Source organism: Rhipicephalus microplus, chromosome 7, assembly GCF_043290135.1.
Source record: "Rhipicephalus microplus isolate Deutch F79 chromosome 7, USDA_Rmic, whole genome shotgun sequence".
Lineage (NCBI taxonomy): Eukaryota > Metazoa > Arthropoda > Arachnida > Ixodida > Ixodidae > Rhipicephalus > Rhipicephalus microplus.
Genome location: NC_134706.1, coordinates 15,282,313 through 15,344,462, shown reverse-complemented (window position 1 = coordinate 15,344,462; position 62,150 = coordinate 15,282,313). Strand labels below are relative to the sequence as shown.

Genomic DNA, 62,150 nt, shown 5'->3' with positions numbered 1-62,150 from the left:
GTCAAAAATTTGTATTAGGTATTAATTTCATTCGCATCCTCCTCGAATTTTCTGCCATGGACAGCACGATATTTCGCTCACAACCAACGACGCCCATGACAGAATCTCTGCGGAACGAGGTCCGTGATGCTTTCTCGTTAAAACATTAGTGACGCATCTGGGAAGTGCGCCCCTAAAATATAAGCGACGTGATGCTAGCAATTCTGTCAAATATCTTCCGTTCCACTTAGAGGGCCGCCCTGTATCAGCAGTATTTTTTTTTTTTACAATGGATGAAGAGTACCCTGGCTTGGCGCTCAGTGTTATGGCTGATCCCATCTCGGAGAACATGGCCCCTGCTTCTCTCCTTTTCCCCCACGCACCAAGGATGCCGCACCGCGAGTGACGTCAGGATGACATCACAGATCAGACACAGCGTCATAACACCACTGACTCGGCAGGTCTCTTTAAATATCAGCCGGTATCACTTATAATCTTGCCGGTGCTGAACATGACAAGTCAATTTACTTTAATATTCATTATTGGAAACGACTGTGGATATTGTATAATCATTGATCGAAGAGCATCATGACGCCACTTCGTCAGCAGGTCTCACTGGCTATCGTCGGGATCGTCTAATATGGCAAATTATCTACACAAGTCATTTACTTCGATGAGTATATTTTCCATCCGGTCTCATTAAATATCGTCAAGTATCGCCTAATCTTGCAAAGTATTAACATGACAAATCATTTTCCTTTAATAAGCATCCTCGAATGTGCGTATATTATTATCACTGATCACAAACAGCATCGTGACGCCGCTTATGCAGAAGGTCTCGCTGAGTATCATCGGAATCGTCTAATCCCACAAAGTATCTAGACAAGTCAATTTACTTCAATGAGCATATTGCCCATCAGGTCTCGCTAAACATCGTCAGGTATCGCCTAATCTTGCAAAGTATCGACATGACGAGTCATTTTACTTTGATATGCGTCATTGGCAACTTCAGGCCACTATTATACACTATAATATACTTAAAAGGCATCGGACTGTGGGTATAATATAACCAATCCTGATCACGAACAGCATCATGACGCCGCTTCCCCTGCAGGGGAGCTATTCTCGTGCTGTTCCCTTGGACGTGTCCACTTCAGCCTCCAATGATTGGCTAGAGGTCGACGAGCAGCGCGCCACCTATTTCCGGTCTTTTTTCCGCAACGTCATTTTGACGCCAAACAGCTTTCACATCTCTCGACACAAATGAGAAAGACTGAATTCGTTTCGCCGCAACGAATGCTGTCGCTCAGAGATCTGTTTCTCGCTTCTTATCTCGGAGGCCATGCATGAACTCTGATCATGTTAGCCCTTGAATCACGTTAGCCCTTGACGCACCTGGAGGGTCGGTACGCATTTCCTCTCAACACCTCAACACGTTCAGAGATCTGTTTCTCGACGCTCATCTCGGAGGCCATGCATGAACTCTCATCATGTTAGCCCTTGAATCACGTTAGCCCTTGACGCACCTGGAAGGTCGGTACGCTGAACACGCTCATACGCAAGGTCAGACTAGTCAAGTATGTTACTGTACATTTCGTCCACTTTCTATCTCGTTACGCTAGGAGTTTGCTGGCGGGTTTAATGCGTCGACGTGGTCAAGAACAACATGACGTCACGATTCTTCGTTTTTTTTTTGCGTAAGTGAACACACTCCAGTGAAGTGGACATGTCTACGAATGATCACCGCGAAAATCGCGCGCTAGTTATCATTGGATATTGTCAGCTGTCGTCTAATCTATCAAAGTTTCTACAGAAGTTAATTTACTACAATAAGCACATTTATAGTCCTCAGAACCCTACAATAACACTGCTTCGCTGCGATAAAGTAGTGGTGCAGGCTCTTCTCACAATCTGTACCGCAAGTGCATCGTAGTATAGCAAGGTAAACACAAGATTGCGATTACAGTAGAATGACGATGTCACTTAGTGCAAGCATGCACCTTATGAGTCATGCACCACACTATGTCGTCTTTCAACTGAACCACCAGAGAACTGATAGATGCGTTTCACATTAGGACAAGTAGGAAGAAATGCGTAAGTGCACTCTCTATCACGTTAACAAAAAAGGAATTCTCATACCTCATCAGCACTCTGAGGGTCTGATTTGAGGCACGGGTTTTATAGCCCTTTTTGGTTTATGCTGTTTCACCAGCCAGGCCATGTGAAAGAAGTGATAAATATATGTACCTACCTTTCTTTCGAATAAACTTTAGCTGCAAGTAGGCGCTCTTGGTCAGTGCGATTTCCTTATGGTATTTCGACATTGACCCATGCGTCACTGTATTCCTGTTCTAGTGTCCGCGTGCCTGTGTGCGCGCACTTATTCAGTTAAAAGATGAACCAATACCAACTAGCCCAATTATCTGTGATACAGCAATACGCTATATCATGCTGTACAATTCCACAAAAAAATGGGATCCGATTCTCGGACCTGTACTTACAATACTACAATAAGCACTATAGTATACTATATTAAGCGATAGTACAAACACGAACCGTCTGCGTCGTACACTCTAACGACTGGGCCCACGGTAACAAGGTCCATAGCCTCGTGTTCACGAGACACGCGCCGTTGCGGGGTTTAAATTACCACACATTTTGAAGACGTCACCATGGCATCCCAGTTGTCTGCGTTCGTGACGTAGTCGACGCAGTGAAAAACACGAAAGAAGGTTTCGACGAAGTAGGTGCCGTTGCTTGGAGCATGCGTCTCTAAACAAGTTCTTGCACATATAAGCGGCGCTGTCGTGACGTAAGAATCACCCAGGTGTGTCTGTGACGTCGGTGACACAGCGAGAAAGGTGACGGAAGGAGGGAGAGGAGGTGGAGTTCGTCGGAGGAACGTATGCAAGTGTCCGACAGCGTGCGCGAACACCACGGCTCGGATTACTATCTCCGACGGTGCAGTGGCGTTGTGGCGTTAAACACTGTTCAAGACGTCGTAGACGGCCTCGAACATGGCGTACGCCTTCCACTCGTACGTGACGCCCTTAACCGTGAAGCTGGCGGCCAGGGCGTCTTCGCCCAGGTCGTCGAACACGACGCACCTGTCGTTGGGGTACGCCTTCAGCATCTGCTCGACCTACGAGAATGCGGTTCGTGAGCGCGAGCGTAGCCAGGCGGGGCGGGTTTGTTTGGAGCGTCAAGGGCCGTTCCACGCACTTCCCGCACAGCCGCAATGCACGGGCCGGCACTTCCCGCACTACCGCAACGCTCATGCCGGCACCCCTACCGCATGCAAGCGGGGGACAAATAAGCCAATTGGCGGCGCTCTTTCACCCTCCACAGCGTCACCAATCGGCTTATTTGTCCCCCGCTTGCGTGCGGTAGGGGTACCGGAATGAGCGTTGCGGCTGTGCGGGAAGCGCGTGAATGGCCCTAAGACGCTACCACCGTCCGCCTCGGTGGATCGGTGGCTGTGTCGCTCAGCTGCTGACCCTAATGTCGCGGGTTCGACTCTTACCGCGGTGGTCGCATTTCGATGAAGGCGAAGTGGTAGAGGCTCGTGTGTTGTGCAATGTCAGTGCACGTTAAAGAACACCAGACAGTAGAAATTTCCGGAACATTCCACTATAGACTGCATACATCATAATCATGTCGTGGTTTTGGGACGTTAAACGCCACACATTGAATACGGTTAAAACCCTACCCCCACATTTTAACATTTGGTATGTACCTGCACACACGGTAGCAAATACAAACATGACAATATTTGCTTCAAGACGTAACAGAACAGTACTAACAATTGTTGAGAATTAATGCCCCCAAAGTACGATATCAATATGAAAGGCGCCGTAGTGGAACGCTCCGAAAATTTCGATTACCTGCGAGTCCTCTAAAGTGCAACTAAATCAAAGTGCACGGCCTACAGCATTTTTGGTCCCCATCAAAAATTCGGCCGGGATTCGATCACGCGACCTTCGGGTTAAGCAGTCGAGGGCGCGAGAGAACACACACAACAAAAAGCCACACGGGGCAGAGCGCCCGTGACAATGGGCAAAACATTGAGACGGGACAAAGCATCAGTGCAAGTCATATGCTCCGCCCCAGTCTTCTCTCGTGAGTGTGCTCTCTCGCGCCTTCAAATAGACACGAACGTACGCAAAATCGCTCAACGAAAAGTTTTCCTAAAGCACGCAATGGCGGCCCGAAGAATATCCTTGCCACGCTTCCGTATGGGAACACCACGCTCTTTGTGAGCAGCGTCAGAAACACATGACTTACCCTCATATTCTAGAACCTCCTTTCACTCAACAATTCTTCACTTGAAAAAGCCGATGGAAGCGCCATCTCTAGGTTCGGCAATTCACTGCGTATCAGCAATAGTCTGCTACGGTTCCTGAGGAGCGCAGCGTCATTTTCAGCCGAGTGGTGGCGCAGTGCTCAACTCTGTCAAGTGAAGGGCGAAATTCGAGTCGAGGAGCGTTTGTGAAGACGGGGGTTAGAGGACAGGGAAGTGAATTTAGCAAGGTGTGATGGCATCCAAGAGAAAAATCAGTAAAGCTAGGTGTTCACGTCATCAAAAAGCAAAAATACAGAGACTAATTAATGGCTACTCCTATAGTACCTATCAGTAATTGCAGCTGGGGAATCCAGGCGTTCATGTCTTCCTGAACACTATTTTTCCCCATGCCATGGTGCAGCAGATATGACGGATTCAATAATGTCATTGCCAGTGAAACGTGAAAAAAAAAAACACGCCATTCGACCGTTTACAACACGTTATCTTGGAGGCTTGTTTTCTAAGAAAGCTTTTGCATCTGTATGTTTTCACCACCTGGTCAGCAATACACTAGCGCCTTTAGCACTTACGCTTCCACAGCAAATGCGGCATCTATGATATCCGGTTACTTGCGGGTCAGCAGTGGAAGAAGGCGCACGCGAACACAATCACATGAAAGGTTTTACAGTGGTTATTTCACGCCGTATACGTGACTTGGAAGTGTGGCAGCTTGGGCTAGTCGGTATGGCATGACGGTAGTTATAGCGCCAGAACAAAACGACGACACAGAGACAAGAAGGACACGAAGACACGAGCACTCGTGTCTTTCGTGTCCTTCTTGTCTCTGTGTCGTCATTTTTGTTCTCGCGCTATAACTATCGTCACGTATACGTGACGTTTCAGTTCGGGTCCCGTCACTTTCCCGCACGTGGCGGTACGACCGTACGTTGTGCCGGCAATCTATTATCACCAAGGTATATACTTGAGACATTCGTACCTTGTACTTGATCGTTTCAGCATTGTCGTATGCGAAGAAGCTCATCAGTTGCTGCCCTGGCGGCGGGTAGCGCCAGTAGTGCGTGTGGGTCACGTTGTCGTAGTAGTATACATGGTCTCTTCTCTCCAAAACGGGCAACGGGGCGGTGCTGTTGAAGTCGACAAACTGCGCACGCGTAGGAGGTCACAGATTGTACGTACCGAATTTCGACGCACACCTTTCTATGGGGGACAAAAATAGGCGTGCAAACCGAAACTGCCCCACAGCTTTCCATCGTCATCCCGTTTGTTACCAGAACAACAGCACCAGAATGACAGCAATACATTCATGATTGATTTGTATGTGGGGTTTAACGTTCCAAAACCACCATATGATTATGAGAGACGCCGCATAGTGGAGAGCTCCGAAAGTTTCGACCACCTGGGGTTCTTTAACGTGCACCCAAATCTGCGCAAACGTGCCTACAACATTTCTGTCTCCATCGGAAATGCAGCCGCCGCAGTTGGGATACGATCCTGCGACCTGCGAATCAGCTGCCGAGTACCTTAACCACTAGACCACAGCGGCGGGGCGATGAGATCAATACAGCATGACAGCAAGGTGACGATTTGCTATCGATCCCGGCTTGTCATTTTGGGTCGTAAAACTAGTAATGCCGTGGACGGAACTGAAGAAGGAAAGTTGTAGTGCGATAGCGATAAGGAGCTGTGCGACAGTGATAGGGAATGCAGTGCGATAAATAAACGGCCTCTTCCCAGCTGATGATATAAAAGAAGTTTACACATTGCGTTCGATTGTGGAAATATCATGCACGTTAGAAGCGGGCGTATACAGTTCATTACTTATCTTTTTTTCTTTAAGCCGACAGCGAGTGCGTGTTAGAATCAGTGCTTAGTCTTTTCTTTGTTATTGTTTTTGTTTGGTGACGAAAATCAAGGGCGCATCGGAACTGGGTGAAATGCGGTATGTGTGAAGAGAATCGCGATGAAACACATGGGCGTCAGCACAGAAGGTGGGAAAGGCGGAGCCAATGCAGCAGAAGCACGCGGACACATTCTTCGTTACGTTTCTCGCGGTTATTAATGGGTACGTAGAACTACTGTATATGCTACCTTTAGGTAGCATATGCTACCTAAAGGTAGCATATACAGTAACTTTAGGGGTATGTAAGCGAGTCTGATGTTGGGCCTGTTGGTGCACAGCTTGGAGTTGAGGAAAGGAAGCCTTCAAAGAAACACGTACACATGTGTTTGTCACATGCCCTCCATTCTCTCCTCTAAGGTGTCATGTATGGCGCATGCGCGTCTTGGGTTTTCTTTTTGAGTAGATGTCTTTTTCATTAAACTGTTGTTAGTTCCCACCGTGTGTGGTCGTCATGCATATCTTGTATACGTGTTTTTTTGAAGGCTGAGTTCTTCGACTACAGAGTAATCATGACCTCCCCGCGCATCCTCTGGGTAGACGGGGACCTTTTGACAGACAGGACTAAATAGATAGATAGATAGAGAGAGAGCGCTCGGCTGCATGAAGCAGGGCACCCTTTCTCCCCATTGGAGAGGGCACGCCCTTACCTTAGTTTGTTCACTGTACCGGCCCTATCGGGACTAAATTTCGTTGATTGATATGTGGGATTTAACGTCCCAAAACCACCATATGATTATGAGAGACGCCGTAGTGGAGGGTTCCGGAAATTTCGACCACCTGGGGTTCTTTAAGACTAAATTTCGTGAATGTGATGCACGAGCTGAGGCGAGTTTGAAAAGCTCGCCCTAGCGGCAAGGTCGCGAAACGCCGCCGGAATCTCGGAGGCTCTTGTTCTGGCCATGCCGATGGTCCGCGCCCCTACCGGAATTCCATCAAAGCGGTGGCGGAGGGCGAGCACAGTAATGAAAAAATATCAAAAGGCCGAATGTCTTCGTAAAATCCCCGACTCACCCGTCGGCGACTGTAACGCTGCACGTCCTGTGGGTGGCGCAGCAGATCGACGAAGTTGATGCCGTCGATGCTGCTCCAGGCGTAGTTGATGGACGTGGAGACGGAGAAGCACAGCCTGTTCCTGTTCAGCACCGTCTTCCAGTGCGGGAAGTCCCCGAGGTTGTCGAGCTGCGCGTGACGCGCGCGTCAGAAGTCACGTGACCTGGCCTTCCATTAGACGTGCTTTTTTGCACAAATTTGTTCGGGGATGAATGGTTTACTAAAGACGTATAGTCTTTCTTGGGCTACTTCAACGCAGATATTTCGGGTTGCTTGTCTCTTTGTGTGTCTGTCGTACGATTCAGCTACCCGGCGAAAGCTTAAGCGCTTGCTCGACGCCCAGCCATATTGATCTGGTGGCTGCGTTCATACTTTGGGAACACTGTCGATCAGAAAGCAAGTATTGCGCATATCTGAGGCGCAACATTAATAAGTATTACGTGGTGCGCTAATTTACTTGAAAATACATAGATACGTAATTCTAAAGGCCCTAGTGATTCTTAGGGTGACCTGAAAATGCGACGCTACGCACGCAAAAAGTAAGGTGACAGAAGAAGACTATCGTCTTCCGACGACATTTGCGGCCGATACGCGGCCAATTTTTTTCATTGTCGGACGCCTTGAACAGGCGCCGAGTAAGGTGAAAGGCAGGACTGGGCAGGGATATTTTTAAAAGTAGTCTGGAATACAGATATTGAAATGCAAGCGCTGCAAGTCTGAAATACAAATAATAAAATACATTTGTCTTTGACAAAGCAGAATGTTTCGGAGACGCCTTTGCGAAAAGAAGAAAAAATGTATTCAAGAATACTGAAACACATTTTTTTTGTCGGGGAGGCTGATGCTCAAGACATTTATGAACTGCAGCGTAATATTTCGAATGATGTCGCGGCGCAATGAAACTTGCAAGTAAATAACCATATCACCCGAGTTCCTAACGAACATCAAATTGAGAGAAAGCATACTATAATTTTACACACATCTACTTTACTGAGACGGTTGTTCTGTTAATAGCTCCGTGGCAACAGCAGCGTGTGTGTCTTTTAGGCAGCGTTGGTTCTGAGGGCTGAGTTTGTATTTATTACGTTGTCACCCACTGTAGTGACCTGACTGTCTGGATGATAGCCATTGGAGTCACTATAGTCTGGCACGACTTAAGAAGTTTGGAGAGGCAGCCCAGAGCGAATCAGCCGATCACCTTACAACTAAAAAAAATAGTGACGCTCACGCACCCGGAATGTCATCCGAAAACATGATCACCAGTCGTTCGTCTGATGACGTCGGTCTGACGTGCGTGCCCATTGGTGCAGGCTTATGTGCATCCGCTTCTGAGAAAGTGCCGCGGACTGTAATTGAACATATTTTAACACAGCGCACGACTACGAGGACACAAGAAGAGACAAAGCCTGCCTCTTGTGTCCCTTCTTCTTTTGTGTCTGCGTATAGTCGTGCGCTGTGTTAAAATATGTTAAATTACTATAACCAACTGGCCCAGCTTTCAGTCCTGCGGACTATAAAGTTGTATGCTCCGACATGCGTGAGTATTGAGCAATGCTCCTGAGAACGGGTTGATGGGAGCGCCATCTCTTGGCGAAACAAGGCACTGCAAATCGACAATATTCTGCAGCGATTCTTGAGAAGCGCAGCGTCAATTTCCGTCGAGCGGCGGCGCAGTGCTCAACTCAAGTCAAGTCAAGGACGGAATCCGAGTCGAGGAGCGTTTCTGAATACGGGAGTGAATCTCGGCAGAATTTCGTCTGAGGACGAAGTGCGAAGAACACCGATGTGCGTAGGTGCACGTCTAAAGCCTCACCGCGCCTCGGGTCATCGGGCCGGGCGGCATGATCGGGTTCGGCGGCGAAGCGAACAAGTAGGCGGCGTTGTTCTGGATCCTGTCCTGCAGTATGTTGGGCTCGTCGGTGGTGTTGCTCGTGCTCAGACCAACCAGGTCGGCTTCCCTGCGCATTGAGAGGGCCAGCCCGTTTCAGCGTATTTATTCAGTATTTTTTATTTACTTATAAAATACTACGGACAAAAAGTCCAAGTAGGGTGAGCAAAAATAGATTCCAATAACAGAAAACAAGGCTGCAAAGTGACCTTTACAACTTGATTTTGGTTGTAAGACGAAAAAACAACAACAACTTGGTCATTATACAGCCATAACGAAGCAACAAAAGAACATCATCCACACAAATGGTCACAGGCGCTCGGCGAACGCTTTCGTTAGTTTATTCCAATCAGCCATCGTTTGTGGGAAAAAGGAGCAGCGAAAAGTGTCAGTCCTTGCGAAGATTGGCGTTAGGGAACGAGGATAGTGGTACCGAGCGGGTCTGCTTAACGAGAAGAAAACGTGCGTCCAAGGATAGCCTGTGGTTTACTAGGTCGGAAAGAAACTCAAGACGACCTTTTTCTTTCTCCGTGTTTGTAATAATTGAATACCACCAATAATAATACCATTATTAATACCAAAATCGTCGATTGTCCATACATTTATGTGACAAAAGGACGTAATCTAACATTTTGTTTGGCAGCTTAGCCAGCCGTGTGCCACCTACTACCGACAACAGAAACATTCACAGGTGTATGAGTTTCCTACATTACCATAGTGGCATTGCTTGTTCATTGTTTTCACGCAAAGTGCTCACCTGCAGCAGGGCCACCGCATGCACCTTCTGCTTAGATAGCAATATCAGCGCAATCGCGTCGTCTCTCGGGCGGTGTATTCCGCCAGGTAGATAGCAGTTTATTCGTATACGGTCGTGGCTGATAACGGCCGTACAGATGCGCTACTGCTTGAAAGGCGCGTCCCGTAACGAGACAAACACAGAAAGAGAATATTTTCGGCGCTCTCTGCTCAGTGAGAAAACGAATCAAATAATGAAGGGGTGTGTCGTCAGCGCTGTCCCACATATGTACCAGAAATGTCGCGAAGAGTCTGTTCCACTAACACAGTGACAACACAGTCTAATTTCGCAAATGTGTTGGAAGATGAAGCCAGTGCGAAAAAAATAATTTTCACCTAATTGGGGTGGTCAGAACTTCTAGTTTCCATAACTAGAAAAATTATTCACTTCCTTTACATTTTTTGTTGATTTCGCAACAATGCAATAATCTATTCTGGAATGTAGAATGACGTCCCGTTAAGGTAAATTGCTCTCTGAATAATTTATTTTGCAAATAGACTCACTGAGCTATTCGTTGTACTTCCGCACTGATAAGCTGTTGTTTACATGCTTGCATGGGTATTTGGGGGGTATATGCTTCGATTATAACACCGCTGCTAATATTGTTGATCGAGACTGCAGTACAGATTTCGATAACTGTTTGACATGCTTGGATAGAACATGCAGTGCATGTGTTATCAATCATATACATAATCGCAAAAACACAATACATCTTAGGAATTTTCACCTTGTTTCTGGCCTGACGCTTATATAATCGGTGTCTCATAAGTCTTAAGTTAGCGCATCATTACAAAACGCTAATTTTACAAAAGTGTGGTTATATGTATTCGCGTAAAAACAGTGCAAAAAGACCGAGGACCGGCGGGCGGTAAACTAGCAGCTGTTCCGTGTACGAATACAACCGATGAGTGAAGGTCTTTCTCGTAAATAGGACAAAAACGGCTATGTGCCTTATCTGGCTGCTGACTTTCATGAAGGCGATCGGGTGGGGAGCGGATGGGGAGCGGATGGGGAGCGGATGGGGAGCGGATGGGAGCGGATGGGGAGAGCGTCTGCTGCACTCGGTGGCGGCAACGACCGAGCGAGTGAGCGTGCAGCGAGCGTGGCGCAGCACGAGTCATCTTGAGCGCGCACCTGTTGTAGTGCTCGGCGCGCTTGCCCGGAATAAGGACGGCGGCGGCAGGGTGCACGCCTAAAAAGCATCGCTCTTAACAGACTTGTTTCTCTGGTGTGTTGCCTTTTTGCGCTGTTATCATGTGAAGTGTGTCGTACCAACTCCCTCAAGCACACACTTTGGTTAGATTGCACGTACCTCAGTATGTCGGCCACCATGGTTTCCGGTATACGGCCGTTGCCCAGTGGAAACACCGCCGCCGTGTGAAGGAGAAACCAGCCGGGCGGTAAGATAGGAGGGCCTTCCTTGCTGCCCCGGAAAATCTGCGGCCCACAAAATCAACATTTCCGGCTCGTCCTTTATTGAGGCGAAAAGCCTTAGATTACTCATCAGAAACGAAAAGTAACTGTGGGTGTCAACACTAGTCAAGCAATAAAAAACCATGAGATGATGACGTCACTATATAACGCCTTTACATGACATCACCGCTGGGTGAAAGGTGGGCCAATCATGGAGGCAGTGCAATAAAGATGATGACGCCATGATATGACGTCATCTCATGTCATATCATCACTTGGAAACGGTAAGACCGATCACGGAGGCAATGTGAAAAACGACAATGACGTCACTATGTGATGTCACCACATGAAATAATCGCTTGCAAAGCGGTGAGCCGATCACGGAGGCAACGCAAAACCAGGTGAGGTGCAGAAAGCTTGCAATGCCTCCGATACCAGAGGCTACGCAAAACAATGTTACGCGCAGAGAGTTTTTGGAGGGGGGGGGGACCCGGATATATACATCATGCAGCTAAAAGGAAAAAGACAATGGAATTCACCTTCGAGTCGTATAAGGCGAAAAAGTGAGAACTCTATAATGTCTCACATTTGCGTAAGGTCCGTCCATGCTTTGTAACGGTCCGAACACTGGACTTTCGCCCTCTACCTCTCTCGGCAAACGATGGCACAGCGGCGTAGAGCAACAGTTGCGCCACCACAGCTGTGGCCTCTTCTCTTTGCACTCTCTCATCAATCAAGTCATTGCTGAGGTAGTGCAAAAATATAAGAAAAAAGGAAACAGAAAAAAGAAAAAGAAAGACATCGAGTAGTCAGTCGAATGGCCCGAGGCTTTCGCCGAACACATGATGGAATTCACAAGTTGTCGGAGGTGGAGGAGGAATTAACTTTACTCTATGAAACCAGCGGGTTTAGGTGGCCAGGCCTAGGCCTCCCATGAGGGGACGTCAAGGGTTTGCCGTTGACGTCGCCTCACGGGCGTACTGGGTCGCCCAGGTTTGGTCGTCAAGAGAGGGGCTCCGCAGAGCCTCATAAAACTTCGACGAAAGGGTCGTGGTGTTAATTGTCTGTACTGTGCCGGACACTCTCACAGCATATGCGCAAGCGTAGTCGGGTGAGTGCCACAGCACCGGCAGTGGGAGGTTGTGTACACGTCCAGGAATATGAGACGCCGCCGGTCAAAGAAGACATTGCAGTGATGGTTCTCGCTTCTCGTACATGGAGCCTGGTAGTTTAACATGGAGCCGGAGATGGGACTTGCCTTGAAGAGCATGTTCCCCGAGGGTTCACTCGTTTTTCACCCGAAAACCGCTTAGCGCCATCTCCGCTTAGCGCCATAAACCGCTTAGCGCCATATATATGTGTGATTTTTCAAACAAATTCAGTTTATAGTTGCGTTTGTCCGTCTCTCGTGTTTGTTTCGCGCCAAAAAGCTACGTTAAGTGTTAAAGAGCTCCTATCGCAGAAATTCCGGTGTCGTGTGCCGGCGTCGTTGGTTGCTACTGAAAAATCATCCTTGTCCATGACCGAAAATTCTGCGCGGCAAGCGTGCGCTCTACATTTCTTGGGTGAAAAACACCATACGAATCTGAGTATAGTGTGGGCAGAGTTAAGGAATTGTAATATTGTGAGGCAGATGAGTAAAAATTTACAAGTCGTCGAAACTTGAAAATTCAGCTACAATAAAGCACCGAGTCATGTTGGATCATGATTAGCAACAGCATCAACAAAGTGGGTAGATGCGCTGGCGCACGGGTTGCCTTAGGGACACGTTGTGGGCCCTTGGCGAATCGGTAAAAGAAAGGCCACAGGCGTAGTGTGAAAATTCGCAATTCTGCTTGCAGTACACATTCTAGGAGAGTTTCAATGGGTCTATGTTGCATGTGCAGATGTTCATATCCTTGCGGCACAGCTGTAGTGCCCTCGGGAAAGTGAAGCATGGCTAGATAGTCTACTCTCACATGCGAAGACCAAGGGCCCCATTTTATTTTTAAAACAGACCTTCTTGGGATACTTTAACGCAAAGTTTGGTCGGTCGGTCTTTTTTGTCTGTCTGTCTGTCACACGTTCAGCCACCCCAGTGGTTTGTTGAGCCACCAGACAGACATCTTGAACTGGTGGTTTAGTTCATACTTTTCAACATTGTCTATCAAAAAGCGAATATTACGCATATAGGAGATGTAATATCAATACGTAAGTATTAGGTAGTGTGTTCCATTTCTAGCAAATACATATTGTACAGGAGCATGTAGTGGCGCCAGCTCTGTGCCAGCGTGAAAGAAGACGTTGACGACACTCTTCAGCGTATGCAGCCGCTTCGGAAACGGGCTTCGGAAACATCAGGTCTGTATTGGGAGAATGGTGTCCATGGAGCACGATTTGGTTCCCGCCCGTACGAAGGAAGAAAAGAGAGAAGTCGGTGGTTGTTTGTGGCGCAGAGTTGTACGTGACAAAAGGGGCCACATGGTTCCAATCAGTGTGGTCGTCAGACGCCTACATGGCAAGCATATCACCAAGGGTACGATGAAAGCGTTCCGTCATGCCATTGGTTTGAGGATGGCAGGCCGAGGTTTTCCGGTGGACAATGCGACATTCTTTGAGCAGCTCGTCGACGGCGTTCGAGAGAAACATGCGTCCGCGGTAACTCAGTGATTCACGAGGTGCACCGTGTCGAAAAATCGGGTAATGAAAAAGGAAGAAAGCAACGTGTTTTGCAGTGGTAGCAGGCAGCGCAGATGATTCAGTGTAGCGTGTCAGATGATTTACGGCGACGATAATCCACAGGTTGCCTCGAAGAGTGTTGGGTAAAGGACCATAAAGATAAATCCCTACACGGTCGAATGGTCTCGCTGGGCAGGTTAAGGGTTACAAATGGCCAGCAGTGCTGTGAGAAGGCGTCTTGCGGCGTTGACACGTGGCACATGTCCGAACGTACTGGCGAACGTGCCGATACATGCCGCGCCAGCAGTACCTTAGACGAAGGCGGGAGTTAAGTTTTGAATACTCCAGCATGGCCACACTAGGAGTCATACTTAGGTCGCCAGGTTGGCTCCTTTCTGCGCGGGGAGTAGTTGTACCGGAGCATAGTGGCACCAGCTCGGTGCAAGCGTGAAAGAAGACGTTGACGTTCGTGTATGGCTCGTGCTTGCCGGGTTCCTGCCTGAACCGGCTTGCTGCGGCTAACGCTTAATCAATAATAACAGGTGTTCATACGCGAACTCACTCGTTACGATATGTGCGTAGTTCTAAAGACACTAGTGCTTCTTACAGTGCGCTGAAAATGCGACGCTGAAAGCTGAAAACCACCCAAATACGTGGTAAAAATTTTTTAACCTAGACAACAAGGGTATATATTACACGTCGGAAAACCAGCTTACGATCATTTGAGGTAGAAATGCCTCATGCCTGAACTGCATACGTACGGTGCTGAAAGCCCCGGCTCGACCCAGTGGCCGAGTGTCGCATATGATGGTGTTGATGATGCCGAACCCGTCGAAAAAGGACATGTCGAACCTCTGGCTGAAGTTGCTTCGAATCGCGTCGTGCAGAGCCTTTTGCACTTTGCCCGCGTCGAACAGGGCGTTCCTGGAAAGAAAGATTGCCCTCTGCACTTGTATGTATGTATGTATGTATGTATGTATGTATGTATGTATGTATGTATGTATGTATGTATGTATGTATGTATGTATGTATGTATGTATGTATGTATGTATGTATGTATGTATGTATGTATGTATGTATGTATGTATGTATGTATGTATGTATGTATGTATGTATGTATGTATGTATGTATGTATGTATGTATGTATGTATGTATGTATGTATGTATGTATGTATGTATGTATGTATGTATGTATGTATGTATGTATGTATGTATGTATGTATGTATGTATGTATGTATGTATGTATGTATGTATGTATGTATGTATGTATGTATGTATGTATGTATGTATGTATGTATGTATGTACAGGGAAGTCAAAAGTTTCCAAGCCACCATACCATGTATTTCTAAATGAAAGCGTAGCATGAGAACTTTTGTTTGACCAGGACTGTACTTACGTACACGTACGTACGTTTACATGCATACGTTTGTAAGAACGTTAGGGAGCACTAGAATCATTGTGCGCAGTGACGCGCCGAGCGGGCTTGTCACGTGGCATTTTTTGTTCTTGGCGGGCATTTGCAATCAGCAGAAAAACACTAACACCTAATTGATATAGAGTTCAAAACTGTCTAATCGGACGCTTCACAATCCGATCTACAACTTTCTCATTGAAATTTTTTATCTATCTTCGTTTCTTGAAAAGTTAGTTGATTAAACATAGCTAATTAAACAATATTGGAGAACACAAAAATAGTCTAACTCCAGGCAAAGGTCAGCAACATGCATTTGCTCGCGTCGTAACTACGCGTTCTGCCATATTTTTAAACTCTGGCCAAAGTTACGTGGGACACCCTGTATATTGTACGTATACATATACGGCGAGTGACGCTGACACCGGCGGCAAAATCTAGCCGGGAATGTCCATATAATTGCTATCGCAATCAAAAAGATCGTGCTGCTCACATGAGCCTTATGTACGCGGCTCCCCAGATGCCCAACATCCAACGGCCTCCGCCCTGTCGAATCTTGGCGTTCCGCACACGAGTGTCCAGTGCTCGGTAGCTGTACTGCCTCCACTCCATCTCGCTGTTGTCGTAGTACAAGCGCTGTACGCCAACTGCAAATCGCGCCGCATTTATTGAGGAAAAAGCATCACGTGCCTTATAAAATGCGGAAAGTTGACCAACACAAGTGATGCTGAAAATCCCCATCATGTGATGACGTCACCATGTGACGTCGCCAAGACAATGATCACCGAAAAGTATGACGTCATCGTGACTTCATTAAAACGTTACACCACTAAGACGACGTGACATCACAGTGGCGCGACGTCATAGTGAAGCCAGGTTGACGCAAAAATTGCGACTTCGTTCTTGATGACGTCATATGTGACGTTATGTGACCTGACATGATGAGGTCATGCGAATGCATAATGAATCCTGCGATTTGCAACCCATTCGGCTCAAGTTATTCTATTGCGATGTCAGCAACCTGTTTTTCCAATTTCATGGTAGTGAAAAAAAGAATAAATCCGTGCTCAACTTTTCACCGAGAGTAATTAATGATCCAATTAGGTCGTGAATTAATATTACCATGTGGATCATTTTTATTTACTTATTTCTTTAAATTAGTTCGACAAAGCAGAACACTACCAAATAGCCTACATTAAACGTTTTGATAGACAACTATTATTAGTGCCCTACCTGTGCAGGGTGAAAAACAAAACAAAAAAAAATGCCGACTCAGTGAAGTACGGGAACAGGTTGAGCGCTTCTGTAACGTCTTCTTCCACGCGTGACTTCACCTTATTGCGAGAACTAAGTTGCCAGCATATGTAGAGTGCTAAGTAGAGTGCTAAGGGTTGTTATTCATCTAGAGTCTAGATGAATAACAACCCTTTCTTTTACCAAGCGGTTGTTGACTGTCCTACAGTACGAAACTGATGATTCCACTTGAAATTACAGCGTCTGAATTGTATAAACGGACACAAAAGGGAAGCATTTCTTCAATTCAGACATGTGAGTTGTACCCAGTGCCGTTTATTTCACCATCAGTGGTCTGTTCTTTAATAGAGGCAATAATTAAAGTAAGTTCATTTTCAATTTGGCGCCGAAATCTCCATGCTTGACGTCACAGATTTCAGGAAGTATTTTTTCGTATATTGGCCACACTTGCCCCACAAAATTTGCTTAAACAGGATACAATAAATTTGTAACATTATTTGTCGAGTTTGAGATTCCAAAACCACCGTATGGTTATAAGGGACGTCGTAGTGGAGGGCTCCAGGAATTTCGACCACGAGGGGTTCTTTAAAGAGTACCTAAATCTAATCACACGGGCCTGAAGCATTTTCGCCTCCGTCGGAAATGCGGCCACCACGGTCGGTGGTGGTATTTTTATTTCTCCCCAAAAAAATATTAAATAAAGAATGAAGGAGACCAGTACAGAGCCAGGCGGCATACGATTCCGCGACCTGCGGGTCAGCAGCCGAGTGCCTTAGCCACTAGACCACAGTGGCGGGTTACGTTAATTGGTTTCTCTCCCCCCCCCCCCCATTAACAGGACGACACGCATCATTATGACTAATTGGGAACTATGAGGGAGAGAGAGAGAGAGAGAAGGAACATAGGAAAGGTAGGGAGGTTAACTAGACTATGCGTCCAGTTTGCTACCCTACACATGGGGAGGGGGAGGGGGGAGTAAAAGAGAGAGAGAAGGATATACACATGTCACATCACACACACAATGCCGAGTTTCACAGGCGGTCCCTCAATGATGTTGCTGACAAGTATCTCAGCAGGGCTCATGTGGCTTTCTGTGCTGATGTGCTGCGCGACCAGGCTCCTAAGAAATTTGCTTCATTAAATGGCCGGTCATCGAGTCTATTCAAGGCAGACTGGAGAGTCCGGCGATCTTCATCAAATTGGGCACAGTGGCACAATAGATGTTCAATAGTCTCTATACAGTTGCAGCTTTCACACATGGATGAATCCGCCATGCCAATGCGGTGGCTGAATGACTTAGTAAACGCTATGTAGGACCAAATAAGTGCCGTCGAAATCTTTTACCTTGAGGCACTTGGTGGAGGAATTTCAATGTGCTGACGGTATACCAGGAGTGTTATTATTGGACGCTTTCGCGCTTATTATACGCTGTGACACGGTATTTATAAATAGCACATTATTCGTACGATAAAAAAAATATCCTTGATCTCTTTAGTGTCGCCTAGGCGAAAGCGTTGGACGCTTACCTCTCAAACGCGAAAAAACGCGAAAAAAAGGTTTTCGGCCTCAACAATACGTAATGTCAAAAGAAGCACCGACTGCTGGGTGGATTGGTAATCGCTAAGCGCTTGTAACCGCTTATGTATGTATGTTGAAATGAATTCTGTCTAGCTGTTGCGCGTTAGGTTTAGTCTTCGTCCTTCTGTCCTACCATTTTTTTTTCGCGCATGCATAGATCATCGTCATTTCATTAGGTAACAGTCACGTCACCGATGGCTGAAATCAGGGCCGTTGTAACGGCTACATAACACTTGCGCTTTTACATGTCAAGAACCATGCTGGTATCGATACCCAGCACCTCCACCAAAACTGTTACGATGGGGCGTGTTTATTGATAAAACGAATGGTGAAGGGTTGCCGCACCGACACCAAGCTGCCTCCAAACAGACCACTTCGTTCGCCTCTTCCTCCCTTCACACGTTGCCGCTTGAGCGTAACAATATGATCACGAGGCGCGCTGTAGGAAAGGCTCCACGATATTTCGATCATCCACGGTGTTCTCTAACGTGAACGAGAGGTGATTCTCAAGAGCGAAAGGAAGAGAAAAGTGAGCCCCGTAACTGTGTGCTTCAGTGAGCGACACCTCAACAGTAGCTCACAAGGGATGGGGGTGAGGAGAGATAAAAGGGGTAGGAGTAAAGGTGTAGAAGAGAGGAAGAGACGTGAGGTGGTAAGCCAGAGGAAGCGACAACTAACTGAGGGGATAGGAGAGATAGGAAAGATGGAAGCACGGTCACTGGAGTCCGAGGACGGGGCACCACTTGCGAGAGCTCTTGTCGGCGTCGGTAGATGGCGTGGAGCAAGTCGGGCAGATCGCAGTATACGGGCCTCTAGCATTTCACTTTCGTCGAAACAAACCACCGCGGCAAGGACGGCTGGCCATGGAATTCACGAGCCTCGTGCCAGCAGCCGGGCGCGTATACACTACCGAAGCGGTGCACTGACGTCACTACTGAAATCACGCGGCGTGATGCATAACGTGACGGCACGTGGTGACGTCATCGCCTGAAATCACGTTTGTTGCAAGGTACGGAGGCACTGTATAAACGTGAAGGAAAGAAAAAAGAAAGGATGGAGCACTAAACGTCACACGAGTGAAGCGGACCGCGTCGGGCGGTGGTCCGCTCTTGAACATCCTGCGTGAGCCCTTCCGGTCTGCGGCGAACAAGCGTGTCTCGGGTGCCCGGACTCTCTGAAATCCCCGCGAGTATCATTGCTTGCGTGATCTTGATGCAAAACGTGACGCGTTTGGCCGCCAATCCCGGCTTCAAAACGGCACGGCTTGCAAAGGCTGGCGGCATGACGTCATGCTTCCTCCTTTCTTTTTTTTTCCTCCATGCTGTAAAACCACATCACGTGCAGAGCGATTTCGTCGGGGTGGGGCTGAGGTGAGGGAGGGGAGTGGTTATTAACACAACGAATTGAGCATAAAGAAAGAAAGAAAAGAAGAGAACGGCTTGCACCTTCGAGTCGCCTTGGGTGATGGCACCTTAGGTGCCATCACTCAAGGCGACTCGAAGAAGCACCTTAGGTGATGGAACCTTAGCTGCCATCACCTAAGGTGCTTCTTTTATTAGAATATAGGTAGACCTTTTTTGTGATTTACCTAATAATTAAGAATCCACTTATACTCGTGAACAAGAAACAGCTATACTTGGGATCAAAGCTAGCTAACCAAACGGCAGAAGCTCGCGGCTAACGCGTACAATGAGCAGGTCGGTTGTTTCGAAGAGTGTGGCAGCTTGGGCTAGTTGGTATGGCATGACGATAGTTATAGCGCGAGAACAAAACGACGACACAGAAACAAGAAGGACACTCGTCTCTGTGTCGTCGTTTTGTTCTCGCGCTATAACTATCGTCATGTTTCGAAGAGCCACGGTACTCACAGTGTTGCTGCTTGCTCTCGAAGACCACCTGCGCGCTAGGCGAAGGGTCGTTGCTGTACGAGAAGAAGCGGATGTACACGTAGTCCGTGCACGAGTACGTCTTGTTCCACTGGTTCTGGCGCAGGGCCTCGAACACGCATATGAGCGTGTAGTTTCCTGCCGTCGGCGTGCGAGTGAAAGCACGTCCAAGTTAATGCAGCTGCTACCAAAGGATACACGCTGATTCGGAAAAAACGAAAAGCGCGCTAATCTGCCGATAACTGGAACCCCGAGTAGTATATGCGAAGAGACACCGCTCGACTTCTGTAAAAAAAGTGTTCTTTATTCATCACCGTAGACATTCGTGGTTGCACACGTACGCAGCCGCTTTGCTTGCCCTCCTCTCCACCACGCTCCCGCTCATGCCTTTATTAATACTAACTACTACTCTGCATTTGAGAGAGAGAGACAGGAGTTGCCTAAGCGTATCTATTACACAGAGCAGCGAAGCGCCGCTAGCTGTCTCCACTTATGCAAGAGCACGCACCGGATTGGAGCGAGCGCTCGATGGCACAGCCACCAAATGAGCGCTCCGAGTACTACCGGGGCTACGACGATAGACGAGGGACAAATCCCGACCATAAGCTGCTTCGTATCTAAAAAGATATGTTCAGAACACGCAATAAAAACTTCGCGGGTCGTCAACTTGTTGCTAATATAAAGAACAGCATCCTAGACAAGTTCTTAGTGATCCATTAATTAGGTGAATGCAATAACGTGGATAATCAAGGGTCAACTTGTTGCTAATATAAAGAACAGCATCCTAGACAAGTTCTTAGTGATCCATTAATTAAGTGAATGAAATAACATGGATAATCAAGGGTTTATTTTTTTTCTCATACGCAGCCTTCAAAGACACCTGAGAATATTTTGCGGCATATCTTTTACTGTATTTTGTGTCCAGTAATACCGAAATTAAACCACAGATGTAGTAGCGTGTCATATAATTAACAGACTATAGCAATCATTTCTAGCGTAACTTTGAAACCTCCACCCATACTTCGAAAAAAATAGCACCTACAATAGCGCTCCACCAGGAGGGAACATCTCAGACCACGTGCGCTCGCGCTTTTTTTTTTTTTGAAGTTGAAAGCACACTTTTCGGAACGGGAACTATAGAGAGGGGAAGATTGAAACGACGTGGGAGTTTCCGTACAAGTTAAACCAGTTAGGAGCATGTGCCCACAGGAAAAAATAAAACGCATTCCTGGCCCAAGCAGCCGTGGCCACTTTGAGAGCAGCCCGAGACCAGAGCGAAAAGGACGGGGGTTACAGTCGTGACATTGTGTGCGACCTCAAAAGTACTCGTTGAACCTCGCGCGGGGTCGCGGCTTACGTTTACACCAGTGGCGATGTCGCTAGGTACTGTTCATTCAGAGGAGCATTCACGCTTACATTAAAATGAATAATAATAGTAGACTATTTATTATTTCTCGATGTTTAACGTTCCAAAACCGCCATATGATTATGAAAGACGTCGTAGTGGAGGTCTCCGGAAATCTAGACAACCTAGAGTTCCCTGACGTGCACCTAAATCTAGACACACGAGCCTGAAGCATTTCATTTCAAAATTAAATTCAAATATTTTAAAGGGAACGTTCGCCGCTAATACTTGTTCAGAAGTGTCCACTTTAAAAGACAATCAAGCTAGACAAACGCCTTGAGCTTCAAATTTTGGTGTCGGGAATATTTCAACAATAACCAGCCAAGAATGACACCAAAGACAGTTTAGATGTCTTTTTGTAGCCTTTTTAGCGCTACTGTGATAGCTATGTGTTAGAAAAATTAGTTTTGAGAACTTCGTACTCAACTATGATGGAGCAGTGAACCATCCTGATTACGGATAACTGGGTATACAAACAAAATGCAAAAAAATCGAAACGTTCAAAAACTTGACTCGCTGCTGGCGCAAAAAAAAAAACAACAACAAACAAACCAGTGGTTGTCTTGGCAGTCATCGAAAGCCTTTTAGGTCCTACAGGTTCGTTCTCTGCTGCCGGAAAGTTGTCGTTTCGTCAACTATAGTTTCTTTGCATTTATATCCACAATTCGCCTATACCTTCATTGGCTTGAGCTTCAGTTAGTTGTCATTAACGTATAACTATTTAATTGATTACGAGTTCGCAAAAAAAAACAGATGCGCCTAAGTGAAAAAGACGCACAGCGTAAACTTTGCACATGATGTATTCCCGTCTCATAAGTCCATGTCTTTTGTTTTGTTTCTGTTGTGCAATCCAACTCAGTTAACGCGGTAATGAGTTTTTCATTAGAAGACAAATTTTGTGTCGGAACACGAGAACCCATGAATGGCAGCGTGAAGTCACGAACGACTAGAGGCACTATCTAATGTGGATCGCCCGTGCCACTAATCAGAAGTTTCCCGTGATACTGTAATAATTATGACGTCATGCCTCGGACTAATCGCGCAACTATTGAGCGAGTAGAGCACACTACAACGTACGGCAGGAACACGTGGCGCAAGAGAGGCCTCGAAAAGTACTTACGCACTTTGGGTGCAGAAGCTGAAAGGAAAAGGAAGATAAGGTACGAAGACGTTAGTATATTCAGCTAATCATTATTACGCGAATGTTATTAATGAAGCGAACCAGTGGCCGCATATAGCCGACTGTTATCTCTGCTAGCGTTTGAACCAGGCGCACCTACAATCTTGACTACTGTCACCACCTCAGACAAATCGCCACAGAAATCAGCCACAGACAAATCGCCGTCGCCGATTTGTCTGTGGCTGATCCAAGAGTTGCTGCATGAACCACGTTGAGTGAAGAAATATTCCGGCACATCCGATCTCGGAGGCCGCGCAAAACTACGTAGGAGATTCAGGCGAGAGGTGGGGAGGGGTTAATAGAGTCCACACAGAAGACGTTGGTTCTCCTCGTCGAGTCCTTTTAGTTAACTTCATAAGATACGTAGAAGCCATCGTGAGAGCACAACAAAACACAACACACAAGAAGAAACTTCTCACGATGGTTTCTATGCCAAAGTACCGATTCGCCCAACAGACAATTCTTTTGAAGTTCATAAGGTACCCATAGCTTTTTTTAGACACTGCTGATACGAATGTTAATTAAGAATTATCATTGCTGCTGCATTCACAAAGCTAGCTAAGCAGTACAGGTACTGACAGAATAGAGTACTTTAGAATAGACTGTTAGCGAGTTGGTAATCCATACCAACTCGTGAGAATAGTACCAACCCATCAAAGCTCCCCGTTTCAGTCGGCCTACCAACATGCTGCCAGTCAACGGAACGAAACCTAAATGAACGACTAGTCGACTAGCTGATTGACTCGGTAACAATCTGCACTCACTAGACGTTGTCGGTGTCGTCGTCGGCGTAGTCGCTACGGTCGTTGGGAACAAACTCGTCGAGGGTGACGAGGGCTGAGGTGGCCGTGTCGTTTTCGGCGACGATGGCGTAGTCGGTGCCGTTGGAGACTGAGTGGTCGCCGTTGTCGGAGTGCTCACAGAGGGCGTAGTGGGCGGAGTGGTTGCTTCGGTGACCGTGGCGTTCTTCGCCGCTTCGAAGAAGAAAGAAAGAAACCGACAATAAACAGTACTTAAGTTTACTGATAATTTTCTCGGTGGGCTTGCCGAAATAAGTGCTGATTTACTGAGCATGAGACATGAACAGTTGCGGAAAGTCGTAGTTAAAATTCAGTTAGTGTTAACTTTGCAACCCGTTTATATATATATATATATATATATATATATATATATATATATATATATATATATATATATATATATATATATATATATATATATATATATATATATATATATATATATATATATATATATATATATATTATTTATTTACATATACTGCCAATCCCAATAGGGATAATTGCAGGAAGGGCACATACATTGTGAAAGGGCAAGATTATACAGAGGGTACTCACTGAAATATTATAATAACGAGTGAGACAAAGCCGACAGAAATACATTTGATGACTACATCTGTACCACTAACATACATTCAGTAGCATAGGACATCAATTCCAACTAGTACTGAAAAAAGAAAAGTGAGCACTTCAAACAGTGGACAAGAAAAAAACAGGGTTCGTCTGTTCTGAAGACAATAAATAACATTCAAGCAGAGATGAAAAAGTTTCCAATGATTGACTGTTTGTTATACTGATTGGCAAGTTATTCCACTCGCGAATTGCTAGTGGAAAAAAACAATATTTCAGACAGTCCGTCCGGCACTGATATTCATTCAGTGTCTGAGAATGCTTTTGTCGTGTTGGCCTTGTTTATTTAAATGACATGTACTTTGAACTGTCAATGTTTAGCTGTTGGTGAACTAACTGATATAGGAATTTCTGACGTGCCAGTTTAGCGCGGTTTTTTTGTGTTAAGAGACCTGCTTTTTTTAAAAGTTCTGTGGGTGAGTCAGTTATTCTGTACTTGTTGTAGACAAATCTTGTCGCTTTTCGTTGTATTCGTTCTAGGGCATGGCATTTATGAGATTGTTTGTAAAGGGAAACCACGCGACGTTTGCATATTCTAAGACAGGTCTGACGAATGCTTTGTATATATATATATATATATATATATATATATATATATATATATATATATATATATATATATATATATATATATATATATATATATATATATATATATATATATATATATATATATATACATATATATGTCGCGCCCATGACTCAGTAGGTCAGTGTGCCGCCGCAAACACGCTGTGTATGTTTTCGGCAAAATGTACTCGTTTCCCATTCATACTTTCATGCATGTAAGCTGAACGCGTTAACGATGCGAGCAAGCAAAACCAAAACCAGCCACAAACTGCTGTACTACGGAAATCTCATACTGTTATAGGCCTATGAACAAGACATTGTCAATGATTACATTCTACTACTATGGATAAGTTGTCGCCGGGTGTACACTGCAGTATGCATGATTGTGCTGTGTTTTCACTTCGCCTCGGACAGCTGGGCCCAGTTTTATGTGGTCGCTGGATGCGGGCCTGCCTCATGCTTTAACGGCTCCGCTCTTATACAGTGGCTCTCTTGGAATAATTAACATAAACCACGAATTTGCCACAACCCGTCAAACAGCGTGAGCGTTTTCTGTTCACCTGTGGTAGGAGGGGGGCCGCCACTGGGAACCGGCCTATACGACGGGCTGTCAGTTTCGTCATCTGTAAAATATGAAAGGCAATAATAAGCATATATTATTTATTTATTTATTTATTTACACTGCTATCTTGGTCAAGATGCTGGCAGCGAGGTACATATATGGGTGCGTAAAAAAGAAAAATAACGAGGGACAATGATCAATCGGTTTGTTCGCACATGTGCTTTGAAGAACGAAACAAAGAGCCAAGTTACGTAATGCCTGCAATTTTCAAATCAAACATACAAACTCAGCAAGAATGGAAAGAAAGAAAGAAAAACACACGCAGTATCTCAGCCGGACAATAAAATGCTTCCTACTAAAGGTGTGATTCAAACTGTGATAGTGGATCTTGTGTCACAGTTTACCCGGGTAATTTGTTCCAATCCACTATCGCTTTTACAGAAAAAGAGAGTACTTGGTAGATAGATAGATAGATAGATAGATAGATAGATAGATAGATAGATAGATAGATAGATAGATAGATAGATAGATAGATAGATAGATAGATAGATAGATAGATAGATAGATAGATAGATAGATAGATAGATAGACAGACAGACAGACAGACAGACAGACAGACAGACAGACAGACAGACAGACAGACAGACAGACAGACAGACAGACAGACAGACAGACAGACAGACAGATAGATAGATAGATAGATAGATAGATAGATAGATAGATAGATAGATAGATAGATAGATAGATAGATAGATAGACAGATAGATAGATAGATAGATAGATAGATAGATAGATAGATAGATAGATAGATAGATAGATAGATAGATAGATAGATAGATAGATAGATAGATAGATAGTATTGTTTTAGACGCCCTAATCGTTCTCGTTATGCTTGATGAGCTGCGCCAACCGATTCATAGCAAATATATTCAGTCGACTTGCCTGTCCTGTCCTTAGAGTCTGAAAACTCGCTGCGCAATACTTACCTGAGCAGGTATGTTTGCATGTATGTATATTTATTGTCGAGGTTTCGGTTTGGAGGGATGCCATAGGGGAGGACTCTGGCAATTTTGACAATGTGGTGTTCTTTAACCCGCACCGACATTGAAGAAAACAGAAACCTCCAACTTTTCACCTCCATTAGGATGCGACCACCGGTATCGAAACCGCGAAGTTCTCAGAAGTGTGGCAGCTTGGGCTAGTCGGTATGACATGACGATAGTTATAGCTCGAGAACAGAACGACGACACAGAGACAAGGACACGAGTGTCCTTCGTGTCCTTCTTGTCCCTTTGTCGTCGTTCTGTTCTCGCGTTATAACTATCATCGCGAAGTTCTCGTCAGCAGCTTAGCACCACAACCACTTCACCACCGTGGCCAACGTTGCCCAAGGCGGACTCTCTCTCTCTCTCTCTCTCTCTCTCTGTGTGTGTGTGTTTGTGTGTGTGTGTGCTCACGCTTGTGTGTGTGTTTGTATGTGTGTGTGTGTATGTGTGTGTGTAGGGGGCCGGCGTAAGTATCCCTTCCACGAAACTTACCGCTTATGTCCATGGATGCTGCAGAACGAAAGAAAGGAAAGATTTGAACAGGTTCGTCAATTTATGAAAGTCATTGCACAAAATAACTGAACGAAAAACGTTTTAGAATGTGACACGCAACTACGCAAACTACAACGAAAACTACAAGAAAATTAAACGACGAAGTCCGTTAAAGAAGAAACGCGGAAAGAAAGGGATTTGTTCGCAACTAACCACATTGTTGCCAACCACCGCGATACACGCACGCTGCCACACATGCGTTAAAATACATCATGCCTCACCTCACAACAAGCGGCCACTGTAAATGCACGTGCTAGTTAAGAAACCTATAAAAGAGAATTGAATTAAGCGTAACGCAAGAGAACCGACGTAGCGCTAATACAGATTTTTTTTCCCTTTCTTTTTGATGAGGTATGCTTGGAGCATCCCTCACTGTATAACCTCCTTGCTTCTACCTAGAGTGGTGATATAGGCAAACCTTGCCTCAAACTTACACGAGCTTCAGTGCGTTGGGAATGTGCCAAAAGAATGCTCTTGATCCAAACTACCATTCTCCCTCGCTCGATCGATTACGTATTGGCCGGTCTGGCTGTTACGCAGGAGAGAGGAATTTCGTAGAACACTACATCTCACAGGTGACGTATGGCCTTGCATTCCTCTTACAACAAGTGAGGGGGGGGGGGCAGGCACGGGTCTTCTTGAAATCTGTGGGCACAGGCTCGACGATTTCCTTGGGGCAAAAAAACATTACAGGTACATTGTACCTGTTTGCCACCATCTTTAAAGTTGTGGGCAACATTATGGGCGTATGAGACTACTGCTATTCTCTGCGATTTTCGCTTTTAGTACGCTAAGAGAGGGATTCAGCCACTGCTGCAAGACCAAGCGAGAATACCCAGCTGAATCCAGTTCTGCATACAATGAGAGCAAATGGAGGCGGAAATGTTGTAGGCCCGTGTGCTCAGATTTGGGTGCACGTTAAAGAACCCCTGGTGGTCGAAATTTCTGAAGCCCTCCACTACGGCGTCTCTCATAATCATATCGTGGTTTTGGGACGTTAAACCCCAAAAATCAATCAATCAACAATGAGAGCAAGACTTAGCCAACGCACCTTCCAAGCACATTAAAGCCATATATATGCACCAACTAGCCTTACAAGAATTACTGAAGTACAATAAAAACGTAGGCGTACTGATTCCTACGTTCCGTTGGCTCATCACAAGAACGGCTTCAATCCCACATGACCTGACTGCCTGCCTCCAGTAATGAAAATTTAAATTACTTTATTACGTTCGTCATTGATGCATAGAACTATTTTCATACGCTACAGCAAAACAATTATGAAAAATGCGAGCATATATTCCTTTTGTGGTAATTTGGGGGGTTTTCCGGAGAAATTTATTAAAACACATTGCGTATGCAAGTGAAGTGTTGCATCGCTGACTTAATGCTTGCTAATGAGCCAGCGATAATTTTGGTTTGCACGTTTGCGGAGCGACAAAGATTTCGGTGAGTGAATTCAGTGACGATTCGGCTGAAAACAGCTCAATTAGGTGACGTGAACAGCACTTGTGACGAAGCCGTGGGGTGAGCACATATAAAGGTTTACATTATTAGATATATATACTCACACGTGTATCGAATGAAGAACAGCATGAGGAGGATGATCATGATGATGAAGAGCACTATGTTGCAGCAGACGACGAACGATGCACGCGAGTTGTCCTCGTCATCCCTGCACCAAAAGAAGAGTTTCATTCATTCATTCATTCATTCATTCATTCATTTAATCAATCAATCTGTCAATCACCAGCCGACGCGGCGAATGTGACACAGATTATATACACTTATGAGGCACTATACCGTGATTGAGGCCCGTATAGTTCGATTTAGATGCACGTTAAAAAACCCCGGTTGGTCAAACTTTTCCGAAACATTCCACTGCCGCGTACCTCGTAATGATATCGCAATTTTTGGACGTTAAAGCGAAACATTCATCATTGATACGCTACCGGGAGACTGTTCTTAGCATGAAATGCTTTTTAAGCATACGGGCAGTCCAATGTGACATCCGGCAAGTCAGGAGAGACCCATCGGACACTCATAGAAACTAGTCCGGGGAAGGTTATTTCCTTTTCAAGAACTTTAGGGCCACTCACGCGGTCCTGCTGAACGAATTCATCACATCCGTCATCACCATGCATCGAGATTTCAACAGAATGATCATCGCTGTGCGACATTCTAAAGCCTCCTGGCTGGCTCGAATCATAGAACTGCCGCGCAAAAGCATGTGGTCTTAGATTGGAACGCCAATCCAGGACCATTTCCGCATCCCTTTTAACACATGCACTGTACTGAAGAGCTGAATACCACATTCGTACACGTCTACTGAATATCTAGCGGTCGATAAAGGTCGGGCTGTGACGTCAGAAGAGTAACCACTCACCCACTATCAGACTGGCCAGTGGCCGTTGAGACCATGCTACTCGTTTCTGCGTTGAAGAAACGAAAAGTTAATGGCTGGCAATATAATGTTGCTCTTATCAGTTCTACAAGTGAGCTATTTCTATCCGTAAATAATAAGAAAAGTCTATGGACCATATTTAAGAAAAAAAAAATTAAATGCTCCTGCGAAAGCTTAAGTCACTATTTTGTACGGCGGCGCAGTTTATGGTGTGCAGATGTGTATAAGAATTCACCGCGTATTTACAGGAGGTTTTCGGGGCCCTAGATTGGGAAGAGTTAGACATAAGAGTTAATGGAGAGTACCTCAGTAACCTGTGATTCGCTGATAACATTACCTTGACGGGTAACCGAGGGAAAGAATTACAGTTCATGATTACTGAACTTGACACGGAAAGCAGAAGAGTAGGTCTGAAAATTATGCGCAAAGCTAAAGTAATGTGCCACAGTCTCCGCAGAAAGCAGCACTTTGCGATTGGTGGAGGGACGCTGGAAATTATAAAGTAATATGTCTACTTAGGATAGCTATCATAAAAGGTATTATTATTATATTATTATTACTCGCGTAGAGTAAAATAGCTAAGATAGTAAAGATGATTACAATCGGCAAGCATTCTCAAATCCTGACAGTCCACATAAAAACAACCGCATAGTTTATATTATATCCGCCAGATGCCCCAACCACCCCAGCTTCTCTCAATCATTCTATCAGCATATTCAAATGATTTTAATTAGTTCTCCTGGCAGGAAATCGGCTCTTATAGTAATATGCATGCTATACAGCTACTGACTTGAAAAAGGACCAGTAATTTCTATTTTAGAAGACTTTCTACCCGCATCTGGAAAACCGAAAGCAATGACTGACCGACAGTGCTTGGGCGAGAAAAAAAGGAGTGTGAAGCAGTGCTCCTGCATCAGTATATCTGGTTGTCTTAGGAAAGCTTGGTGGCTAAAATTTACAGCCGCATTTTGTAACCTGCCCCGCCGCGGTGGTCTAGTGGCTAAGGTACTCGGCTGCTGACTCGCACGTCGCGGGTTCGTATTCCGGCTGCTGCGGCTGCATTTCTGATGGAGGCGGAAAATGTTGCAGGCCCGTGTGCTCAGATTTGGGTGCACGTTAAAGAACCCCAGGTGGTCGAAATTTCCGGAGCCCTTCCACTACGGTGCCTCTCATAATCATATGGTGGTTTTGGGACGTTAAACCCCACAAATCGATCAAAACATTTTGTAACCGACGTCCCTCTACAATTACAATGCGAAGATTTTATCGCTTAGAAATCTGCAAAATAAGTTAACGCAACCGTAGAAAGTGACACAATTACCCGACATTGCCGGAAATCGTCCCGTCGAGGGCTTGGCAGAAAAGGCGCTTTACGACGCTGCACTGGTTCCACTTCCGGCTAAGTCGATGGCAGCACCGCTGATATCTGTAAAGATTTGTTTCCATGGGTGAGCCTTTAGCGTATACATCTCCGCACGTATCATCCGTTAAAAGTTGGTGTGCCAAACTCCCGAACAAACCTCTACCTGAACTCATTTGTCCCAATGACCAGTGTGCAGTAAAATCACCTTCCAGCCTCCATCGTCTCCATCAGTGACGCTGCGCACTTCAGATCCACTGTCAGCAATCACTTTTTGTAACCACCCCGCTGTTGTCTTTTCTCTTGATTGTTTAATATTGTACCCCTCCTCTCTGTAACGCCTTACGGCATTGAGAGTAAATAAATGAAATGAAATAAAATGAAATGAAATGAAAAAGATGTGTGCGAGCGCGCGTGCGTGTCAGATCGCAAAAGCGCTGCCACGGGCAGCCGTTGAAGAAAGAAAGTGGCCCAGTGTAAACAACAAGTTATTAGTATAATACAACGGGCGCAATCAAAAAGCAAGATGGGGCCGTTGGCGCAGCATGCGACCAGAATTTACAATCGACGCAACAAGTGCGTAGAGCTTGTACTTGGTGTAACCCAAACAGTGCAGGTGGGCGAGACAACGCATTTACAGTTGCAAGTTAGAAATAGTTAGTGAGCAGTTGCAGTTGCAAAGCAAGCGCGATTGCTGCGACAAGTAAACATGTCATACAGTTGGCGCAGAAAGTCAACCATAGCATTGCCACTGCTGGTCTTCATAACGTTTTTGCTAAATTAAGACCGATGCCGACTACTGAGTTTATCGATGGCTACTATAAAGGCTAACGTTGTCTCACTCGTAGACAGTGTCAGGTATAGCGTTAATAGGGAGTTTTGGAATAGCGCACCGCGAGCCCTTGCGGTGTCGTCGCTGCCACTGCGCATGCGTCGTAACGCGAGCCGGCATTCGCGTTTGCGGACCGCACGCAAAAAAATCCGAAATTGCGTGCGGTGATGGCGGCCCGCATGCATGTGGCCCACAAGCACTGGTTTCGAGGCTACGGTGTCGCTGCGATCATGCGTTGCGGATCGCAGCAGGGCAAACGTTATTCTAAAGCTTATATGGAACCCGCAACACCCACAGCACTTGCAAACGGTATTCTACCTACAACTCCCTATTGTTGTTCAATAATAGCGTACTGCTTACGGTCTACGAGTGACACGGTAGCTAGTGTTTTTTTTTTTATTCGGGCCATCGTATCAGGCAGAAATGGTCGATATGGCTGCACAAGAATGCCACGCGACATTGGCATCGTTTAATGTAGACTTTGTCGGCAACAATAAACGCTGCAGAATAAATCGCTAGATTAGTCAGAAACGCGACTGACAGAAAGTACAGTCAGGTACAAATGAAACGTGAACAACCATTTACAAAGCAGAACAGGCGCCGAGAATACCACTATAGAGAGCACCGTCTCATGCGGCTACCACGGATGGATCATGCCTCGAAGCAAGCGTGCCAGCTGGAGTCACACTGACGTTAACAACATCAAGGGTGATACAATAACGCACCGAAGGACTTATTCCTTTAAGAAAAAATTGCGTACATCGCTTATTGAGGCTATTTGCATCGAATGGTTAGCAAAGAAAGAGCGAGGTACTTTGAGCTTTGGTTGAATTGAACATCCTGCTTGACAAATTAGCCTTCATTTATTGTCATATTGCAGTCTGATTTTGCACATGATCACTTTGCTGGAGGCAGTACTTCGTTCGACGAGACGCGTTCCACGTGCCGCTTCCCGCTAGTCACGTCAAAAAAGGACAAAAAACCCCCTTCCAAAAGCCAGTAGAGTGAGTAGCGTCTATATTTTGTTATTTCTATTGTTGTGTGAAGCCACTGATCAAAAAATATGTTGAGTACTTCAAAAATATATTTTTCTGTTTGCTCAAAATGCACATAAGTAAACGAAACATTGCCTAGCATTTATTGTCTAAGATTGCATTCTGCTTATGCAAGAAGAGACCATGAATGACTTATCAATATATGCTTCATTAAAAATTTATTAGGATAAAATACTAGAACACCCAGAACTAAGCACATTATGAACAATTTTAGTTGCAACAGGATATGGAGTGCTTTGAAAAAAAAACGTATCAGTTTGACGCATCTTCATTTCTTGAGAGGTGACGTCTGATACGTTAATTGTCACCCTCGCTCTAACAGGTTCATATTTGAATTGTCAATAGACAATAGAATTGTCAATTGTCAATAGTGAATGCGTACATAGACGTACCAGAAAAGAAGTGGTTTCTTCAGGGGGTCCCTGACGTAGGCGGAGGCAAGGACTCTGGCTGGACCATGGAGTTGCTGAAGCAACCGAGGCTGGATCAAGAGACCAGGAACCTTGGCGGAAGTCCGAGTTGATTGCGTCGCCAAAATGACGCAAGCGGTTATCGTCTGACGCGTGGCGACCGGTGACGGATCGTCGAGACGAGAACACCAGCTGCGGTAATGTGACACGAGCTGAACGATGAGGAAGATGACGACGACAGTGATGGTGATTGTTATGTATGGTACGAACCCACATGGGCCTGTAAAGACAGAGCGGGCCCACGAATATAAAAGAGAAGCATTGCACGCGGGAACTAACAAACGGAAATTAATTTATTATAATTGTTCTGTACTTCATTACTCAAAGACTTCATGTGACTTTTATCCGTTTATTGTACAGACACCAAAAGCGCGTGTAAGCCATTCATAAAGGCAATTGTCATCATGATCACCACCTTTATGTTCATCACAATGTCATAAAAAATACACACTTGTGCTTTGCAAAGAATGCGAGCGTTGAAAATTGATTGATTGATTGATTGATTGATTGATTGATTGATTGATTGATATGTGGGGTTCAACGTCCCAAAACCACCATATGATTATGAGAGACTCCGTAGTGGAGAGCTCCGGAAATTTCGACCACCTGGGGTTCTTTAACGTGCACCCAAATCTGAGCACATGGGCCTCCAGCATTTTCACCTCCATCGAAAATGCAACCGCTGCAGCCGGGATTCGATCCTGTGACCTGCGGGTCAGCAGCCGAGTGCCTTAGCCACTACACCACCGCGATGGGGCGAGCGTTGAAAATCATCAAAGAAAATCAAGAGTAACGATGATGGTAATGATGATAATGGTGACGGAATTCTCCCTATATGTGTGAAAATTGAAGAGAAGAAACATTTGAGGGCAATTTAAGCGAGCAACGCAGTCACGTGATTCCATTTAAAATTAGCAGATAAGTGGATATTCTCATGACAATGCCTGAACGAGAATGTTCGCTAAGTCATAATTGATTGAATAGGAAGCTCCAACTACCTGATTCTTTCCGAATATGCTTCTTTAGTAAACGCGGATTTGCCAAGCCAAGGCTTAATTAGCTATTGAGTTCTTGGTACAAACTAAAGTTTATCTAGAAATTTTGAGTTTAATTACGATTTGCTCTGTAAGATTTGCCAAGCTCGACCTCAATAGCCTGATCGAGAATTTAAAACGCTTAATTAGAGTTTATTAGGCTTCCAATATTTAGGCTTAATTATGCCTAGTTATTTATGTCTCACCATGTTCAAATAAGTCTAAATAGACGTATCAAAGTAGAACTTATCGCGTTCAACTAGGCTTAGTGAGGCGGACTCACCTGGAACATGACAAATCTGCTACACCAGAAACGACAGCATTGAATGGAATCAATGTCCCATTGATTTGTCCTTACGACAAAATAACATAGAGAGAAGGATGTCAGAGCAGCTCTGGATAGGTGCAGAAGTGCAATTTAATATAAAAGATTAGAGTAAGTGCTTCAAGTTGTTGTAGACACCCACTACAGAGCAATCGCAAGTAAGAGGGCAGTTAAAAAGTTTAAATTAAATTGCAAGTTGTGTTTTCTCTTGATTCAGAAAGAAGAAACAGCAATTAAATAAAATATGGACAAAGTAAGTGAGGTAAGTAGACAAAAAAGAAAGCTTAATTATCAAACGAAGAGGCTGCAATAAATAAAGCTAAAGTGTAAAAAAAGAAAATTGGGATAAAAGAATAATTGTTTAGCTTAAATGCTTTTGAGCCTTCGGGAAACCGTTGTAAGCTTGCAGCCACACAGATTATGGTCTACTTTATTCTAATGTATAAAGGAAACAAAAATAAATTGCCTTGTTTGTCTATTTTCGTCTATTTCTAACCTCGATTTAAAATCCATCGTTTCTATCACGAATCTCGAATAGTCTGGCCACTTTCCCAGTAAACATTTTCAATTTGTCGACGTCTTAATTTCAAACTCAATTACCAGCTTGGTATAAGTCACAGACTACAACAACAACTTTACGCATCCTGCCACCCGGTTCTTGGCCCATCACCCTTTGTGGGCGAGTGCCATAAATAATTGGTCGCCATTATCATCCAACTTCACCTTCATGATCGTCACCTTCATCATCATTATCATCATCATCGTATTACAGAGCTCTCGTTGCCTCCTCGTGATGGGCAGACCTGTAGAAGAAGACAATGGCCACCACGTAGTGCGGCCGCTCTGCCCTACTGCTCTGCCGATTCTTCGTGGTGCGAGGTAGAGAATTTCGGTCACTAGTTTGTTCTGTCCTGATTATTAACGGTCGGCAAGATGTCATAATTATGGCGCGGCCAGCATAGACAGAGCAATACGTGTAATCATAAACACCGCATTCAACTCCCAGCCGTTGTTTGATTCATGCCTGATAAGTAAATTGGCTGTTTCGTTTATTTTTTGGCAGCGACGAGTACTCAGCGTCCGTCACATACGACACCAGGCAACGTGTGCGGCTTGGAACGTGTACGGCTTGGCCAGGCAACGTGCACGGGAAAGTGTACGGCACCAGGCAACGTGTACGGCTTGGCCAGGCAACGTGTACGGCTTGGAACGTGTACGGCTTGGCCAGGCAACGTGTACGGCTTGGAACTTGTACGGCTTGGCCAGGCAACGTGTACGAGAAAGTGTACGGCACCAGGCAACGTGTACGGCTTGGCCAAGCAACGTGTACGGGAAAGTGCACGGCACCAGACAACGTGTACGGCTTGGCCAGGCAACGTGTACGGGAAAGTGTACGGCACCAGGCAACGCGTACGGCTTGGCCTGGTGTCACATACGACACCAGGCAACGTGTACGGCTTGGCACAGGAGTCCACGCCACCACTCGGTTGTCTCAGCGGCATATCCTGCGATAAGCTGAGGTATGTGCACCTCAACTTGCATACTTCCCTTAAAAGTTTAACAAAGGAAAAAGTGATTGGAAATCCAACGCATTGTAGGAGTTGATGCCATACGAAGCACTGAGCGAGTAGCAGCCCATATCACTTTTCTTTCTTGAAGATGATTGTCGTTCTTGGAATACTTGAACACAAAAGCATTGGTCTGTCTGTCAGTGTCTGTCACACAGCCATTCAGCCGAAGTTTAGGCACATTCTGAACACTCAGCCATATTGAAATATTGGCTGCGTTCATACTTGCGAAGACTCTCGATAAAAAAGCTAATATTACGCATATTTGAGGCACCACATCATTACGTAATTATTAGATGGTGCATTTCTTTACTAGAAAACACATAGATACATAAATCTAAAGAACTCCAGTGTTTCCTAGGCTGCACTGATAATGCGACGCTATGTACTAAAACGCCCTCTGTAGAAGATGTGGCGCTGTCACCTGTCACTGCCTCTGAGTTCTGTACAGGCTCATGTTTACCGACGGCATTGCCAGATGGCATGCATACCTCACGTAGCGCCGCCTCTATTTTATAAATGCCAGCCAGATGCTGCCGAATAACAAAGAAGAGGCGTTGTCTGACGCAAGGCAAAACACGTGGCACGTACGTACGTACGTACGTATGTACGTGAGTACATACATACATACATACATACATACATACATACATACATACATACATACATACATACATACATACATACATACATACATACATACATACATACACACACACACACACATACATACATACATACATACATACATACATACATACATACATACATACATACATACATACATACATACATACATACATACATACATACATACGTACGTACGTACGTACGTACGTACGTACGTACGTACGTACGTACATACATACATACATACATACATACATACATACATACATACATACATACATACATACATACATACATACAGCTAGACAGACAGATAGACAGACAGAAGGAGGAAGGGATGGACGGACCGATGGACGCGGCCAGCGGATCGCTCACGGTTTGCCGCCAAAACCCTCCGAAGCTTCGCCCCACTCATCATCATTGACTCCGTGGATATGCTGTTCGAGGTTTTGTGGCTTCATTTGTGGTTAACTACGGCCAAGCAACGCTCGCGCCTAACTGGCGGGTATACCTGTGGAACATGCATTTCATTATGAAAATGGATGCCGAATACTGCAAGAAAGATTCACGTTGTTCCTACCCAACGTGCACCCGTGCAGCAGGTTTCCCCTATTCTTCCCGATGCACTGGCGTGGCTCTGTGGCAGAATTCTCACCTGCTCCGTAGACTGTCTCGTTTCGATTCCCGGTGAAACTGTGCTGTGTACTCGTTGCATCCGTCTGATTTTTCGCTCACCGACGACGTTGCCAACGAAGGCTTCATATTCTCTGGGACACCGGCTCCTTAACGCGATAGCGTTAAGGAGCTGGTCTGTCCGTCCGTCCATCCCTGCCTCCCTCTGTCTGTCTGTCTGTTTGGCTGTATGGTAAGCGTGTGTGTACCGTGTAAGCGTGTAAGCTGCGACGTGATTGAGGCACGTCGGTGAGGAGGGCTCCATAATTTTTTCCTGCCTAGCGTACTCTAACGTGCACCGAAACTGTGAAGTGCGGAAACCTCTAGCATTTAGCCGCTATAATAATTAGGGAACAAACGGGGGTTAAGGATATCATAGTTGACATCAATAAGAGGAAATGGACATGGGCCGGGCATGTAGCACGCAGACAGGATAACCGCTGGTCATTAAGGGTAACTAACTGGATTCCAAGAGAAGGCAATGGGGTTAGGGGAGACAGAAGGTTAGGTGGGAATATGAGAATAAGAAGTTTGCGGTTATAAATTGGCAGCAGCAAGCACAGGACCGAGTTGTCTTGCGGAACATGGGAGAGGCCTTTGTCCTGTAGTGGACGTAGTCAGGCTGCTGCTGCTGCTGCTGATCATGATGATCATGATGATGATGATGATGATGATTATGATGAATATGCGACAGCCGAGAACGGAATCGAACCCGCGAACTACGGGTCAGCAGCCAAGCGCCGTTACATCTGCGCAACCACGATAGGCAGATTAGTTCGGTGAAGTCATCGATGGCTAATCGAAGTCACACACGTAAAAAAAAAATTAGCCCCGTATTTGCATGTTACACTGCAAATGTCGTCGAAAGACGATAGTCATGCGTCTGGAAATGATGATGATGATGATTTGTGGGGTTTAACGTCTCAAAACCACCATATGATTATGAGAGACGCCGTAGTGAAGGGCACCGGAAGTGGGTCTGGAGAGAGTGAACAAAACGTTTATTTGATATTCTACGCAAGAAAATTGGTGAATGGTATTATTCTGGAGCCGCTGCGTTACCCTCTAGTTCACACTAAAGCATCCGCTTTCTGCAGCGACCGAAATTCTCCTGCCGCCGAAACACAGCGTCGTTCGCACTGGACGCGCCCCGCGCCGCCGAATATGCCATGTACTACGGGGCGAACGCGGGATGGATGCGCTGTCACCCGGTTGTTGTCGTGGCTCGCAAATGCCACTGCGCTATCCGGTGGTCTAGACTTCGTCGATTCTTGTACACCGGAAGCAAGAAGAAGCAGTGCTGCTTACTTCTGGCAAGCCGCTGTCCTGTAATGCATGAAGAGCTGAAAAAAGCGCCGACGCCAGCGGCGTTGCTGGGTTCGTCTTGCTCAGCAAGACCCTGACAAGCTCGGTCACACCAAACACAAGCTTGGTCACCGCTTTCACGAAATAGGGACGTGGAGCAGCACAGAGTGGGTTAAGCTAGCGTTGATTACAACGTTCAGTTACGGGCACCGCAACATGACAAGTAAGTAGGGCTTGGCCACCACTTTTCAAAATTTCTCGACTAGCGCTCCTATAGGTCCGCGGCGACCGATTCGGCGGCAGACGCCGCAAAAATTGGTCCGAGAGCAATCGGCACAGACCAGGCCCTTTCGGCGGATCTCGCCGGCGCCGAATCGGATTCGGCGCACTTTCGGCGGCCGCAATGCTCAGTGTGAATTAGAGTGCCTCGAGCGTGCAGCGGAGGCGAACGAGCGCATCGAGTCACGTCACACGTGAGACATGAGCGCTATCTGACAGTTATCTTGAAAAACGAACCGCGTGACGTGCGTGCCCGTCTCGGAGCCGATAAGGTGTAGAACGCAAGGCGACGGGTAGGTGCTACCAACGTGGGTGCTACCACCTTGTCGTCTTAGCAAAGCGTTGGAAACACTTGCTTTTTCGTGCAAGCGTTGCATCTTTAGTGCAGTGTGATAAGCGCTACGGTCCTTAGAATTGCTTATGTACGCCTTTTATAGTAAAAAGACATGCATAAAGAATATTGACGTGTATTTATGGTGCCTCAGATACGCGCAATATTTGCTTTTTATTCGACAATCGCAAAAGTATGACCGCTGATTCTTCAGCAATATTGGTGGGCGCTATGAATGGGGTCGGCCGTTTGGAGCGTCGTTTGGTGCCGTTCAGGGTATCGTTAAAGGCGGACACACATACAAATGTACAGACAGATAGGCGGACAGACCAAAAGTTTTGCGTTAAAGGTCGCCAAGAAAGACTACCGTCTTTAAAATAATGCATTTGAGAACTCAGGGGAAAATTGCCTAAAAACAGTTTTATAACGTAATGACTGCAGGAATACATTCACATCTTTCCATTAAGGTCAAGCTTTACTTGAGCGGAGAACGAGAGGAAAAATCTATGGATGCATCACGAATATTTCATCTACATTTTACACGTTGTGGCTATAAAAGGTGACCCGAACCACGGCTTGGAGCGATATCCCTGCAGCGTTGGTGCAAAAAGACGACACGCACTGCGTAATCGCGTTCGAGAATGCAGACGGCGCGCGGGTAACGCCGACGAGACGCGAGCCAACCAAGCCGAGCGCAAGCGTCTTAAACGCGTCCGCCGCTCTGATTCGTCCATCGCCCAACAACGATCCGCCACGTACGGCGACTATCCAGGAGACTGAGTGAAGCACTTGTTTTCCACGTACCCAGACACAGCCCGCGCAGTAGCCAATTGGAAAGTAGCGGTACAGCGCTATCTAGAATATCCTCACTTAACTGCAGTTTGTATGTACTTCTATAAGGCAGCGCCGTCTAATATATTGTTTGGGAGATACTGTCTTCTTTCTCGTCTCTTTTCTCGGTTGCGCGTGACGCACGACAAGGTTACACTAAGAGGAGCTTAACCCCTAAAAAAAGGCAAAGTATCGCAATTACAGAGGTTACGCCAGTGGGGACACGAGTGTGAGCAGCTGCCTTTTTAAAACTTTCGCGGTCTCCGCCTTCTTCACGAGCAAACACATCTAAAACACAACGCACAAGTTCTCAGCCTCCGCGCCCCCATGAAAGAACTCACATGTGGGACGGGTACCCTCCCGATAAAAAAAAGAAAATCCGGGAGCCACGCCCGGTAATGCGACACTAAGAACAGCCTGGAATTATATGTGCCCATGAATGTTTGATTCACTCAGTGTCCTTGCATAAAGGTTTCATGTTTTTTTTTGCAGGTATCATGAAACAACAACCGGGACAAAAGCCACCGGCTGGCCAACCTCCAGCACCTGGAAAGCATACACCATCAAGTGGGCAGACTACAGCTAGCCAGAATGCATCGCCTGTCCGTCATCCAGCACCGGACAAGCAGCCACCACCGAACAAGCAGCCACCAACGAGCCAACAGCCACCAACGGGCCAGCATCCGTTACAGGACCAACAGCCACTTCCTGGCCTGCAGCCGATGCCGATGGGCGGGATACAGGATCCGAATATGATGCCCATGGATGGCATGGCCCCCGATGAGACACAAAACTTGATGTGAGCGAACCCTTGCGTTTTGGCATGTCTCTTACACAATAATACATGGCGTAGAAAGGAATATCAATATACACACTGTTGAATGAAACATAGTCAAAGTAAACACTGCTTTTACAATGGGGTTGAGTGTTTGAATGCCCGTCCCTGCCACGGCAGTGGAATACTGTAATGAACATGTTCGTAGTGTTAAGCGCGGAACTGAAACAAAGTGGGCGGGAAAATGGTAAGACATACGCAAGAGCTGTTACCACCTGTCCCGTCTTCATAGTTATAGTTCCGTGATGAACACTATCAATATGTCTTGCTGACAAGTTGAAGGACCTGCTATTGAAGAATAACGAACACAATTTGTCGTAGATTTGACGTCACCATTCTTTGGTGTAACGCTTACCGGCTATCACTATTTCAGGGACTACGCGGTGGACCTGAACCCGTACCGCAAGACCCTCGAGGTGTTTCTCATGCTGTCCATGCTGACCACGTTCCTTGGTGTGTTCGGATACTGCATCCTTTCGTACATCATCGTCGAGTACTTCTGTGAGTCTGGTCCGCCTTTGGCTGGAGTATTTCAGAGCGAGCGTGTCACGTGAGCATGCCAATGTCTTGCAATTTTCACAACTTCAGGTTATTTCGTGCTGTTTATAACTTATATGCCTTCTTTCCCGTGGTCATTTTCTACTATTGGACTCTCCCTATCAAGAACAATTTAGATTGTAATCGGTTCACGCCGAAATCAAAATATTAACACACACTCGGATGTAACTCATAAGGATAGATAGATAGATAGATAGATAGATAGATAGATAGATAGATAGATAGATAGATAGATAGATAGATAGATAGATAGATAGATAGATAGATAGATAGATAGATAGATAGATAGATAGATAACCTGGCCCAATCCTCCACGTCGGCAATAATTTACCAAGCACAGGTAGGTTACACTTTATTGCTTCAAATTTTTTCGAGATAATCAGGTCTCTCTAAACGGTGCTAGGTGTTTCTCGTTGGCACAGACGGACGTCAAAAAATCCATTATTTGTGCCGTTTGTAGCTTTACTCTAAATCATTGATTGAATTATATGTGAGGTTTAACGTCTCAAAACCACCATTTATTATGAGAAAGGTCGTAGTGGAAGGCTCCCGAAATTTCGAACACCTGGGGTTCTTTCACGTACGTGCACCCAAATCTGAGCACACGGGCCTACAGCGCTTCCGCCTCCATCGAAAATGTAGCCGCCTCTGCCGGGATTCAATCGAGTGACCTGCGGGTCAGCAGCCGAGTACCTTAACCACTAGCCCACCGAGGCGGGGGTGGCTTTACTGTAGATGCCTTCTATGATCATTGCATGACGGCGGAATAAACAATGTTCGAAGATGCATCTGTTTGCTGCGCTTACGCGAGGCACAACGGCGTGTTGACATATGGTGATGACATGAACGTGATCGTAAAGATTCAATCGACGTATGCAGTCGCATCCGGTGGCCTACTCCACAAGGCGGGAGTGGATATCGAACTGTGCGTAGACGATGCCTGCGGCGAGTATGGTGAGTGCCCGTCTTTCTTATCGGTATTACCGTATCGCAGTCCTGAGGCGTGCTCCCGATAAGGGATGAATGAATGCCTGTCTTTTCCCCACTTCAACTTTACTTCATCGTACAAAATTACCGCACTCTGACGCCGCAATATTCTAGGGCCGTCAGCGAACGCTCACAGCTGACATTAACGGGAAGCTGATCCAGATACTCGTAGCGCTTAGGTAACGCTATCGGTTCTTCCTCTTCCTGACCACCTCTGCCTATCGAGAAATAACTTACCTAAAGCCTTACCCTACATAGCGAGAAAGTAGACAGCGGAAGAGGACGAGACGACATAGGCGCTGGAAACAAGCTCCTTCTGTTATGCTGCTCGTTTTCTAGCTTTGTTGAGCTGTACGATATTTTACAAAAAAAAAAGACAAATAGCTCGACTCCGATCTTACTTCAGGAATACAACCTCCTGAGAACAATAAAAATATCAAGGTTACCTTCGAATTTGTCTTAAATTAATGCATGAGGTACCATGGGACTTTTCTTTTTGGTATGCCTACTGCGCTCATGGTACAAAGCTGCGATTGACGGCGGTGGCCTTCTCCACCGCAGAGCATCGCACCATGGGCTTTGTGAAGTGGAAGAGCAACCCGTGCGACAGCTACTTCGAGTACGCCTGTTGGGGCTTCCGAAAGGAGGCGGTCGATCTGAACTACGCCGACTACAGGCCGTACCACGAAGTGATGGAGATCGAGTACGGCATCCTCATCGAACTACTCTTTCAGGGTACGCGCGTCTCGTTCACAGTGATAGTGAGGTGGTGAGATGAGCTGTAGTTCGCTAAAGTTTACTTCTAATGAATCTTCAAGGGGGCAATCATATGGAGACAAAAAAAGAGAAAAAAAAACGGCATATTCGGCAAGTGAACGATGACGAGAGGGCGAAGCAATTGTGTCGTCTGGTGTTACCGCAAGCTACCCATGACATTGACCACTGAGGCATGTAAATGAGTGACAAAGCGTTGCACAGCTATAATCCATGTTTATTGGTCATAAATGGTACATTGTGCTGAGTTGTAAATTTTGCTTTGACTTCTTCTTCAATACTCGGTGATATCGCATCTAGCCTGAATCGGACAAAGACGAGGTCTGTGCATTTACCCCTGGTGATTGTTGGTTGTTTCCAGTGATACGAGATACATCGTTGAGCATATCGAGACGTCTTATATGCACATTCCAGTCGTTATCCGTGATCATCATCTTCATCATCGTCATACTCATGACGCATAGTGGGTACCTAACATGTGCTGTGCCGTGATGGCAGAAAAGGAGTGTGTGGTCTGGAACGCGCTTGTTCTTCATCATCATCAAGACAATTCTCATCGTCAGCGGTGGCTATAGCGTACAACGCAAACACCAACAGACAACTCTCCTTTTTGTCTCAGTATATTTTGGCGCTAAGATTGTGAAGTTCTGCATCTTTACCAACCCGCCCAACTCGCCGCACTCACCAACAGACAAGCCTCGACCATAACGAGCCTCGCCCCCGAGAAAAAGGCTGTCAACTTCACTCCACGAAAGTTGTCCTTACATTGAAGCTAATGTTCCCCTTCGTCATGCTAATGTGTTCCTACTGCCTACGCTGGGCGCATTGTTCGTTTCTCGGTAGAACGGGCAGTCTTGGCCATCCTCGAAGAACGAAAGAACCCACACCCTTCTCCATCGAGCCCTTCTCTGACCTACTTCTTGCCAATAGATGCTGGCTTTTGACGAGCTTCCCACCAAGCTTTACCCTCAAGCCCCTCGGTGCGCCTCCCATTGATCCCCCTTTCCACCAAGCATCACTCTCGCCCAATTGGTACAACATCCCTCCATAGATGCCTCTGTCACCATAACACAGCCCTCCACCTATCTAGTGAGCTTCCCTCTAGCCAAACTGCAAAGCCACATTACCTGGCGTCACACCAGCACCGGAGAAGGATCAATCGGGAAAGGCCTCGCTGTTCAAGAAACGCTGCCCCGTTCAGCTTCCTATAATTTTCTGGTCCGTGCTCCGGTGTGCCTATCAAGATTGAATGGTAGTCTTACATCTTCTGGACACGCCGGTAGGTAAAGCGCGCCCGACATCTTAAAACATTGTATTGTCGCCGAATCAGCAAAATTATTGCGATGCAGGAAGAAAAAGCCGAGAAGGTCCGCGCGCTGCAATGTTTCAGTTTAACGTTGACTTAACGCCTTACTGAATGCTGCTCAGAAACAAATATACAAACACTTCATAGCGAAGCCCGTTTGCGGCGAGGCTGAAGAGACTGGTGCCCTGCCATCCTCTCTCTCTCTCTCTCTCTTTATATATATATATATATATATATATATATATATATATATATATATATATCTTTGTTTTCAGTCCTAGATGTCTTACCCATTCTTATGTAGTGATGAATCGACGATAAGCCGTCTAAAAGAGGAATCTTGCAGGCGCCTAGGTTTCACCAAGATAACTTGGCGATTATAACTTCTCTTGCTTGACATCGGCTTGCCTTTGAAACATTGGCTGCAGTGAACTTTCCCTGTTGAATGAATTGATCACTATCGCACGCGACAACTTGTTGGCCTTGGCGAGTCCGTCCATCTTCCGAATAACATCTTGCGAATAAAAAACAAAAAACAAAATGAGGACAAAGCTGAGCAACTCACACAACAAGACCGACTCTGAACTGGAAACGGCACTTTCTTTGATCATGTTGTTGTGGTTGTTCCTCAGCAGTGTCCTCGTTTTTGTTTTTTGTTTCGCACTGCTGTGGTTATTCGCACTAAAGTGCACGATGTGGTTAGAAGCTGGTTGGTTGTAAAATGTCGCAGAAACACAGTCAACTATTCTAAAATGGTTGCGTTTGTCGCCTCGGCGTTCCCAACAGATGCTTCCGACCAATGGCCGACCAAAATTGTGGAGCTCCACCGGCTTGCCAAGAATGCGTACCGCCTCTGTCGAGCTAGCGAAGGTAAGTTTTGGCTCGGAAGCTTACGAGAACAGGTATACCTTTGGCTAGTTTTTTAGGGATCTATGATAGTTCTTCAGAGAGTAGAACCGCAAGAAACAACGAATGAGAACCATACAGGGCGATCGTTTATTTCAAACTACAGTTTGTTTTCTGAAACCTGCCAGGTGGTTCCTTTTTTGTCTTTATTTCGTTTTTACCCTTCTAATTAGCATCGTGAGTTAGAGGTGTAGTTTTCCACTTTTTTCACGCTGCTACATTGTGTGCACGAATGTGCATGCGCGCGCGCGGTGTGTATGTATGTGTGTGCACGCGAGGAGGGAGGGGGGTATGGGGTGACTTCCTGGGGTGCCGAGCAGGGTTGAGACTGAGCTAGCGGCCGGAAGGCAAATGAATAAGTTAGGAGCCCGTTCCCATCCGAAAAATTGGGCCAAGTTTCGCGTGAACGTGTCTGACGTGCAACTCTACTTTTTCTTGCTCTCTTTCTTTGTTTGTTAGTTTTTTCCGGCCTTTTTTCTTTCCTCCTTTCTTCTCTTTCTTTCTTGCTATCGATATCGCTACGTAATATTGTCAGAATTATTAAAGGGGTCCTGCCATGCTTTCTCTTCTGCATTCTGCAGCGCTGGAACGCGTGTAGTGCTGAACGCTGAGGTGAACGCAAAAAGAATGATCAAAATCGGTCCCCCGTTACGGAAGTTGTAGCCTGTGAACTTCAAAACCCTAGCACTTAACGAAAGGAAACGTTTCCTTTCGCATTTGTCTCCCACTCATATCAAGGGCCGGCTCCAGACACCGCGCGCCTCTTACAGAGACATGCCGGACGACTAGACTTGTAGCGGCAGCCGTGCAACATCATAATTTGCAATTGCTTCCACATTTTCACCATAAAAACACAAAAAGTTTTGTATATGGGGAAGTACACAGAGTGTTTTTATAATTTTCAGTGCACTATTTCGGGCCATGCGAATATTACGTGCGACTTGTCGCGCCAGACCAATTTTTGTGGTCCGACGGGGCGGACCACGTTTTTGTGGTCCGCCCCGCTCCGGGAGCACCCGCGAAGCCGCAGCGGAGCGGCGGCTGATTTTTCTCTTTTAGTTATTCGTTGCCGGCAGCGAAGCGAACCTTTCGCAGTTGCAGCGCCCTCTGGTCGTTTTCATCGTCGGTAAACAAAATAAAAAAACATTTTTTCACGTATACAAAGCAAAACAATAACGTATAAATTATCTTTTTATGAAGTATTTAGAAATCCACTTTCAATGTATTAACCGTCTATTTTTTTTGACAAAGAAGCAAGCTCTGACTCAAAAGCCAGCAAGGTTCCGTTCCAGATCCATTGCAAGCATTCACTGTGTGTTGTTTGCGCTTTTGACGCGTGTGTGGTGGCGGCGTTTTTATTTTTCACCGTTGAAACCAACGTTACTAGATTATTTTCAGTTGTAAAACTGGCCGGCGCTGCCCGGAACCGCCACCGATCTTTCTCTCTGTGGCGCTGCAGTCGCAACCGGCTCGGTTGCCGGGGCGCTCACAGGCGGTTTCGCTTATGCGCCGCAGTAGCCGGCGCATTCGGTGCCCCGGTCTCCGGCGTTTCTTGTTCGCGCGGTCGTTTTCAGAAGTGCTGAATGAGCGATGCCGTTCGAGTGGCACATTTAGTGATTTTCCAGCGACTGTATTTCATTGCTGTGGGCCTCTGCATGTGAGGCTAAGGCCGACAATGCCGACCTGCTTCGTTCCCGGGTGTACCAGTGGCTACAGCAGCAACAAGAACAACACGGACAGGCACTTCTTCTCGGCTCCCAAAGATGCGACGCTTCGCTCGCTTTGGAATAAGGCCATCCCGCGTGCGGATAAGGAGCTTTCACCGGATAAGGAGCTTTTTTTTTTTTTTTGGTGACGCGCATGCATTTCTATTCCAGATTCCTTCAGCGAGAGCATGCCTTGAATGTGCAGGTCAAGTCGGCGCGCAAACGCGCTAAGCTGCTGTAAGCACGCTGGCAAAGTTGTAGAGTTTGTTGTAAATGAAAAAAAAAAACCTTGCATACATGTATCTATTCATTACTTTTTTTCTGTCAACATGATTTCGTATTTTGTAGCCATATTCACCGTAAGCAAAAAAGATGTGGAGTTGATTTGTAAATAAAAATGCTTGCATGTATCTATTCATTACTTACTTTGTTTCTCTTAACATGCTTAGGTATATTGTAGCAATATTCACCTCAAGCAAAAAAGGTGTGGAGTTGATTGTAAATTTAAAAAAAAACGTTGCATACATTTTTCTACTTTGTGTCTGCCGTAAAGTGTGCACTGTGAAAACCAATAAATTGCTGAAAAGAACATTATGCTTATTGACATGTAAGCTGGTTTAACTTCGTCAGTTAATTGACTCAATAATTCTTTCAATTAAAGCTATTTCGCCTTTTGCAGAAATGTCGCTTCTTGGTGGCGTTTGGTAAAGCTAACTGTTGTCAGGGCAAGACATGGAAAAGGTACTATTCCAAAAAGGACGTCGAGACAATTGGGAAGTTTCGTCTTCGAGTGGCCATAATTACTAGAGCCACTAAATGACGTAGCTCCAATGGTGACGCTCGTGGTTGACTGCCGGCGAGCAGCCGACGCAAGCGCGCGCAAACTACGATGCGCTTCGGCTGACCTGTTGTAGAAAGCAATGCAATGAGCCGTAACGGACGGCTTTTCTGCCCCACATTAAGCGATCCTGAGCAGCTACTGGAAAGTACTCTGGCCTAGATGTAGTCTGGACGCGGACAACTTGACGGGTAATCTTTGATGTTATCGTGCGCTAACGTCATGAGAAGGCCGAAGCGGCGTTGAGAGAAGCGCCGTTGCACGCGATGAGCAGCGGCCGGGTAGAGCAAAATGCGGCGGTACCGCCCTCTCGCGGCACGCCGAGAAACGGAGACGCCGGCGGCGCATGGGGAGAGTTTTACAACTGAAGCTATCTAGTAACGTTGGTTGAAACTGTGTTTTCGCGGCTTGCGCCGGGCAGGTGGCGGCGAAGCTGCAGCACTCGCGGAAAGCGTGCAATCTCCGGAGGCAGCCATCTTGAAATGAGCAAAGTTGCAGCACGCACGAGAGAGGGCGCGCGCGTTGTCCCCCTTCCGCTTGCAAAAACGGCAGCGACGCACCGCGCTCCGCTTAGGCTGCTCGTAAGCGGACCGTATTCCCCGCTCCGGTAACTTGCTTAAGGCCTTAGCGGAGGGCGCATGCGCACTCGCGTTCCCGCTCCGCTTAGGTGCTAAGCGGAGCGTAAAAACGTCAAACTAAAGACCTCTAATATCGTCCTTCCCTTACGCTGAAGAGTCCTTTCCGATTATAAAAATAGCCTCTGTGAGTCGCTCTAGTCCTAAAACAGTGTGATTTCTATAAATCGATAAGAGCTTTGTTTTCGGCGTTGCCACTCGTGCAACGATATCGCTACATTCCACAGTTCGAGAAGAACCGATCCAAATTGCACGTTTCATTTGTGTCGCAGGGTCCCTTCAAGGTAGAAAAGTACTAATTGTAGCCGACCAGCAAATAATAGCAAAGACAACAGTGACAATGGTAGTGCAATGGCGGAGTTCTTGTGGTGGGCGCTATTTCGGCCAAGTTTTTACTTTAAAGCCAGTACTAAACTCTGTGCTTGCTGTTTGTGCCAAGGCTTACACGCTGACCTCGTGGGAGAACTGTACTCGGCCAAGTCCAGGGGCGTTGGCTTCGTGCTCAGCAAGTTCGAGCAGCTGCACCCTATATGGTGTTTTTACACACCAGTGGTAGCGGACGACAAGTGTTACGTGAGTTTATGTTTTTTTTTCTTTTGCTCAGCTCCATTACGCTAGAGAACTCTGCATAAAAGCCATCATGCGGGGACCGCGCCTGTGGTACATACAGTGACTATGGTGCTAGGCTGCTGATCTTCAGGTCACAGGTACGATCCCAGATGCAATGGTCGCATGTTCCATGGAGGTGAAAATTCTGGAAGCTAGTGTACCTTAGTTGGCGTTATATTTAGTATAAATTCAAGCTACACGCCCTGTCATGACTGTCCCAACCAAATCGACATTGTGTATTCCATATATTTAATATTTATGGCGTCAACTTCCAGGCGCTTGGAGACGCGCCATAGACGCCTCCGGGAGCGGCCGCGTTTCGCAAGCGCTCCGGCAAAACTCCTGTTTCTGACTGTTTAAGTCATTCAATGGCAACTTGAACAAATGTGGAGCTTTCTACGGAATCGACCGCATCATCTGAAGTGATTTCAAGTGAGTGCCTTGCAGTTCGCATCCACGAAAATCGACTTTTTGGCAGCGTTCGACTACCTCGGCGGGCCTACCGGCTAGGCCTACTGGCTAGGCCTACCAACATGGTCATCTACGAAACAGAGGTAGAGGAGCTTTCCTCCGCCGAAGCTATCGACGATGATGAAGGCAGCTGGCGTCAAGTGTATGCCAGAGCCAGAAAGCCCGCTTCATCCCCGAAGAAATCGACGCCTGCCATCAACACTTCGCAAGAAGAATCACAGAAAGCTCTCCCATAAACTCGTCGCAGTGCCCCCAGACCCCCTCCACTTCCAGCGGACAACTACAAAATAGTCCTACGAATACGTGGAGGCCTCAGCTGTGCTGACACTCCACTTCCGAAGCTCATACATTCCGTCCTAAAAGCGGCAGCGCTCACAAGCTCCCTACATGACCAATACAGCATCAACTCTGTAAGCAACATTCTGCTCATAAGCACACCGGACTCGGCACGCACCGAAGCATACCACAGTATCAAATCCATCAAGATGGACGAGTGAAGCTTTGAAGTGGTCCCCCACATTACCGATCCATCGAATACCTGCCGTGGGGTCATCCGTAATCTTCCTTTGGAACACACATCTGAAATCATCTTGTCAAGTCTATTGGACTGTGACAGACTAGGCCTCATTCTGACCGGACGTCGCATGGGTTCCACAACGTCCATCTTGGTCACCTTCAGAGGTATGCGCGTGCTTTTCTACATAAGTTATCAGGGTGGCATCACCAGATGCGTACCCTATCGTCATAAGACGGCAGCCTGTAATCTCTGCCGCAAGCTTGGCCACAGACCAGACATATGCCCAGGAGCCCCTCAGCCTTTATGTCCAATGTGTGGCATTCCGAACCCACTCCTTGATCACGAATGTGAACCTAAGTGTGTGGTGTGCAACAGTGACCACCCCACCGGCTCGCCCCAGTGCCCACAGCTCTACAAGCCCAAACCAAAGCACGCACCCTCAACTTTCCAGCAAGATGCAGCTCCATTCCTCGACCTAAGCCCATCTTTCAAGAACGCCCCTGGAGGACGCTCACCCAGTATTACAAGACAGCAAAGCCGAAAAAGTCGCAGCCGCCTCCGAAGCCGCAACAAAAGCATTCATCAAGACCACAGCCCTCGGACTGGCCCTGGACACGAGGTGAGCTGGGCTGATGTAGCCTCCCCTGAAAGCTCCATTCGAAAGCAGCTCAAACTATTGCAGGATGAGATGGCTAAATTGAGGGCAGAAAATGCAAAACTACGCCTAGAGCTTCAGTCCTTCAAACAACCATCTACCTTCACACACCTCCCCGCCTCATCTTTCACCCCTACACCTATCTCACCAGCACCAGCTCCTCTCTCAACCACCCCTATAGCTATGCACCCCGCTCAACCACCTGCGCAAAAACGGAAAGTCTCGGCTCCCACATAGTCATTCGATGAGCGAGTAGAACAAGTCGAAGCGAAACTAGAGAATGTTGACAAAGAGAAAGAAAAAGTAACCAAACTTGAGGAAAAACTAGACAAATTTATTACCTTCTCCACAGCTTCCTTGCAGAAGCTACATGAGTCCGTGGCCTCGATACAACAAGCCATGTTACCGATGCAACAAACCCTAGATAAAGTCACGCAGTGGATCGACACGGTCCACGCTAACCATCCAGTGCTTGCCCAACCTAAGCCAAATCAACCTAGCGAAAATGGCTGCTTGTAACCGCACTGAACTTTGCGTATGGCAATGGAACTGCAGGGGGTTTCGCCGAAAAAAGGCAAACCTCCTGCAGTACATCAAATCACAAACCACCCCTCCCCCAATCATTGCGTTACAAGAAACAAATGGTGTAGTGCAGCTGCCAGGTTATAGAAGGCATCAAAACCCGGCTGATACTAAACCAAACACTGCTGTCTTAACTCAGACGTACCTTACAGTTACCTATTCAAAATTTGCTGGCATCGACATTGAGCACGACTTTCTCCAAATACTATCTGATAAACTTAACTCACCATTCTTATACATTCTCAACGTATATAGTAGACCACAAGAGCAAAGGCACCGCTTCGATTCCCTATTTGCCCGAGCTACATCCTCGGCAGGCAAACACACCCTCCTCATAGTGGGGGATTTCAACGCCTCCCACCCAGCGTGGGGTTACACCGCATCTACAGCGAAAGGTAGAGCCCTCTGGTCCCATATTCTGGCACATAGTTTTACACTGCACAACGACCCGGAGGAGCCTACTCGTTTGGGGAACAGTGTGAACAAAGATACATCCCCCGATCTTACCCTCACTCACAATGCCCCCACAATGGTTTGCACTAACACCCAAACTAATCTTGGCAGTGATCATTACATTATTAGCATTACTTTACAACTAAAACACAGACCCATTGCACCTAAACCACTGATGCTCACAGAATGGGACAAATTTAGAGAGACCCGCAACAGCACCGTTCCCTCACGTATTGCAGACCTTACCGAGTGGATTCAACAGCTTCAAAAGATGTTGAAATTCACACGAAAACTCTACCCTCCGACACCCCGATAACTACTCTCGACTCCAAGCTTCTCCATATGTGGGAAGCAAAACAGTCACTTCTGCGACGGTGGAAACACCAGCGCCACAACAGGAAACTCCGCATTAGGATAGCGAAGCTAGACCAACAAATCGAGCGATACACGACTCAATTGGCGGCACAACAATGGGGTCAGCTTTGTGAAGGAATGCATGACCACCTCAGTAATAAACGAACGTGGCAACTTCTTAGACATCTGCTAGACCCCAGCACTTCTCGCGTACGACACTCTCACGCTATCATTAAACTGTTACACAAGCACAGTGGCCATTTAGGACAGCTCTTCGATAACCTCCGCACGTTGAATTTGCCTCAATTACGTAAGGATTCTATACCATCTTGCACAGGGAAACCTAATGAGTCATTAGATGCGCCGATAACGGAAGCGGAAGTTAGGCACGCCCTCGCAACACTCCGTACCACATCGGCTTCAGATCCCGACCGCGTTAACAAGAAATTACTTAGAAATATTGACGCTATTTCTATTAAAGCTTTGACTGAGTACTTTAATGACTGTTTTGACACGGGCACCCTTCCACCTTCGTGGAAAGATGCCAGAGTCATATTTATACCAAAACCGAACAAAGCTCCTTTAGTAGAAAATCTGAGACCCATTTCCTTAACATCGTGTCTCGGAAAGACTATGGAGCATGTTGTGCTCGCACGCCTCCAGAGACACGTGGAGGATAATGGACTACTGCCTCCAGAAATGATTAGTTTTAAGCCCTCACTTTCCGCGCAAGATGCGATGCTTCGCCTTCGACACGACATTATAACTCCTAACCAGAGCGAGGATACTCAGGCAATCCTTGGTCTGGACATACATGGAGCATTCAATAACGTAGCCCACTCAGCTACATATGCTGGCCTCAACTGCATTTCTTGTGGCGCTAAATTCTACTCTTACATCAAAAGCTTCCTCACAGACCGCACAGCTACATTAACATTAGGACCAGAACATTCCTCACCCTATACACTAGGCAGCTTCGGAACACCTCAAGGGTCAGTGCTCTCTCCAATCCTTTTTAACCTGGCTATGCTACCTATACCCAACGCTTTTCAACGTATCCCTGACTTGAACTTCTCTATCTATGCCGATGATATCACCTTATGGGTGAAAGGAGGCTCAGATGGACACGTTCAAGACACCCTACAAACAGCTGTAGATACAATTGCAGCACTAACATCTCAGATGAATCTCTATTGTACCCCAACTAAATCAGAGTTACTCCTCCTACCAGCTCATCGTCGGAACAGAAACGTTCCAAAGATCGAAGTTCACATAAATGGGTGCCTCATTCCTGGAGTATCACGCATTCGTGTGCTAGGTTTATTTATCCAAAACAACCGACTTAATACGTACACACTCGAAGCTTTACGCAATACCATTGAAAACACCCTAAGAATGATAGGAAAAATGGAGGGCTCCGAGAGTCAGAGTTACTTCGTGTAATACAAGCTTTTGTGATTAGTAAAATCACATATACCCTTCCTTACCTTCACCTTAAATTAGCAGAGGAAGAATCGGTCAACACCCTCTTCCGCAGAGTTTACAAATACGCGCTAGGCATTGCAATCAATACCTCTAACGCACTACTCCACCAGACAGGAGTCATAAATACCCTATGTGAAATACGTGGAGCCCATTTAACAGCTCAATACGCAAGGCTCGCGACCACTAGCAGGTCGCCACATTTTATCGTCTACCCGAATTAACTTCCCCTCACTCACCAATGCTAAATAGAACATTCCCCAAAACATACACAAACAATTACTCATACCGTCACTTCCTAAAAACATGCATCCAACTTATCATACTAAGCGCCGAATCCAAAGAGCAAAAGCTCTTCAGAAAAATTGCATGGAGCCAATGACGTGCTCTATGTCGATGCGGCAGAATACCCATCCTCCTCATCCTATGCCCTCTCTGCTGTCGACTATAACGGCAAGGCGCTTACAACGGCATCCATCACTGTCAACTCTTCGGAGGAGGCAGAGGAGGCTGCCATCGCTTTAGGTCTATCCATCCCCAATATCACTATGATTGTAAGTGACTCCAAAACTGCCATACGCAACTTCAGCGCAGGTCGCATCTCATCAACTGCCCTTTCAATTATTAAGAAACATCCTCTCACGCAAGACGTTGCTCTCATATGGACGCCCGCCCATGCAGGGTTAAGTGGCAATGAGGCGGCTCATACCTGTGCTCGAGGAATGACCGGCCGAGCGCAGGCCTCCGATGGCGCCTTAGACGACGCGGCCTTTTTCAGCGCGAGAGATCGTCTTTTGACCTTCCACAATATAACAAATCACTACCGCCTACAGCGCACTATATACCCCCCCTTACATCATGGAGCTTCGCGCTACCATGAAATACTATGGCGCCAGTTACAGACCCGTACGTTTCCTACCCCATCTTTTCGCCATCTTATACACCCTGCGATATACCCCTCCCTTTGTGCATTTTCTGTCAGCAAAGAGCTAACCTAGACGATATCATGTGGGGGTGTACTCGAAACCCACCACCCAATTCTCTACACATTAATAGTAAGGAGCAGTGGGAGGCTGCTATGTGCAGCTCGGCGCCCGAGGTCCAGGACCAGATCTTGGATTGGGCCAAGAGGGTAGCGGAGACCTACGCTGGGTAGGCTCCTCTGACACTCCACCACCGCACCTTTCCCTCTTGGAATGAATAAAGTTTTTCTCCTCCTCCTCCAGGCGCTTCTAGATAGTTCGCATATCCTTGCATATACAAGCCACTGGTTTTAAGCCGGAAGCTTAAGCGTGTCGAGGAACTCCATGAAAGATTCTGACATCACTGCTGAGCCAAATGACATACTATAAAAAAGAACGACGAACCTTTAGCTTTCAATATGCGTGGTTTTTAAGTGAGCTTCGAAAAAAAAAATGTTCAGGCTTTGAAAGGGAACCAGTTTGTCCAACTCTCTCACATACATCAGTGAGTAGGGTGTAACCGTTTCACGGGCGCAGAGAGAGGGGGGGGGAGCCGCTATCTATTATATCAAGAAACGTTTTTCATGGAAGCATGGCGGTCAAGCCGTGCTTGGCCGCCATCTATCCTCGGCTTGTTGTACGGATCGGAGCTGTATCTCGAGGTACGGATTGCGCAGTACATCTTCCCGCGCCTCGAGACTCACTGGTTGGATTACGTGCTGAACGGCTATGTCGTCCACGATCTCCTAGGCATCAGCATATCTATCGTTGACCAGCCCGCCATCTGCGACCTCCTGGTGCCATATAGCTCCCACCGATTGATGCCCGTTCTCGGACTCCTCCAACCATGTCCCAATCTTTACTTCTTATTCTGTCCCTTTTAATCTCTGTTTATCCCAATCCCTTGTGAACTACTGCTGAGGTGACGCACTTAGCTGCAGACAGTTGCGAGTCTCACTTTTCTCTTCTTTTCTCCTATTTAAAAACCACTTGCCTACGTCTCTGGCGAGGGAGTGGTCTGGAGATAAGGCGGGGGTGGATTCTCACTGCAGTCCCGTAACAGGAGAAAGAGCGAGCGGCACAGAGAGCAACGTGGACCGAAAATATCGGGGTAAATGTGTGCGTACATCTTTGTGCACCGGGAAGAGTTCGTTTGGAGACGACGCCACGCGATCTCTTTTGGTTACGTGAGTCTGGGATGCGGCGGTGGTTTAGTTCGACACGCGAGACGACAGTGCTGGGATAGTTTGCGATAGAATGTCAGGGGTCGCCGAGGTTCTTGGGGCCGCAGCGTGGCCAATCGCTCGATTGAGGAATTATCGAGCTTGCGGTGAGGCGGCCTCTTTACCCGGGTTTGCCGAGTCAGCTGGGACCCAGCCGAGAGATATGGGAAGCGGATCCTCGTATTCATGGTAGGTGAAGGAGCCGAAGGGTAACGGGAGCAATGGTATACCATGACCGAAATGGGAGATGGCAGATTTTCGAGTCAGTGAGAATCGTGATAAACCCGGAGGATACCGCGATAGCTATAGCAGCTTCCTCGGCTTCGGCGGTCTGTAGAGGCTCGGACGGAGCCGGCCACTTGCAAGACTGCATTGTTGTCGATGGTGATGGGAGCAGCCATTACGCTGAGCGTGTAGGTGCTTGGTTGAGTGCGGTAGTAGGCTGGCGTCATCCTACAGGCCACATTGGGTCGCGAGGCGTAGTCGTCGCTCGCATAAGGCTAAAGCTCGTGCTCGCCGTCGACCATCGTGGTGTACTTTACGGGCGGAGCTTCTATTACTATTTTTAGGTTGTGATAGAATAGACCTAGGTGTACGTTAAAGAAACCCAGATGATCAAAGTATCTGTAGCCTTTCCGGTGTGCCTGACAATCATGTCGTGGACATTGGCACACAAAGCCAGGTATTGTGCATATTGGAACCGCCATATATCCGTCTAGATTTTATGAGAAAAAAAAATCTTCGATGCTGCTTTTAAAGGGAACTGACACACTTTGCAGTTGTCGGTTTCTTGCGTCAAATGAAATTCCAAGTCCTCATGAGCCTAGAAAATTTATAGTCGTGTTAACGCTCACAAACATTCCCTTTTTCCGTCAGCTATCCACCATTGGAATAGACTAGACAACAATATTGTGTGCTGTAACACTATTCAATCATTTATGAACATAATACAGTGTGTCCATTTTGAATTATGAGCTCTTTGACATTGTATCTTCTTTCTTGTTCTTCCGGTATGTATTTTCTTTCGATGCTCAGTATGCATCTTCTTGTTTCCACTCCTGCATGGGCCGTGAAAAGCCTGCAGTATGTTCAAATAAAAAAAAAATATTGCTAATCGTGATTTCTGTGATCGTGAGTTTGCTAATCGTAATTGTTGTGACATCACGATGTCGTAGGTCTCAACATTTTTTTTCGCACAACTCGTGTTGATGCCGACGTTCACGGCCACTTGTGCTTGACGGGACATCTAAGGTTCTTACCTTAATTAGCAAAGCGCTAATGGACGTGCTCTTTCTTGGCTGGGTACATTGCTTTGCGCGCTTAAGTGGCGGGTGTGGCATGTGGCTTTTTTTCTTCTTCTCTTTCACAGCTGTTTCCACCGAACATGTTCGTTCCCGAGGTATTGTACAAGAGCAGTGACTTCAAGGACGAGTTCTCCATCGCCTACGTGAACCACCTCAAGCAGAACGGCGTCGATGACACTCCCGATGTCAGGAAGGACGTTGACTTCTTTTTCAACGTGGAACAGACTGTCGCGGCGGTAAGGATCCACTTTCGTTCTGTATACTGTAAAGCTGTGGTAAAACAAAGGAAGCAGATGGAAAGCGTTCACGAGGTCAACTCTCGGGTAGCAGCAGTCAGGAACGATACGCGAATGAAGATTACAGATGTAAACTGTTTGAGCGAACCGATATCAACAGGCTTTCTAAAAAGTTGCACCGTCCCTTCCTTGTACTTGTTCAGTCGGATCTAGCGTGAATGCACTCGAAGAACTACGAATGTACAATATCACACCAATTGATGGGTACTTCGTCTTGAGCAATTTTTCGCACTTTTTGAAGACTTCTTGCATCCCCCCCCCCCCTTTTATTTAACGCAGATGGCGGATCATCCCAAGCGACGCCTCTACGCACCATTAGAACGTCCGACCTTGGTAGGCGACTTCACCAGGGTGAGAACCCCACATTGGGTATCGCATGCACTATTATTATTTTTTTATTTTAGGCTTAGAGTAAAAGAGAGGCACAGATTGCCCTCATTGGGGAGTTTCTGTTCTATGTTTGTGGTTGGGGGCGAGTGAACGAAGAATGCACACACGCTAAAGTAAGCAGCAGTTACCACGACGGCAAGGCCACTTGTCGAAATGTTGGTTCTAGCGACACCTCATGTTTAATCATCGTCATCGTCATCATCGTCATAAGCCTGACTACGCCCACTGAAGGGCAAAGTCCTCTCCCATGTTGCGCCAAGCAACCCGGTCCTGTGCTGGCTTCTGCCACGTTATACCTGCAAACTTCTTAGTCTCAAAAAAGAGTGGTAAGCTGGGCCAGTTGGTATGGATGCATAATAATAAGCAGCGCAAAAAGAATGAGACGCTCAAATGACAAAAACTACATAGGACAAGCACTGACTGTCAAATGAAACAATTATTGCGCATAACCCGTGCTTAAATAACAAATCTGCACACAATGTGTAATCAGGGGGCGGAGGGGGGTCATAAACGACATACGAAAAAAAAAATCAGGATACAAGACATGGCAATATTGAAAAAAGACTATCTCAGCGGCGTTAGCTCAGATATTCGAGCTCTTTGGCAAGCAAGGCCTCGAGGGCAGAGCGACACATGCGTCGGACATAGCACTGATGTAAGCAGCTTCCACTCTTTCCCGCTGCTTTTGCCTCCTGCGCCGATGATAAGTAGGGGTGCTCTCAAACAGAAGAACCCAACAACAATGGCACCAGTGTAGTGATAAGTGCGGGATAGCAGAGGCTTTTGAGGAATTTTTGTGCTCACCACAGGCGCACATTAACGTATGCCACCCCGTCAGAATATACACATAGTCACATATCTCCCTCTTGCGCGTTCGTCTTCTTTTCGAATCCATTCAGACGCCCCTAATGGCCCTTTATGACCCGTAATGACACTTATGAACCTTGTTTTAGGATCGTTCATCAACCTTCATGTTCTCGAGAGCATCTCATAATTTTGTGTCTGTAGTTAGTAACAGCGACTCCACATTAAACTTGGTGAGGCTCGGGCTAGGCAGAACCCCTTCGCGGAAAATATGAAACAACAAAGAGAAACCACGGAGATCTTGATGTCGTTTTAGGGGCGAAGCTCCTTAGGGCGTGGGCTGTGCGTCCCCTGTAGCCTGTATGTAGCCACCTCTAGTTTAGTTCTTGCAGTGTTCACTAGATGGCGGTACCGTCCCCTGTATGTAGCCACCTCTAGTTTAGTTCTTGCAGTGTTCACTAGATGGCGGTCCGTCTCCTGTATGTAGCCACCTCTCGTTTAGTTCTTGTAGTGTTTACTAGATGGTGGTACTTGTAGCTGATGATGAAAAGATGCAAGATGTTATAAACTAGAAAGCGGTACTTGTAGTTGATGAAAGACGCGAGATCTTATAAAATAGGAATGATGTCACATATGGCGCGTGTCATTGGTTGAAGGCAATCGTTCGATTTAGTGCGGCGACGTACGCTAGGGGGAGCGATGTAATAAAATCGAGTGGGCAAAATGTACAGAGGATTCATGGTTTACCAGGTTTACCTCCGGAGCTTCGCCCACTCATCATCATTCACTTCGTGGATATGGCGGAATTTTTTTCTTTACTTCGCAGTTTGTATCGTCTGACGTCAACGGTTGCAAAGGGAAGCCGTACATCTGGAGTGACAAGAGATACTACGAAGGCCTCAAGACGTTAATCGAGAGACTGAAGTGAGTAGCAAAGGTCAACCAACGTTGTTTTCCCAGACCCCTTCGGCGAAAGGCGAAGAAGGGGAATATAAGGGATCAGCAAAAACTTGCAATACCACACCTCATGTGTTTGCCTGACAGATTGAAAGGCGAAAGCCAGCTTTTTGTTTGTTTGTTTGTTTATTTGTTTATTGATTGATTGATTGATTGTTTTTTTCAATATATATGGCACGTACCCACTCATAAATTGGTCAAGAATGCGAGAGAGAGAGAGAGAAACAGAGAGAGAGAATATATAGTGAGTAAAGATTTTGAGTGAAGGGGAAGGGTTCCTTATTCCAAGAACCCAATGACCTGGACAGCCCACCGGGCTCGAGCGACGAATTGACGCTGGTCGACCAGGTCCAGCTGGGAGACCGCAGCTTCCCACGCTTCACTGTGGAAGTCTTGGTCCGCATCAGGTGCTGCTGTTTGCAGCCTTCGGGCGCTTACTTTGCACTCATGTAGGAGGTGCGCAAGAATGTCTGCCACATTGCAGTGAGTACAGATGCAGTAATGCAACGTTGACCTCATATGGTGCAATAGTACGCCGTGGGTGAACGTGTTGCTTTGAAAATGCCTGTAGTCAGTGCCTTCGTCTCTTGTGAGTTTTGGATGTGGCGGAGGGTATGACCTGCGTTCGAGCCGATAATGTCGCAGTAATGCATGATATGTTAGCGGTATAGGTTTCCTTGCTTCTACTTCTGTTGTTGAGTGGGAGGTGCCTCGGATCTCGTACGGATTAGCCCGGTTGATGCATTCGTGGGCTGCGGTATGTGCCGCTTCATTCTCCTCGAGACCTTCGTGAACCGGAACCCACACGATGCATTCGTAGGGGGAAGGATTGTCCATCATGCGTTTTAGTAACTTAGTCGCCACCATGGAGGCCCTGCTTTTCAGGTATACAGTTCCGTGCCGCTGTTTGTGAGTCGGTGAAGACCACGATGGGATCCTCACTCGTCTGGGTCGCGATTGCTAAAGCAGCCTCTTAAGCTGTTTCCGCACGTTTCGCAAGGATGGTCACCGATGCCAGTACCGTGTCCTTGTAATCTGTGACGGTAATCGCGAAAGAGTTACGTTCCGGATACTTCGCTGCATCCACGTATCGCGCCTGCGGGTAACTGCGATGGTTATTCCTGATCATGTTAACCCTGGCGAGCCGCCTTGCTTGGTGATGTTGAGGATGTGTGTTTCGAAAGGATCTGCTGCATTTAAAGGCATTATCGGAGCTATGAGGGTATTTTGCCTTTGCGTTCTTCGTCGGGTTCTAGGGTGGTTTCGTACACTGTGCGTCGAAGGACGCTTTGCCCTGTGGGTGACAGCTCGAGTCTCTCGACCTTGTTGATGAGGTGTGCTTCGACGAGTTCTTCCTACGTATTGTGAACTCCCACGCGAAACAATCGGTCAGTGGAGGCGGCTGGGGGCAGTCCTAGGGCAAGCTTTGTAGCCTTTTGTATCAGCAAATTGAGCTTTTGTTTCTCCGCTGTCTTTAGGTTGAGGTAGGGAGTTCCGAACGTTATGCGGCTGTAAAGAAGAGATTGTACCATCTTTAAGGTTTCGTGCTCTTTGAAGCCACTGCGGCGGTTAGCCACCCTTCGGATTAGGTGAGTGAGCTGTGTCACGGTGTTCTGCAGCCGGAGTAGTGCACCGGAGCCAGACCTATCTTTATTTATACATAATCCAAGGAATCAAGGTGTGTCAACTTGTGGTATTTGGACTCAATGTAGAAAGACTTGTGGGTCCGGTACGTCGTAGCTTGGTGGTCTACCCCGGGTGCATGCCCCGAGTACTAAAAGTTCTGGCTTTTCCTGAGAAAATTGGAGGCGGCAGGTCTTGCGATATTCTTCAGTGATGTCATCCGCCCCCTGAAGTCGGTCCTCCTGTTCATCCGTGCTTGTACCTCTTTAACATCGGCCTATAACGCGTGATGAATACCAGGGATAGCGTCCAAGAGACGTGGAAGCTTAAGGAGGGCCACGTTGAAAAGCAGTGGTGAGATCACTGAGCCTTGTGGCGTGCCCTTGTTAGGGAGTTGAAAAAGCTCGCTCCGGATATTGTCAATTCCTACCGAGGCTGCGCGGTTGGTGAGGAAAGTCAGTATGAAGGCGTATGTTTTGGCGCCGCAGCCGATATCTTCAAGGTTACGCAAAATGGCTTCATGGCTCAAATTGTCAAATGCGCCCTTTACTTTCAGAGCTAGAACAGATGACTTGCTGTGCTTGCTCAAGCGGAGAACAATATCTTCCTTAATCTGCAAGAGGACGTATTGTGTGCTGAGTATTTGGCGGAAGCCGAACATGGTGTTCGGGTAGTGACCGTTTTCTTCGAGGTCTGTGGTGAGCCGCTCGTTTACCATGTGCTCAAACAGTTTCCCAGTACAAGACGCAAAGGAAATGGGGTAAAGATTCGCAATCGAGATTGGCTTGTTTGGCTTGGGTACCGTGGTCCCCTCCAAATGCTTCCAGGCTTGTGATAGCTCGCCCTTCATCCAGAAGTCATTACAGTGCCGAAGGAGCGCCGTCAACGCCCGGGGCGGTTGCTGTCGTAGCGCCAATTGGTCACCATGTCTTTTGCTGGGCTCGTGTTGCGCGTAAGCCTAGC

At 46.6% G+C, this 62,150-nt stretch overlaps 1 protein-coding gene across 1 annotated transcript; it reads right to left on the bottom strand.

Moving 5' to 3' along the window:
* Nucleotides 1–2,659: 2,659 nt before the first annotated feature.
* LOC142767178 (uncharacterized) lies at nt 2,660–33,180 on the bottom strand. The gene is made up of 14 exons (XM_075868397.1): nt 32,908–33,180; nt 30,590–30,694; nt 29,251–29,296; nt 28,436–28,539; nt 25,265–25,327; nt 23,469–23,678; nt 20,102–20,257; nt 15,895–16,048; nt 14,749–14,911; nt 11,229–11,353; nt 9,046–9,190; nt 7,194–7,361; nt 5,259–5,423; nt 2,660–3,121 (listed from the first exon to the last, which is right to left on the bottom strand). The coding sequence occupies exons 2-14, from the start codon at nt 30,594–30,596 to the stop codon at nt 2,960–2,962; spliced, it is 1,668 nt and encodes a 555-aa protein (XP_075724512.1). The 5' UTR covers nt 30,597–30,694; nt 32,908–33,180; the 3' UTR covers nt 2,660–2,959.
* Nucleotides 33,181–62,150: the final 28,970 nt, after the last annotated feature.

Coding starts and splice junctions, on each gene's coding strand:
- LOC142767178 (XM_075868397.1), bottom strand. Junction 20,258..23,468: donor GACGACACCGACAACGTCTA/GTGAGTGCAGAT, acceptor CGCCGACGGCAG/GAAACTACACGCTCATATGC. Junction 5,424..7,193: donor AGCGTTACAGTCGCCGACGG/GTGAGTCGGGGA, acceptor ACGCGTGCGCAG/TTTGTCGACTTCAACAGCAC.